General features: G+C 46.1%; 1 protein-coding gene and 1 long non-coding RNA gene across 7 annotated transcripts; one reads left to right on the top strand and one right to left on the bottom strand.

Moving 5' to 3' along the window:
- Window positions 1-4,484: 4,484 nt before the first annotated feature.
- atp11b (ATPase phospholipid transporting 11B) lies at window positions 4,485-53,734 on the bottom strand. 6 transcript variants are annotated; one of them, XR_015108957.1, is made up of 31 exons: window positions 53,143-53,732; window positions 46,161-46,277; window positions 45,686-45,775; window positions 43,433-43,513; window positions 42,058-42,165; window positions 41,409-41,537; window positions 40,223-40,326; window positions 37,644-37,691; window positions 36,756-36,820; window positions 36,580-36,661; window positions 36,350-36,500; window positions 35,494-35,691; window positions 34,174-34,332; window positions 32,572-32,774; window positions 31,149-31,217; window positions 29,980-30,053; window positions 29,315-29,418; window positions 26,369-26,550; window positions 24,317-24,743; window positions 24,145-24,247; window positions 23,915-24,060; window positions 23,770-23,829; window positions 23,543-23,670; window positions 22,447-22,585; window positions 22,030-22,053; window positions 21,325-21,390; window positions 19,707-19,810; window positions 18,159-18,324; window positions 17,012-17,097; window positions 11,781-11,944; window positions 4,485-7,118 (listed from the first exon to the last, which is right to left on the bottom strand). XR_015108957.1 is itself a non-coding variant. In XM_086176024.1 (31 exons), exons 1-31 carry the CDS (start codon window positions 53,167-53,169, stop codon window positions 7,037-7,039), a joined length of 3,531 nt encoding a protein of 1,176 aa, XP_086032150.1. In that variant the 5' UTR covers window positions 53,170-53,727; the 3' UTR covers window positions 4,485-7,036. The 6 variants fall into 6 exon arrangements, 5 of the variants coding, with proteins under 5 accessions (XP_086032150.1, XP_086031942.1, XP_086032315.1 ...); XM_086176024.1 differs by lacking the exon at window positions 17,012-17,097 and having other exon boundaries at window positions 24,317-24,470; window positions 24,540-24,743; window positions 53,143-53,727; XM_086175816.1 differs by lacking the exon at window positions 17,012-17,097 and having other exon boundaries at window positions 53,143-53,730.
- On the top strand, window positions 49,921-51,276 carry LOC147237009 (uncharacterized). The gene is made up of 3 exons (XR_015108980.1): window positions 49,921-50,145; window positions 50,740-50,795; window positions 51,225-51,276. It is a non-coding gene; the product is annotated as an uncharacterized LOC147237009 (long non-coding RNA).
- Window positions 53,735-55,000: the final 1,266 nt, after the last annotated feature.

Here is a 55,000-nt window from a genome sequence, read left to right as displayed (position 1 = left end):
ATATATTTATGTATATACATGTGTATATTTGGATGTATTTATGTATCTGTGTATTTATATATGTATATATGTACGTATGCAGTACATGTATGTATGTAGGAATATTTGTCTTATTCATGTATTGGTATGTATGTGTATGTACATATGTATGTTTGTATGTATGTACATATGTATGTAAGTATATATATGTATGTGTGTTTGTATACATGGATGTATGTATGTTTATAAGTATATATGAATGTATGTATACATGTATGTATGAATTTTTGTAATTCATACATTCATTTTGTAATTATATTTGTACGTATCGATTTTAATATGTACCTACATGTGCATAATTGCATGTACATACACATGTATATATATATACTATATCTATCTATTTATGTATGTATTTATACATGTATGTATTCATGTATTTATTTATGTGCGTATGTATGTTTTTATGTTTATGTATGTATGCGTGTATATATATGTATGAATGTATGTTTGTACATATATAGGTATGTGTGTATGTATACATTAATGTATTTCTGTGTGTATGTATGCATCTATGTATGTGATTATGTATTTGTTTATGTGTTTATCTATATATGTATTTTTGTATGCCTTTGTGTATATATATATATGTAGAATTGCATGTATGTATGTACGTATTTAGTTATTTGTAGTTGTTTGTATCTATAAATTATGTATGTCTGCATGTATGTATGTATGTGAATGTACACATCCAATTGTACACATGTATTGATGTGTGAATTGATATATATATGTATATATATACATATATACGCATATATACACAAATATATTGAATCATATATACATAAACATACACATGTATAAAGATATATATAAAAATATATACATAAACACACATATATACATACAAACATATATACATGCACACACACTGTACATACATATATGCATAAAAACAAACACGTAAATGTATATACCTCAACACATACATACATACATACGTCCCTATAATACATACATTCACATACATATCCATACACATACATACAACATATATACATACATAGATAGATACATATATACATACAGACATTCAAAGTACATATGTACATACACATACATAGACACATACAAAGACTCATATTTACATACTTATATACACATATAAACACATGCATACATACACCTACAGACATACATTACATACATACACACATTCATACACATAACAGTGTTTAGTCAGCCACCATTTGTGCACGTTCTCCAACTAAAAGGATGATTGGCCTGAAATGTTCATCGTAGTTTCACTTCAAGTATGAGAAACAGAATTGGGGGAAAGAATCCAGGAAATCACATTGTAGGATTTTTAATGAATTCATTGGTAAATTCCTTGGTAAAATAAGTATTGGATCGCCTACAAACAAGCAAGAATTCATGCTCTCACAGGCCTGCAACTTCTTTTGTAGGAGGCTCCTCGGTCCTCCATATCTTTCTCAGATTAATGGCATTTGTTTGAACTGGTTATCAGAATAAAAGACACCAGTCCACAACCTCAAACAGTCACAGTCCAAACTCCACTGTGGCCGAGACCAAGGAGAAACCAAACTGTAGACCTGCACCTTACGACAGTACATGTCCAGGACCCTCTGAAGTTTGCTAGAGAGCTTTTGGAGGATCCAGTAGAGGATCGGGAGAATGTCCTCTGGTCAGATGAAACCAAAGTAGAGCTTTTTGGTACAAACTCAACTTGTGTTTGGAGGAGAAAGAACGCTGAGTTGCATCCAAATAACGCCATGACTACTGTGAAGCAGGGGAGTGGAAACATCATAATTTGGGGTAGTTTTCTGCAAAGAGACCAGGGCGACTGATCCGTGGAAAGGAAAGAATGAACAGGGCCATGTATGGTGAGATTTAAGGAGATAAATGAAGATGAATCGTGGCCGAGTCTTTCAGCAAGACGATGATCCCAAACACACGAAGCAGTGGCTTAGAAAGAAGGATTTCAAGGTCCTGGAGAGGCCTAGTCGGTCTCCACATCTCAACCCCATAGTAGGAGGGAGTTGAAAGTCCATGTTGCCCAGCAACAGCCCCAAAACATCACTGCTCTAGAGAAGATCTGTATGAAGGAATGGGACAAAATAGCAGCAACAGTGTGAAAACCTTGAGAAGACCTCGAGATTGTCATTGCCAACAAAAGGTAAATAACAAAGTATTGAGATGAACTTTTGTGGCTGACCAAATACTTATTTTCCACAGTCATATGCAAAAAACATTCTTTAAAAATCAGACGATTTTTTTCCTCCTCATTCTGTGTCTCACAGTTGAAGTGAACCTATGATGAAAATTACAAACCTCTAAAATGTTTAAGTGGGAGAACTTTTGTTGCACAATTGGTGGCTGACTAAATACTTTTTTACCCAACTGTGAAGATCAGTGAGGCACTGACGTCATCACTGTCAGATTTACAAACATGAACCCTACAGAGAAGCTTATTCATCATTTTATTGGCAGCAGTCGACGTGTTTTATTTAAAATATCATATCAGCATTCCTTAAATATACAAACTGTAGCATAGAAAAAAAAGCACATGTAAAAAAAATCTATTATCTCTTACCTTTACTTAGAAACGAAGTCCATGCGCTGCTGCTTCTGAAGTTTCTTTCTTCAGTTTTAAAAGTCTCTCTGTCTCAATGGAAATCACTGCCAGTGAAGATGGTCGTCCTTGATCCGTCCTGTTCTGACTGTATGTTTTGAGTCTTTTCGGTGCTCAGAATGAGCGCTCCGTTGATGCTGTCGTAGCCGGAACGGTGACCACCGGCCGGAGATGGCTAGCGATGGCTGCACTTGAATTGCTAACCGTTTACTGTAGCTTGCTATTGCTAATTCTATTATTCTGTAGCCGAGTAGTAAGACGGATCCCTGGGATCAGCGGCGCCCTCTACCATGAGGCACCGTCACTGCGTGCCTCACTTGGTGTCTCTTCACAGTGGTTTTATGATCGCTTAGCACAAGAAACATGTTAGTTATTGATGTAAAACATTATACACATCAGCTAAACTATGGAAATTTAGTTCATATATTAAAAGTGTTTTTTTCAATAGTGACATCCACAGAGACAGCGATACGGTCTCAGTCCATAGCATGCTAGCACAGTTAGCAGAATCATTGTGCAATCCATAGTGGGCTCAGCTGGTTGCCGTGTCAACGCACATCTCTTAATCATATTCAAATTGTAAATGTGAATTAAAAAAAAAAACAAAAAAACTAATAATGGTGAAGTGGAAAATAACTTTATAGTACAAACCACTGAATAAATATAACCGTTTAATTTACTTTTTCATCTTATATTTTTTTCATTCCATGATGTCAGGTGAGGCCCAGGCCTCCTCTGCCTCTACAGACTGCACGTCTCTGGTGTAGATACATACGTGTATGCACACGTATGTATATATCTACATGTTAGCACACCATAGGCTAACTTCTACAGGCTATAGCTAACTAAATGGCCGCTTGCAACATACAAAAATACACTATAACATAAAATCATTATGTATGTGTGGTAAGGAAGGGGTTTATGATACTTGTTTTTTTCCAGATTTAATAAAAAAGAACTTTTGTTGCTTTTGGAAACCCGGACGCAGAAGAGCGTCACAGCGTGGCCTGGCGGCAGATGAGCTTTACAGGATGTAGGATTTAATTATAATTTTTTTTTGTTTTGTTCTTTCTTAGGCCACAGTCCTGGCATTGAAAAAAAACTCTCGCACTCTGTTCTTATTATTTTGTTCATTTGATTCATTAGATGAAAAGACATGTCTCCTCCATTCCTCTGTACGTCGATCACATGCAGAGACACTGACAACAAAAACAAAAAAAAAGCAGACTTTGACTTTAAATCTTTAAAAAGGAAGGAAACACTTCTTGCTTCTTAAAAATGTATTTATTTTCGTAAATAGATTCGCATTTTCATAAACATCAGCTATAAGACGGGTGAACATACAGGAGTGAGGAAAGACACGGACAGCGAGTCAAACCGAGGAGCCGCCAAGGGAGTTTTCTCAGAGCAGCGAGAAGAACGGAAGAAAAAAAATACATTGAAATAAAAAAAAAAAAAAAAAAAATCAACATTTCGCCTGCTGTGTGAGTGTGTGTGTGTGTGTGTGTGTGTGTGTGTGTGTGTGACGGGGTATTCTGATGCAGAAAACCCCCACCTTTCCGAGTTTATTTAAATCCCCATGGAGTTCAAGTCTGAGGAGGTCAACGGAGACGCCGTCTGACATCTATAATCTGCGGTTACGACCAAAACTGCGCAAAGTGAGAAACGCTCGAGAGACGACGACCGATCGGGAAAAATCTGGCTCGATATAAATCGCGCGTGAACGGCGAAGGCGGACGAGGGGACGGTTGGCGTCTGGGTCGACGCCCGAACGGCTGCTGACCTGCAGCTTCCTGGCGCTGCTTCCCTTCACGGCTTAGATTCACAAAAATGACCCAAACATTGAGATCGTTAAGTCCGTCGGTTTATTTACTCCGTCGCGTTTTGAGTTCTTGGCTCTCTGGATGGATTCGGGCGCTTCCACGTCGACGGACACACAAGAGGAACTTTGATTCCACTGTTTGGCGCGTTTAAAGGTTCACTGGGAGCTTCGACTCCTGCGGTCGCCGCCAGATAGAATGCGAAACTAATCTTTTTTTGCTGAAAATAAATTCAAAAATATATATTTTCTTTTATGTAAAGTCAAACTTGCCTGCGGTCTCACCTCGAAGCATCGCTTGGTCGTTATTTTCTAACAATAAACACAGGGAGTGGAAAAAAAAAAAGGCTCGAAACCTTAAATAACAAATAAAAAAATCTATTGTTATTATTATTATTATTGTTTTTTAAATCTGAGGGAATTCTTGAAAGTGCAAACGATCATCAACAGCTTCACAGAACATTTTCCAACCACGTGAAAACTACAAACCCGAAGAAGAGGAGCTTCGGTCTGAGAATATTGAGTGTGTGTGTGTGTGTGTGTGTGTGTGTGTGTGTGTGTGGTCGATTCAACCAATAGCAACAGAATCCCAAATTTAAATCCCTCTTCTAAATTCAAGTAGTACTTTTCTCAAAATGCAACAGCGTTTTGTAGCAGCTTTCCACAGCCTGGGGAATAAAAAGCCTTAAGTTATATAATATATATCTATAAATAAAGATATATATACACATTTTATGTTATTTCTTGGTCAGAATTATGATTTTATGCTTCTTTTTCACCAAACATATGGTTTTCTTTCACGGTGAAGCGCTCATGACCTTTTTCTTTCCCGCGTTCACCCAGTTTGTTTTTTTTTTATTTCCCCAAAATCCGACTGCATTTTTTAAAATTTGTCGCCTTCAACAAACGGCCTCGAATCCCCGACAAAATAAACCCAAAGACGCTCCGAAGTCCAAAGAAAGTATGTCGAAACCTATTGACAAATTTAAAGGTCAGATATTTGTTTAATCCTCACTATTTGGAGATTTTTCTCAGGCGACTGGAGCACCTTTCCACCTGCACTGGTGTTTCTTCCTCGCTGTTTCACGGGCCACGTTTTCACGGCGAAAAATAAATGCGCACAAACGGTTGCGCTTTCGACGGCATCTGTCGATAAAGTCGGAAACAAAACGAGCAACAATAAACAGCCGAGGTCGTGTGGGATCGCGCGAGCGGAGCTTAGCGTCCAGAGCTAAGCGTCTGGAGCTAACCGTGCGGAGCTTAGCGTCCAGAGCTAAGCGTCTGGAGCTAACCGTGCGGAGCTTAGCGTCCAGAGCTAAGCGTCTGGAGCTAACCGTGCGGAGCTAAGTGTCCAAAGCTAAGCGTCCAAAGCTATGCACCCAGAGCTAAGCATCTGGAGCTAAGCGTCCAGAGCTAAGCGTCCGGAGCTAAGCGTCCAAAGCTAAGTATCCAAAGCTAAGTGTCCAAAGCTAAGCATACAGAGCTAAGCGCCCGGAGCGAAGCGTCCGGAGCTTAGCGTCCAGAGCTTAGCGTCCAAAGCTCGTACCGCCATGAAGTTAACCGCACACAAACACTCACAGACACACAAAGTACCGTCTTACGGCGGTTCAGACTCGCGAGCGCGTCGAGAAGCACGACCGCGGACGACGACGGCGACGACGGGACGCGCAAATCTCGTCGGCGAGTCGCGAAAAAAGAAACGCGCGGAGCTGAAAAGACATCATGGAAAGAAAAAAGATAAACAAAAAGAGGATGGGAGAAAACAGAAGAGTGAAATGTGGATCTGATGACTCGTGCAATGAGCTTCTCCGCCGTCCGGCCCGAGTCCTGGTCGGACTTGGTGACGTTCTGCATCTGGAGTTCGGACGTCCGCGACCACGGGATTCTCCAACCCTGGTTGTGGAGCGTCCAGGAGGAACCCTCCCCTCCTGGCGCTCCCCGGGCTGAGTGAAAAGGCATCTAAAGGGGCTTCACGAACCAAACGGGCTGCTTCTATTTACAGAACCTTCCATCACTTCCTGAAAACGTATGGCTTCATAAACGACCCCCGACCGACTTCCGTTGAGAGCGACGCAAAAGTCGGCCGGGGAAAAAAAGCAGCGCGAACGACGGTAACAGTTCTGGAGTCCGACGGAGGCACAAAAATAAACTCTTGGTCGGCTTTCGTCTCAAACCTTTGCTCTTTGGTTTCACTGTGGAGATCCAGGAGCGCCGTCTACGGGCACAGAAGGTCCAGAGGGAACCTCCAGACCCGAAGAGGCTCCTGGATTCTACCGGGGGGGTCGGGGAGCTCCGGAGGGTCTCTTCTTCCCTTTCCAGCTGAGCTAGCGGCGGACAAACCGGAAGCCCCGGAGCAGGACATGTACTTCTCGTTTGAGTCGGGAAACCGGGGTTTTTTACCCGAGGGAGGTCTTTTTCAGCAGCTGCTGCCGTTTCCTTTTCGAAGTTCTCCCCCCCCCCATCGGAGATACCGAGTCCTTTGGTTTCACGCGATACGAAAGCTCCTGGACAATCCGTCGGATAATGCAATGAGGTTCTAGCGGGGCGGGGCGGGACGGGACGGGGCGCTGCCATCGGGTGAGTCAGCAGTGCGTGGCCTCGATGGGCGACAGCGTCAGGATGCTACGATCGTTGGAGTAGAAGTTGTCCACGTCGCCCCAAGACCTGGAAACAGCAGCAGTGACTGAGGGTTAGGGGGGCGGGGAGGGCGGTAACAAACCAGGGCTCAGGAGGCGGCGGAGACGGCAACTCCAAAGAACCTTCACCGGCGGGACAAACATGAAGCTAATGAAGGATGGAGGTGGAATATCAAAATAAATAAAAACCATTAATGTCATGGAGGCTGAGTATCGAAGGTCTGGTCTCACGAGCTTCTCCTACGACCCCAATAAACCCCTTAGAGCAGTTGAAAAAATCATTGTTTCACAGGTTTGTACTCTTTCAGTCCTGCTGAAACCTGTTTTAGGAGCCTTCTTGAGCAAAATCCAAAGAGAAAGGAGGCGGGAGGTGGTGAGACGAGACCTGAGCCACTCGGCCCGTGGATCCAAATCAACAGGATAATCAGAAGGAGGAAGCCATGATTGAAGGAATGAATAAACAACGTTCCCGCCTCGCGTCTGCGGCTCCGACCGCCGGGAAAACGATCCCGCGTGGAAAACAGAAACCCTAAAGTTGGAGATCGCGGCTCCTCAAACATCCCGACGTCTTCAACTAAAAAACGATAACTGTGGTACATCGAACAACACCGACAAACACATGCAGTAGAAAACATACAAGGCAACGAGGAGGATCGGTTTTGGGAATATCAAAGACCAGGAAGAATTCTGTGACGGGACGGTCACGAGGAACCGACGTTCTGAGGGGTCCAAGGAGCCTCTTCAGGGAAGCACCGGCAGGGAGGAGCGAGGGAACGGAAGCGACACCTCCTCGCCGACAGATGTAGTGCTGAGGAGGGCTTGGGATGGTGGATCTCCTGACCAAATTGCTTATTTCTTTAATTCCGAATGATCTTTTTTAGTGTCAAACTGTTTTTCTGAGGTGCAGACAACCATTTGAAGGACACGGCCAACCAGGGACTCCAAACGGGACACTGATTCAAATGGCGGTTTGACTTTAGGCACTGTCACCTGCGTACCCTGGGCCGCCCGAGGTCGCGACAGGAAACACTTTGGGGATAAACTGTTAGGGAGCCGAGACAAGAAGGGAAGCGGGTGGAGGGTGACAAGACGGGGCTCACGATGGAGGTCGGCGCCACATGAATAATTCATTCCCAATCTGGAAGGCAACATTATGTAGATTTCAGACACAGAAGGACAAGGACATACGAGGTGGGGGGAGTGTACGAGGGGTGCACAAGTACACGAACGCTTACACTGTATACAAAATACCGAAAGGCAACAGCGGCCCCCATGCAACACCACGGTCGGAGCCGTCTTGTTGTTTCCTCCGGCCGACCGGTCGAGTGGAGTCGCGGCCTGCGAACCGGGCATACAAGTGCTGTGGACAAAGGCGCGTTAAGCCCCACTCGCTCGGGACGGCCCGGATTAGAAGACAAGTACGCTCCCTGCGTCGGACTCTTCTCGGGAACACGGGATAAGGCTTTAGGATCCGATAGAAAAAGGCTAATTAGTCACAGCGAGTAGCAAAATAAAAGATCCCGCTGAGACTACGCTTCCTGGCAACTTCGGGGGTTTAGGGTACGGCTCCCGGCTCGGGGAGGAACGGGAGCAGAAGCGGCGGATGCTCGATCGTCCCTGGATTCACTCCATTTCTATTATTTGAAAATCAAACGATGACATGTAACGCCAACGTCCGAGCCGTCGGTACGACCTCCGAGCTTCCGTTTTAGCTTTCCATCCAAACGAATCTTCAAATACATTCGGGAAATCGGCACCGGAAACGAAGAATCGGCGGTACGAGAACCGCAGAGTCCCGATGGGGTCGTCCAAGAGGAGGGCCAGAGGCTGCAGACACTGCAGATCCTGTTTTGCCATCTAATACGACGTTTATGTTCATGGCTGGAGCAGAAACAGCGCTCGTCTCACCCTTTATATAATTCCCATCTGAGCTTTAATATTAAAAAATTAAACGGTATTAAAAAAAAAAAGATGGATCCAAAGGCCGCCACCCGCTTCGATTTCTCCAAACCACACGTTTCGGGGAGGGTCGGGTTTCCGACCCCAACATGGAAGGCGTCGTCGGACGATCTGTCTAAAGTAACGTCTGAAGCCAAAACAAAAACAGGTTTGAACATAAAGGGAGTGTTTTTATTTTTCAAGGAGAAGAAAAACGAGGGGACGGGAGTTCAATGTGTGCTTAAAGCCTTTTGTCCCCGCGGTATAATTAGGTATTTATGATTCGCTATTACAACTGGAAGCGGTACAAAGCAGAGTTCAACCTGTCAGATATCACACTTCCCTGCGGCGCCTGCGACCCGTCCGGCCAAAGACATTCCTAATCCGCGAGCCGTACGAGAATGTTTTGATGTTCCAGAATTAACATTTCAAAGAGAGAAGCGCTCGACGTCGGGATGGAAGCGCAGCTGCCGAGGCGTGACGGCGACGCCGGCCAGATCCGTCTCCCGTTTATGACGGAAAACCATTTCGACACCCGACACTCGCTTCCTGCGACGGCCGGGATCCGGCAACCGGGCGCCGGATAAACACCGGCTTTCTTGTATACGTTGTAAATATCCTCGCCGCGCCGGTTGACAAGCGCCGCAAATACGACGTCAGGCAGTTTCTTAGCATTTAAGGCCAAATATCCATCCCAGACATACAAGTGTTGCTTCTTGGTGGAGCTCGCAGGAGAGGCCAGAAGACCAGCGCCGCGCACAAATTAGCTGTCGCTCGCTTGTTTGGAGGAATCCATGGGTGGCTTTAAGCCAAGGTCAGATCAAGGAGAAGGGAAAAAAAAAATAAAATAGATAAAAGTAAAAATCAATCTTTCCCTCTGGAGGAAATAAGAGGATGCGACAATGAGAAGACGCGGGGCGAAACGGAAATAATTTCGCCGTTTCCTGACAAAAAAAACATCCGGATTGCGACGCTAATTACCGTTGGATAAATACGGTTTATGGTTAAACCGATGCACGTCGTTCCTGGAAATTCGGACTCCGGTGCCGCTGAGGGACTTCCTGCACGTGCGACGACAAAAATGCGACATCTTCACTATCGACGCGATCGATAGCGAGCGACCCGGGCTGCCGGGAGGGTATCCATTACTCAGCAGAAAAGCCAGATCGGGTCGTTGACAAAATGCACGACGACCCCCCCCAAAAACGCCGCCCTGGAATAAATGCCGACTCAGCTCGCTGCCTTGTATTCTTTCCCGCAGACGCAACGCAGCTCCAAACGTACGGGAAACACAACCGGGCAGGAAAACGACTCCTTGTTGTCATAAAATCCGACATCTTCTATCCCGGAGGTCGGCAACCTCTGCCATCTTTACGCCGCGGCTCCGAGCGGCGTGGGAAAATATATTATAAATATTTAATTGAAGTGTATTTCATTTGTGTTAATTCCTTTTTTTTTTTTGACTTTTAGTTCTAAGTTGGGAGATTATTGTGATCTTGAAATATTGAATAAAATTATGTTTATTATTTTTCGCCGCTCAAAATAAGCCGGTAAAGTCCCGGTTTGCAGATGCTGTGTGCAGAAGTTCAGGAGCAGAAGTCCCATAAACCAGGTAAAATAAATATTTATGAAGATATTTTGCAAATTTTTATTTTTTACTGTTTACTGACACAAGTGATTTTTTTCCCAATTTATTTTTAAAATTCAGGTCAAGCCTCCGCTACACGCTCTGAAAGCCCAAAGCTCAAAATGAGTTCATTACATAAATTTAATTTAATTTTCTCCGTCATACTTTGTGAATTTCAGAAGCAACACACTTCACACTTGTTTATAAAAAGTGTAAAGGTAATAAAAGGCAATATATACAGCCGAAACCGAGTCCAAATGGCTCTTCGGGTGTTAAAGGTCGCCGAGCCCTGGTTTAGAAGATGACTCTTATGACTCCATCTATTGGAAGGATTTGAAATCCCCCACTTCTGTTTGAGACGTGGCTGCTTTGCTACGAAGCTCCTGCCGCCTCAGGAACCCAGAGGGCTTCCGGAGATGATTGAGAATAAATAATAATCCACATTCTCGTTGGGTCCCGGAATAAAAGGCCCGTCCGGGAGGAGCCCGGATGCATAATTCTGCTATATCGTATAAAATCCTCACGTTGCGTTCGACATTCTGACACCCAACGTTTCACTTCAGTTGCCGGCTCACCTAGCGTAGCTTAGCACCCGGCTACGCTGGAATCCATCCAAAGACACAAACAGACATCGAGGTGATCTTCTAAAGTGCGTCACGTGTTAAGACGGCGTTCCTCCAAAACGCAGATGCGCGACTTACGGAGGGAAGGGAGGGAACGGAGAGGACGGACGGAACCACGGATCACATCGGGGGGCGGAAAGACGCCGACACACAAGGGGGGTTTTGGGCTTCACACACACAGAACCGGTTACATAGAATAATAGCGAGGCCCGCCGGGCGGCTCTATATCGGAGCGGGCCTCTGTTCTGAGGGTTTAAATGAAAACGAACAGATTACACGCCCCCGACCTCCTCAGCATGCTGTGTCGAACCGTCACGATCCGCTCCGTCGTCTCCGGCTAGCATTTCGGTTACAAGGTGTAAGCGGGAAAATCGAGAAACTCGACGCGAGTCCAAAACGGCTTGATCCACACTTCCTCCCCCTGGGATTCCGGGCCCGCGGACCCGATATCTGAAAGCGCGAGGCGGCCTCGGCGCCCGTCGGACGCGGATCTGCTCCCCACCTGTTGCTGCGACCGGACGAGTGGCGATTCCCGCCGCCGCTCTGGCACGGCCCGGTCACTTGCTCCAGGAAGTGGGCCAGGCGGGAACAGCCGCTTTGCCCATGTTGGTAGCAGCACAGGGACTCCATACAGCTGAGGGTCTGCGCCTGGGCGTCTGGTAGAGACTGGCGGCGGGAAGAAAGAAAAACCAGCGGGGGGAGTTAGAGAGGAAACACACATCACGGGCCGGACGCCGCGTTCGGACGGGACGATGGTGACGGGTGGAGGACCAACTGCATGCGGTTACAAAAGGGAGGGAAAACGTGCCGAAAGCGTGGAAATCAATATGGAAATGGTGAGCGGAGAACAGCGCCGGGCGTCCGTTTACGTCGGCGGCGTTTGTTTGCTTACGTTGAAGAGAAAAGCCGATGAGTTTTAACTATTTTAAGAAACAAAACAAACCGGGTTACCGGATCTGCTGGATGTCCGGCGACGCATGTAAACAAACAAGTGTGCGCGTTTACATCCGGCGCGGCTACGCTAACCCATCTGAATGCTAGCTAGCGGTGCCGCGGTGGCGATTTCAACCAATATAATGCAAAAAACAAAACAAAACTTGAATTTATATGGAAACAGAGCAAAATGCAAACTGCATTTGTTCTTTAATGTAAAAATAGATCCATATTTTCCCGGCAGCGGTGAAATAATCTAACCTGGATTCAGAGTTCGCTACGAGACGTGTTTCCTGGAGAGCCTGTCGCTCACGGCCCCGTCACGGGTTTAACGACGGCGTCGCTCAAAACGCCGGCCGATCCAATCAGATTTCAGCGTCGGACGAGGATCCCGAGGTCACTGGCTCGTCCGACGCCCCGGACGGGCGCATCGATCGGACAAAACAGCTGACATTTCACCGCGGACTGCTGGTTTTTTTTGTTTCCTGGAAGTGGGATTTCTTCTTTGCTTTTGTTTGTATTTGGTAAACAGACCAGTGATGTATTTTTATGACTAAGCAGAATTCCGCCCATGACTTAGTGGCACCTTGACAGTCGTGCAGCAGCTGCAAAACAATGCGCCGCCTGGGAGAGCGCTGGGGGGGGGAAGCTAAACGGCGTGAGACGACCCGGAAACGACCGGGAGACGAGGTTTCCGACACGTCTCGGTCCTCCAGGGCTCATTTTCAGGTGTTTTGTCCGGTTTCTTCCTTATTGTTTGACCGATCGAGAAACCCAGTTTCCGTTTCCTCAGATCAAGCCCATCTAGATGTAGGCGGGAAAGCGAAGAATCAACATTTCAAAGGGGTAAAGGAGCTTTTCTCAAGATTCCTCCGACTTTACGGTGTGAAGGAAGAGACTGGAGACTGGATCTAGCAGGTACAAGTATTTTAAAAACTACATTTCAAACGTCTCCTATCTTATCACTTTAATGCGCAACAGGTGCATTCCTTCGATTTGGCATTCGTGATGTTTCATAGCTTCGCGGAGGAAACCGGAGACGCCCGAGGCACGAAACCAAACATCCGTGGTGTCCTGGAGGTTTGAGAATCCGGCCAAAACACAGCCGTTCTCGCTATTGAAACCCAACCAGTGAGTTCACTTCCCGATTCGGCCGACGCGGCCCTTTTCTAACCGGATGATCCAATGACGCTCATCGACGAAACGGCCATCGGTCATCGCGCGGAACAAAATTAGCCGTTATAAATCTCAAGTTCGCAGATTAAAAGAATGCAATTTCTACTGCCGCGTCGAGACACAAGGAGCAGATGATCTATGGCCTACTTAATGACGGCGCGTCATCTTAACTCAATGATTTAACTTCTGGGGAGGCGGAAGCAGCAGCAGCTGCAGCAGAGCAGCTTCTGTAATAAACCAAGGTGACACGGGAGAGGGGACTTTTGGAGCAAACAAGGGCCCTCATGGTTACGCAAGAAATATAATAATGTGATTTTTATAAGGAACAGAAAAACAAACGGCAGTAACAGAAAGGAAAAACACTTCCAAGCAGACGGTCAAAGCACGGCGGACAAACCACAATGGCTTCGGCACGCCGACGGCATTCTCTGGTTGCCTGAACCCCGGATTCCAGATCAGCGAGGGCGAATCGAGACCGGGGTCGGGGGTCGGGGTCGGGTAACCACCGACGAACCAATGGATGGATGGATGAGGAGGACGTCCAAGAGACAGTAGCATGCACGTAACAAAAAAGGGAGGTGTTGTGGCCCCCGGGGAGGGATGAAGGTACATGTACTCCTTGAAAGAATGGGGTGGACTGTGGTTTCCAAGGGCGGCTCCAATGTCCCGGGGGTACTGACAGACCAGGGGGCTGATGCCGGTGAAGATGGGTACTACCTAGGGGGAGCAGGGGTTCTGGGCCGGGGGCAGCGCGGGGAGGATAAGCAGCTAGCAGGCGCCGATTGTCCTCCCCTGGGCTCCGCTGGGCTTTAACAGAGTCATATTCTGGGCGGACTGAACCCTCGCCCTCTTCCATCTGAAGGACACAAGATGCTTACAGTGAGGCTCGCCGGCCGGGTCGCCGAGGCCGTCGGCCGGCCAGGTGAGCTGCCGGGAGGTCACGCGCTCAAAACAGCAACTGTCAAGTCATGCCGGACTGTCGGCTAAAAGAAGGACGCCGCAAAAAAAAAAAAAAAAAAAAAAAGGCGTCCGTTCGGTCCTGCAATGAACCTCGAGGTGTTTTTTCATGCAGATTCGGCCCGCCTGGACACGCTTATCACATCAGATCACCTGTTTGACTTATGCTAATGATGCTAATTTAATCGCGCTGCTAACCGGACGCAAATCCAACACCGTTAGCGTCTTTTGACATTTCCTTCCTTCATCCGCTCACACACACACACACACACACACACACACACCCTCGCTCGTGTTGCTGCTGCAGGCGGACGCTGCTTTCCTTTTCTGAATCGTCAAGAGGATTTCTTTTTTATATATGCTACTGTTTTATCTTACCACATTAATGATTTAACTACCTCCACCGCACTTTCTGAAACACCCCCATTGTGGGGACGATTGAAAGCCCATTCTATTGGTTTTTGTCATCGGCGCCAAGTTCCAGCGTTGCAATATTTGCACTATCTTTGTTTCGGACGTAAACATATCACGCAGACTACAACTTCAGTTGTGTCATCATTTGAATTTTCACTCCTAAACAAAAGTCCGAGGATCCAGAATTGGACTTTCAGACTCATTGCAAGACCGAGCAGCTCGCGCATACCTTTTGAAATAAACCGACCGAACATTTAAATCAGCTCACAAGCAAGCGGTCGAATCAGCCGCTGAGGGGTTCCCGGCTGCACGGTCGGAGGCTTCGCCCTTTGCGCTACCTTTCGCCTCAAGATTTAGTCCGAAGACGAGACGATGGGGAATGAAACAAGAGACGACGTCACCGGTTTGCGGACCTCGATAAAAACCACGCCTTCTGAAAGAACCGCGATTCACTCCGACAAATGAATTGCCGAGCGAATACGCTGGCGTGGAAATCATTAACAGGTGAGCGACCGAACGACCAATAAGCAAAACGAAGCTGGAAAAAAAAAGAAGATATCTCTGGGGAGAAACGCTTCTTCTGACGCAGATAAGAGAAAGTTTATTAGAATCCAAACCAATTAACCTGCCGCCGGGTCTACGGTGGGCTCGGAGGAGCCGCTGCAGGATCGCTGTGATTACCTCCCCGAAATCTAATTAAAAAAGCTGCTGAAAGAATCTAGAATTCCTTCAACAACACTGAATGAATTATACTATATGACATAATCACATAAAAACAACCGACGACTCTCAGCGATTGAAAGAATCGAACAAAATGACTCCGATTCATCGGCGAGTTTTGTTTTCATCACGGTGTAACGGGTGAAAATAGGTATGTTTTTTATTTTATCCCCCATTCCCATCTGGTTTTAGCATGAATGCTGCCTTGGAACGGTTCAAGATTCATTGACGACAATTTAAACAAACGCAATAAGTATCGACGCCGTCACGTGTTTCTCAATAAAACAAGGCGGTTTTTATCGCGTTGGCGCCGCCGTGTCCTGCGAACGCCCAGAAACCCCTCTGCGTACAAACGGAATCTCGTGATTATCGGCTATCGTAACAGAACTACATAAAAAAAATGTTTAAAAAAAAGTAGATTTCATGAATAATCACATCAAGTAAATAGGAGCGTCTCCAACATCGAGGCCACAAAGCGCACAAACTCAATTCCAGCCATGTCAGACACATTTCCCGTATTTCCTCCGAGCCGCTCATGCTGAGGCTGCGTGATGCTCGCACCGATAAGAGCGGCGTGCTGCACTTCCGGACATCGTCCGACGACGACCCGGCTGCCTTATCGTGCTTCCGCGAGCCGTGCGGCTCACGCCGCCGCCCCGGGGTCGGCCATGCACCGCCAGTCCGGCCGGTTCGACCCCGAGTCATGCATGTAAACAAACCGGATTCCATCCGGAGGGCCGGCCGGGCGGCGTCGGACCGTACCATGCCGGGCGCAGACGGGGGGGGGGGGGGAGGCTACATGGGATGCCGGCGTGCAGCCGTCTGATCGCACCCTCGGGTGACCAACATTTCCTGGGAGAAAAGGCGCATTCATGGTTCGTTCATGCTGGGACGGCGGACGGGTCATGCGGGAGAATGGAGGTCTTGATTATTTCTATAAGCCAGTTATTAAAAAGATAAAACGACCACATGCGATGGCTGGGATGCTTGATGTCGTGACATGATGGCTTTCCTGTATTCCACACACGGCGAATGCTGATTGGCTGTTGCAGTGCATGCGTTCACGGGAACGTCGATCCGATATTCGCGAATATTCTCCATCGAGCAATGTTTCCACACAGAGGCGGCGATTAGCGTTGAGCTGAAAACAAAAGCGAAGCCAGGAAGCGCGTGCGTCTCCAGGACCCTGATGTTTATATCGATATTAAAAAAAAACAAAACACGGATTGCGTTCGGTGAACGAGTTCGTCTCTGCGGATCCAATGGTTTGCGTCGTCGTTTGAATTTGACGGCTGAAAATACAGAAATCGATCGGCGTGCAAAACAATTTATTTTCCGGCTTTCGCCTCAAGAAGCGACGGCTGAATTCGCATTCACGCAACTTTCAGCCATAATTAGCATAAAATCAAGCTACGGCGGCTAACGGCTAAGTTGCAGCCGGCGCCGTAACTTGAACGTGCACGTAGAAATATTGCTGAATATTGCCCTCGGGGAATATTAGCATCATGCGGACGGATTCCCGGTCTCCTCTACCTAAGTTTGCCCAGCTGGCTCTTGGCTCGGGACAGAGGCTGAAGAGCGATGAAGTCATCACCTATCGCCACGCGGTTGGAATACATCTACACCGGGACGAGAGGAGAGGGAGGGCACACACACACACACACACACACACACACACCAGTGGTTAGAGGTCACGCACGCCGAATCACTCACACACACAGAGAAAGAAACACCAACTCTCAAAGACAAGCGCAAGAAAAGTTAGAGCAGAAACAAAACAACATTCACAAGTTTTTTTTCTGGGAAACATTTAAGAGAAGAGAAAAATAGTTGCCTGCCAGACAAATGTGTGTGTGTGTGTGTGTGTGTGTGCAAGCAAACAACGTGCTCTTGAAAATGGCTTTTATGGCCATGATTGCAGAAAGAGAGAAGAAAAAAAAAATTAGAATAAACTTTCCAATGACATTTTCTTCCGAGTTTAATTGGGTTAATGGCTTCCTGCAGGCTCTTGTCATGTTCTAATGTGGAAATTATACACGACCGCCATTTCCACATTGTCGTATTACACAGTGGAACCTGGACTTCTGAGTCCATCGACTCCAGTTTGCCGTGACGCCGCCGCTGTCCTTGAAGTGGCGTTTAAAAAACAGCGGGACGCGCCGCCGGAGAGACGGCAGGAGATGTTTACGTCACGCGACGAGGCGTCGGAAGCGTCATCAGGGTCCACATTTGTTATTAATAAAGTGATTTATTCAAAGTGATTATTAAGTTCTCTATTCACTTTAAGGAGGAAATTTGAATTTTGACATCCGAGCACATTGAGCTCGGTCACGGGAGGAATTCAACCGATTCATCTGTAATTACTGAAAAAACCTGCGATGACTAAAGTGTTATTATCCCGCAGGCGTTATTTCGAGCTGCGATTTTCCCGGGAAAATCCCAAATAGTCTTGAAAAAGACGGTTCCGGTCAGCAGGCTAAAGCTAACGGTCGTGCACGGAATCCGCGAAAGCTGCCAGAAAACTAAACATTCACTTTCTAACGTGTCCTACTTACGTCTCCATGGTGACCGAGGTCACTCCACAGCTGCTGTCAATCACATCTTTAATTGCACTTAACCTGTAGAGGGTGCTTCTGTTATCTCTCTCACACACACACACACACACACACACACACCCTACCTGGCTCTTCTGCGTGCTGGTGGGCTGCAGGTGTCGGTAGAGGACCTTCTTCACCACATCGGGGAAGAGGCAGGTGATGACGATGAGGATGATGGCGAACCAGGCCGAGCCGCTGGACAGCAGCTGCACGAAGACGAAGTACATGTCCTGGGTGTGGAGGAACGGCCTGCGGGAGGGCGAGGAGGGAGACCGGCGTTCACGGCTGGGAGCGCACGAGGCCGGGAGGACCTTCAAGACCCCGCCGAGGGATTCGGAGAACGCGCGGGCGATCGGGGATTTTAAATTTCCGGCGAAAATACTGCAAATGCGGTACTTTTTCCCCCCCGCAGAGGACGCGCTGTTCTGTTATTACCGTATTTTCCGGACTATAAGTCGCGTTTTTTTTCATAGTTTGGTGGGGGGGGTGCGACTTATACTCTGGAGCGACTTATGTGTGAAATTTTTAACACATTATTACCGGTATATCATTTCACATGTTATTTTCACACTGAACCGCAAGAGAAGCTGTAGGCCTGTGACAATAATTTCAACATTAGCGAAGAACTTAACAAAAACGGCACCGAAAAGGAAATCGTATTCCGCCGATTACAAGCTGCGAGTAGTAAAATATGCGGCCGAAAACAGTAATCGAGCTGCAGAGAGAAAGTTTGGAGTTAGCCAGAAGCTTGTAAGAGACGGGCGAAAAGCGGAGGTAACTCTAACTGAAATGAAGACAACGTAAAAAGCTAATGGCGAGCTAAAAGCTAGGTGGCCACAGAATGCGCCGTGCAACTTTGGTGGAAGTTATCGAACGGATGGAAAAAGCATGGGCTTCGGTGACGACCGAAACCGTTCTGGCAGGATTCGGAAAGGCTGGAATAGTTGGAACCGGAAGTGACGAAGAGTCTGACGGAAGTGACGTAGAAGAGGAAGCGCCGCATCTTCTACCTCCGGAGTTAGCGGAGGTGATGAGAAGTGACACCGAGGATGAAGATTTCGTGGGATTTTAGTTACTTGGAGTGACACGGATGGTTTTGGTAAATTTCTTAGCATGTTATTTATGCTAGAGTTATCGGAATAACTGTTAGTATGTTATATTAACATACCGAGCACTTTCTCAGTTGTGTCATGTAATGTAAGCATATCGTTCAGCCTGTTGTTGCCTCTATTCTATTTTTATTTTAAATTGTTCGTCATTAAAATTTTAAATGACATGTCTGTTCTTGTTGTTGCATTTTATTAAATAAATCCCCCCCCAAAATGCGACTTATACTCCAGTGCGACTTATGTGTCTTTTTTTCGTTCTTTATTATGCATTTTTGGCTGGAGCGACGTATGATCCGGAGCGACGTATAGTCCGAAAAATACGGTAATTCTTCCCGGCGATCGCAGGCTTCGGCTGGATCGGCGCTTTTACGCAGCGACAAAACCCCGCGGTGGGAGATGCACGCACAGCTAGCAGGAGCATCGTAGCATCGCAGCTAACAACTCCGCACTGGTTGTTACCGCGGTGACGTGCGGGAGACGACGGCGAGACGCGAAGGACGAAAGTGTGTGTGCCGATCTTACCAGATGATGCCTCCGTAGAAGAGAGAGAAGATGAAATAGAAGGCAATTGAACCCCAGGTCACAAAGTGGTTCATCCAGGTCCAGAACTGGGTCTCCAGAGCCAGCTGTGGAGACAAAGACGGAGCTGATCAGCAGGAACCCGCGTCCAAACAGCGCGAGGTGTTCCTCCACTGCACCGCCAGCTGACCCGCAGATCCAGACGGGAGGAAAAAGAAGCTTCAAACTCGGGCTTTTTTTTTAGTTTCGGCTTGGTTGTAAAATAAATGTGTACAATTGTGACTTCATTCACCCCCAGGGGGAGATCAAAGTTGTCATACTAGCCAAAAAACAATAACAAAAACAATATATTAAGTACTGTGAGAACATTGAAATGCAAAGAAATGATTGTTTATCTCAGCCGCGGGTGTGTTTTGTTGTACCGCCCTTTACGACCACACTAAAAGTCTTTCTTCACGGATAATGAAATGCAAAACGGACGATTCTGGAAGCGCCGTCACCGAAGCCAAAGGTGAGTCAGTGCCTGCGTTTGCGTTTGCGTCCGTCTAAATGAGCACGGCGGAAATTTATCCTCCTCAGGATTCAATTAGAGAATCTGGATCTTGATTCCAAGTCCGGGGACGGAAGGAATAAAAACAGTTTTCATTTGATTCTCTGGATCTCCCCGGACGACAGGAAGACTTAAAACCCAATTTAAAAGCAGACGTTCAAAGCTTATTAAGTTATTAAAGAACCCGCCAGCTTTCAGGAAACACGCTTCAACTTCTACGATTCATCGGTCTGGTTTTTGGTCTTTCTGCATTTTCACCTCGGACGTTCTGTTTGGATCCGCAGCTCCGACAGACACACACACACACTCAACCACTAACCCATGAAGAAACCAGGATATTATCATTATCGCGCCTGACGGATGGCTGAAGTCAAGATCACGTTCACACACAAGGATTTTGCAAATATATAAAAAGTACTTGTTCGCACAGTCATTTCTTGACTATTGGGCGCACCTGAGTATAAGCCGCACCGGCTAAAAGTAACTAAATAAATCCATGTGTACATATATAGACCGCAGACGTCCACGGGATTACATATTTACACACAAACATTTGTTTTAATCTTTTTTGAATAAATGGTAACATCCACAAATACTGGCTGGAAATGCCCTTTTCCGAACAGTGCCTGAAAAGGATTAATAATAAATAAGACAAGGAAAAGTCCATCCATTTTCTACCCCTGCTTTGTCCTCCGGCCTATCGCTAACTCAGTCACTAAAACCGTTAAAGTCGTCCTCTTCGCCGTCAGAATAAAATACCAGTAGAATTAAGACACACTAAGTACAAAGTGCATTAAAGATTGCGGCGCTATAGAGTTGAACTGCAGCGGATAATGAACGGAAAGACAGCGCGGGGTATTAAATGGAATTGCACTGTTTGCAGACGACATCGTGATCTGCAGCGAGAGCAGGGAACAGGCGGAGGAACGTCTGGAGATGTGGAGGTATGCTCCTCAAGCAGGTTGGAATGGGCGGGGAAAAGTGTCACGGATACGAAGAGATAGAAGACGATGAAATGCCGTCAGCCCCGAAAAATCCATAAATTAGCCGAAAAGAGGCGTCGGGACCTACCTTTAACGTGACGGTGATGACCATGACGGTGAAGACCAACGTTCCAAAGGTCCAGTTACCGAACATCTAGAAGGGAAGACGGCGGGCGGTCAGCGAACCCCACCACAAAAGGGACGTGCACAAGTGACACCGTGGCGCCGTCGACATGCACGGACACAAATATAAGCAATATGGCTATATGGCGGAATTAGTGCGTGGATGGTTGGTTAATCTCACTAACTAATACATGGCAGCTACAACACCGAGGTCAGTACGTGGGTATTTTCTTCTATCAAACCCCTGTGTGTGTGTGTGTGTGTGTGTGCGTGTGTGTGTGTGTGTGACGACACTGTTTCGTTGTCGGCCCTGCAGGAGAAATAAGGAGCATCTCTTAATAAGGAAAGTGGACGATAAAGTTCCTGTTTACAAGATGAATCATAGTGGGGTTTGTTTTTTGATTTTATTATTGATACGTCCAAAGTCCGAATAAGTTCGCTCTGAGTTTAAATGTATCATAAGATATTAAAAAATGGAGAATTTTTAGCCCGAGACGGCTGACATAAAGTTTAAGAAAAAAAAAAAAAAAAAAAGGGGGTTCGGGTGTTTTTTTTTTTGGGGTGTTTTTTACATTTGTGCAGAGAAAATAGCTGTAATATACCAACAAAATATAGCTTCTATCATCAACCCCCCCAGATACGTGCATCCGACTGAAGAGCAGACTCTTACCAGCTGCCTGTTAGCTCGCAAGATCTGAAGACATGCACGGTGTGAAGGCAGAGGGGAAAAAGAGTAATCAACACAACGTACAAGAGAAAGATAAGCAAGAAAAAGGAGGAAGAGTGAGTTCTTTCTCCCGCAGCGAACTTCAGGATGGAGCGAGGAGACAGAATACATCCATGACACAGTAAAGCACCACAAACTGCGATGCGATGGGTGGACGACACGGATGCTGGGAGGATCATTAGATGCCTTTCTGAATAACAACGACAATAATAACAGTGGTAATAATAGTAATAATAATAATAATAATAATAACGAGGATGACGGGACAGAGTGATTGCAGAGAGACATGCCACCAGCCGCTGGTCGGGACATGCACGCAAAAATATGGTAAATGGGCGGCGTAAAAACCCGACGACGCACCTGGCCGTTGCCCATCAGCGTGGTGTCCTCCCCCATCAGGACGTAGGAGCCGAAGAAGAAGACGAACGCGTGGCAGAAGCCCAGGACCGTCCAGTACAGGAAGGTCCGGAAGGACAGCAGGGCGTTCCTGCTGATGTCTCTGCGAGAAAAATACAAAAAAAAATGACCCGCTCAAATGGAAGGCCGTTAATCCGTTCCTTGTTTTTAAACAAGAAGAATGTACTTTATGAATAACAAATAATGTTTCAAAACTAATGAGACATGATAGAGAGAATGTAAAGAAATAATTTTATTCAGTGTATTTGTCTTAAATATCAGACAAAGTGGAGGAGTTTTCCATTTGGTGCTCTAGCCTTAACTTCCTGGCTTCACATTTCATGCTACATTCTGTTGCTAAATGTAACTTTGCGAGAGTTTACGTCTAAAATTTGTGTCTAAAACCGTCAAACCGTCCGCGACCGGCTTGGACGGCTCTTCCCACGCCTCGTCCGCTACAACAAATCCCCGTAAACATCTCCTGCTTCGTCTTCAGTTTCACTGGGCTGCTAGCTAGCCTGCTGCTCGCTAGCTAGCAGCTAGCAGCCACGCGGGTGTGACACGCTCATCCCGCTCGCCGCTAACTCAGATCTGGGCTCGTCAAAACCAAAAAAAACCCACATTGATGCCCTCTGACCTCTGCTCAGGTCTCCCGTCATGTCCGGCCTCTTTTTTTTTTAGTGCTTTGACCGCAACGACGCGGCTAATTTAATGGATTTTTTGGGGCTCGTCACATCGGACCGATGAAACAAGCGTGAAATTCTGAGCCCGTTCAATTCCGACAGGGAAGAAGACGACTCTAGCGGTTTGGGTGCGGATAGACATCAGAAAAAGGACGCATGGATGGACTTTTCCTTGTCTTATTTTTAACTCATCTTTTTCATCGGCCGTGTTACAGACACTTTTTGGATAAAAACGCATTTCCGGTACATCATGCTGCTTATAGACAAGTGCGGCCTGTATATGTACACACATTTATTTTGTTGTTTTAGCCGCTGCGGCTTATATTCAGGTGCGCCCAATAGTCCAGAAATGAGGGTACTTTAAAACAGCGTTTTACCTGTACAGGCCCGGCTTGCTCTGCAGGACGTGAGGGTGAACCAGCTGCTCAAACAGGCTGTACACCAGGATGGGCAGCGAGGTGAAGCAGATGTTGTACAACGTCAGGTAAACGCTGTCATACAGGGTCTGCGGACAGGAAATTAAAAAAAAAATAAGAGAACATCACGCTTTAATAACCTGTGAGGGTGAAACGGGGGGGGGGGGGGGGGGGAGATCGAGACTTACTTGTTGCGAAAACAAACAGAAGAACTGGTATAAAAACTGCGGCGTGATAAAACACACATTCTGCAAAGAGAAGGGGAGCGTTACGGCGGCGCAGACGACCCGCGACACGAAAACAAAACAGCAAAGCCACGACGGCGCGTCTCACCTTGTAGAAAAAGTACTGTACAAGTGTAGCTATTCGGATGTAATAGAAGTGGCCGTGGACCAACAGGAGTTTCGCCAGGAACTTGAATCTGGCAATTGCATAGTCGCTGTTTCTCACGGCCTGGCGACCTTCTTTCCCCATGATTCCTGGCGAGGGAACACGCAAAGCACACGCGTGTGGGTGGAAGCCGAGGCGGCGGCGGCGGCGGCGGGGACGCGGACGGCGTTTACCTATGCCGACGTGAGCTTCTTGAATCATGCTGACATCGTTGGCTCCGTCGCCGATCGCTAAGGTGATGGGTTTCTCGGGGGAGGTTTTCAAGAGGCGCACCACCTGGATGAAGACTATCACTAAGATCGTGTGTGTGTGTGTGTGTGTGTGTGTGTGTGTGTGTGTGTGTACCTTCGCTTTCTGCAGCGGGGCCATGCGGCAGCAGAGGACCGCCGAGCAGTTTTTGCACACCTCCATGAAAAGCTTCTCGTGTTCCCTCAAGGCTAACGACAAGCTGGCCCCGTCCACCACCAGGCCGTGCTGGATCACGTGGTCCTCCTTGATCCTGAGGAGAAGATCGGCCGGTGAGCGAGGAGGCGGTCTTCTCGTGCGAACGCGGAGGACGCGGCCCGACCTTCTGGCCAGCCGGCGGAGCTGCTCGGCGCACTCGCTGTCCGAGCGCTGCTGCAGGAGCTCCAGGATGTTCATGGTCCGGTGGAAGTGGCCGCAGGAGAGGCTGACGCTGACCGCCGTCTCGTGCTTGTCCCCCGTCAGAACCCAGACTTTGATGCCCGCCAGACGAAGAGCCTCGATGGTCTCCTGGACTTTGTCTTGAAGCCTGAGAAGGAGAAGAATGAGCATCTGAAAGTGGTAGCGCTTCATCCGAGGGTCCTTCAACCCAACACCAGCTCAGAATGTGGAGGTGGCAGAAGATACGTGCACGGGTCAAAGAGGAAGACGTGGAGGTTCCTCTCTGGGGGTGAGGAGGAACGCACATGGTGGACGTTCTTGAGATCAAGACACATTGAGATGGTTCGGACATGGACAGAGGAAGGGTGGAGAAGATCTGGATGGAGGGGTGCTGAGGTACGAGGAGGTCTGGAGGCAGACCGGGGAGAAGGTTCACGGATGGAGGACAGGAAGTGAGGTCGTGAGAGAAGAGGATGCAGAGGAGATGGAGGAAGTTGATTGGCTGTGACGACCCGCGCACATGCAAACACGCAAATCGCTTCCTGGTTTTAATCCGTTTGGACCTTCACGCTGCTGCTGCTGGCCTGCTTCGGCAATTTGTCCAAGAAGGTCCTCAGGAGAAGGTCCTGCTCTCCAGCAGCAGAGTCTCCTCAGCAGGTCCAGCCTGCTCTGACCGGAAGCCACGGCGAAACAACTCGTTCTTATCCTCCGCCGTGGATCCCCTTCGCACCCAGATAACGTCAAGTACTTCTGAGAGCCGTCCTTAGATGTTCTTAGGAGAACATCTACGCTGGAAAACAAGCCGACGGTTTGCGTCTCATCTCCAATTGATTCATTCGTGAACGATCTGATTGGCTGATCGTGCGTTCAGGCTCACGGGGATGCTGGAGGCGGGGTTCACCCTGGACCAATCACAGGGCCCCCTACACAGACATACAACTGCGGGGTCTCCGATGAACCTTCTGGATGTTTTTGGACCCGGAGAACCCTGAGGAACATGTCTGTGGAGGGTCTCAGTCATCCAGGCTTGGAGGAGTTGATCTGCGGAGGTGTAAGGGAGGAGACACCACCTCCGGAAAGTCCGCCTAGACCTGAAGGACAAGGGCCAGTCTTCTTGAAGACAGCAATGTCCATATTCTGGTCAGAGAAGATGGTTGGAGAGCCGGGTGAGAGGAGCCATCTTTGTCAGGAGGCTTCAACCTTTCACAAACGTATTGGGATCAATCGCAAGACTTGCACACACGGACCGGGACCTTCTAGAGCCTCCAAGAAACCAGGAAAGACCCACCAGCAGAACCGGCTCATGTGATCCAACAGGTTTCACCGCTTTGTTTACACATTCCAACCCAGGTGATGCCATGAAGTTGCTCTTTTGTTCCAACTCCATTAGCATAACAACCCCTCTTACACTCCATTTACACAACAAGCCACCATAATTTAGACCCGCCCAAAAACCCGGCACTTACGAAATTTCAGATGTCAACCCTGAGGAACCCCTGCAGACCCAGGAGGGAATCCAACCAGGGACCTTCTCGCTACGCGGCAGGAGCGCTAACCGCCTTGCAGCCGATTTGGCAAAACACCCGATCGTATCAAATACCATCACGGACTCAAACACGACAAGCTTTTCCTAAAAACGTCCGTCCCTTTTTCAAAACCCACTCCCGCTTTGGGATCGTCCTCCTCCTTCAGCAAAAGCTAAAGCTAGCATGGACATCAACAAGGTCGAGGAAGAGCGTCGGTGAATCTGAAGCGAGTTCTTAGCGCCCATACTTGTCCTCCACCCCGGTGGCTCCCAGGAGATGCAGGTCTCTCTCGATGTAGCCGAAGGCCTCCTGCAGTCGCTCCTCCCTCTGCTGCAGCGCCGTGCGGGCGCCTTTCAGACGCCGGTCCACGTCGATGAACTCCTCGGGGCTGAAGCGGCGACACGCGACCACCAGGGTCCGCAAACCTTTCTACCAACGGCAAAGACACATGCGTGAAACGCGAAACACATGACCATTAAGTACCGTGACTTAGTTTTTGTGCGTGAGAAAGCGACAGTCACTTGCGAAACACCGGGTTGGTGAAGATGGCGACTTAGGATCGGATCGGTTCCGTGACCGAGCTTGTGACTCCACCTGCTCGTGTGTCAAATTCAATTTCCGCGTTGAAACGAATCGAAACGCGATGAATCTGTTACGGAATCGCGCTTTTGTGACGTGTTTTTTAATAAGAAAAAAGTACGGTATTTTCTGGACCGTAAGCCGCTACTTTTTCCCCAGGTTTTGAACCGTGCGGCGTAAACAAAAGTGCGGCTCGTCCGTGGATTTTTCCACAGAATCCAAAATAAGATAAGACGTATAAATCGATGCAGTGAGCAGATAGAACACGTCAAATGACGAACTTATTTCCAAATCCTCGCACCTTCATCATGGAAACCTCAAGAAGAAGCCGGTATGATGCAAGGTTTACGTTCAACGTTGGAGGCAGCGGGAAGAGCTCATGCAGTGCCAGAAGTCGAAAAAAGCTTTCAGAGGACATAAAAGCAGGTGGCCTGAACTTGAAAATGTCCTGGAGGACATTTCTTTCCAGCATAGATATCTGCAGCTTATCGCCTGGTGCGGCTTGTGTATTTCTTTATTTTTTTTTAATTTTTTTTTAAATAGAGCGGATGCGGCTTATTTACAGGTGCGCCTTATAGTCCAGAAAATACGGTACTTTATCAATAGATAATAATACATGATAAAAAGGAATATGAAGAGATGAATTGTTTTCACGAGGTGTGTTAACCTTGAAGGTGGGTTGCTGGAGATCATCTGGAGCTCCATCCTTTAACTGAGCGTCACTTCCGGACTATAAGCTGATACTTTTTCCCAAACTTTGAACACTTCGGCTCAAACAACCATGCAGCTAATATTTTAGGACAAAGCGGGGATGGAAAATGGACGGATGGACTTTTCATTGTGTTATCTAATATTCATCTTTTCCATCAGCCATGTTTACAGCCACTGTTTGGGGAAAAAAAAGCATATGTGGATATTACTGGTATTTATTTAAAGGGTTAAAACAAATATAAATATCTGTGTAAATATATGTAAATATCTCATGTTACACTTGGACACCTGCAGCTTATAGACATGTTCAGCCTGTATATGTACATAGATTTATTTAGTCATTTTTAGCCGGCTTTTATTCACACTTAATGCTGCAGAGTGTTGCTAAATGTACAGGACTGTCTCAGAAAATTAGAATATTTTGATAAAGTTCTTTATCTTCTAAAATGCAATTGATTACAAATCGAAATATTCCAAGTCTTTTGTTATTTTAATATTGCTGATTATGGCTTACAGCTTAGGAAAACTCAAAAATCTCTTCTCAAAATATTTAGAATGTCATGAAAAAGTCATTTTAGTTTTTTTAATTGCATTAAAGAAGATTTTGAGATAGGATTTTGGAGTTTTTTTAAGATGTAAGCCATAATCAGCAATATTAAAATAATAAAAGGCTTGCGATATTTCAGCTGATTTGTAATGAATCCAGAATGTATGACATGTTTTCTTTTTTGTAATTGCATTAAAAAAACAAAAATTACTTTTTTATGATATCTTAATATTTCTGATAAGATTTTGGAGTTTTCTTAAGATGTAAGCCATAATCAGCAATATTAAAATAATAAAAGGCTTGCGATATTTCAGCTGATTTGTAATGAATCCAGAATGTATGACATGTTTTCTTTTTTGTAATTGCATTAAAAAAAACAAAAATTACTTTTTTATGATATCTTAATATTTTTGATAAGATTTTGGCGTTTTCTTAAGATGTAAGCCATAATCAGCAATATTAAAATAATAAAAGGCTTGCGATATTTCAGCTGATTTGTAATGAATCCAGAATGTATGACATGTTTTCTTTTTTGTAATTGCATTAAAAAAAAAACAAAAATTACTTTTTTATGATATCTTAATATTTTTGATAAGATTTTGGCGTTTTCTTAAGATGTAAGCCATAACTAGCAATATTAAAATAATAAAAGGCTTGAAATATTTCAGTCGATTTGTAATCAACCCAGAACGTATGACATGTTTTCTTTTTTGTAATTGCATTAAAAAAAAACAAAAATTACTTTTTTATGATATCTTAATATTTTTGATAAGATTTTGGCGTTTTCTTAAGATGTAAGCCATAACTAGCAATATTAAAATAATAAAAGGCTTGAAATATTTCAGTCGATTTGTAATCAACCCAGAACGTATGACATTTTTCTTTTTGTAATTGCATTACAGAAGATGAAGAACTTTATCAAAATATTCTTATTTTCTGAGACAGTCCTGTAACTAGCACATGTGGCTAACCTTCATTAGCGTCCCATCCGTCCGCCATATTAACCCCCGAATGTCTCTGCTTTCTCCCAGATGATGCTCTCCATCATCGTATCTCAGCGACAACAACTTCTCCGTGTCTTCTTGACGAGTCCACCGGACGCACACCTCGCTCGCGTTTCCCTGATTTTCTCTTCCGTCTCGCTCTTAACTCAGATTCTAGCTAAAAAAAAAAAAAAAAATCCGCCGAGCGACGGCTCGGCTCCGGGAAAGCCGATACACTTGTAAGTCAAGGTTCCGCTCTATTTTATGCATCGATTCCATCAAATCTGTGACTAATTCATCTGAAACGACAGTAGCGGCGACTCGGGGTCAGATTGAACGCAAATATTTGACTGGAAACGTTTGCGTTTCTCACCAAGGCGAACTCGTCCACGTGCAGCCTGGTCTTTTCGATCTCGCCGCTGGTGGTGAACGGCAGGACCGACGACTCGGCTCCTTTGGTAAACAGCAGGTTGCCTCCTGAAAAGGTGTCGGGGCCAAAGAAAAATAAAAATAAAAATAAAGAAAACAGAAAGAAAGCAAAGCCGGTCGGGAAGCGAGAACGACGCCGTTTGTATGCAAATGGAAGGAATGCTTTTGAATCCACAACATCTCCACTTTCTCCAGATTCACATCATAACAACTTCTTACTGGCCTGAACATCACACACACACACACACACATAATAACTATCGGCACTGATTATTATGAAATAGCCATGGCGGGGCGGTGTGTGTTTACCCCTGGAATAAATCAATACAGAGCGGCGGTCTTTGTGGTGATGCACGTCTTGTGTAAAGCCCTCCGAATTAAATTGCAGGGAACGTTGCTCTCGCCGCAAAGCAGCCACTCCTGGATTAAACTGGGAGCGAGCCAAGGACGGCGCAGGAATGTATTCAATCAACAAAATGAAATCCATACGCGGTAAATAACGCACGATGTTCGGCCGTCCGATCGATTTCCGTGCCTCCTTCGATTAAGTCACGGATAATAACGTAAAAAAAAAATTAAAAAAAAAAAAACACATCAAGATGACAATACCTGACGGAGTCTGGAGGATGACGCTCATCCTGCGGCGGTTCGCGTCGAACTCCAGGACGTGGAGCAGCTTGTACCTGGGAGAGAAGACGGGAGAAGGACGGGAATCACCTCCGACTCTATTTTCCTACAAAAAACATCTTCGCATGTACGATATTTATCGAAATGGCGATGGTGGAAAACGGGATTCTGTCCGGCGTCATTTGAACCTAAATCAAATATGGAGGATGCTGCATCCTCCCGAATGCTGGCGTGTGTGTGTGTGTTAACCAAAAAAAAAAAAGGATATATTTCAGTGTGTTTACGGCGCCGTTAACGTGCAATACCCCGGATGGCCAGCAGGGGAAAACTCCGTTGGTCGTTTACGTGGAAGACTTCTGGGAAAGCCTCGCGCCACCCGTCTCGCCAAATTGATCGCCACTTTCTCCGATGCATTCCTCTAATGAGATTATGGGCTTAATAACTCAGCCTTCGGTACGGCGAGATGTTCCCTCTGTAAGTTACGTTCAGGGGAAAGTGGATAAACGTGCGGAGCTGCCATGTTTGTTTACGCTTCTTCTATACCATCTAACACCTGACTTTTCATTATTCCGACAACAGCGACTCCACTTTCTTGTCTTTTCTCCGGCTAATGCCTTGTTCCGGCTAATGCCTCCGGCTAATGATATCATGCTAGTGTCGCTACATTTATACTGTCGTTTGGTTCTGGCGGTGTGTTTTTCACCCTCACTGTTCCATTATGTTGTCCATTAATATCCCTGATGTTGTTGTTTTTCTCCCCGCTGTCTTATTTATTCCTGGATGTCTTCTCATGTCTCCCTATTTATATTTATTTTTTCTGATTTTTGACAACTGTTATGCTGCTGTGACAAAGGAATCAATATCCACAGTAAGCACTTAAGCCTGAATTATGAATGTTTACATGTTTGTTGACACTTCCATTTAAAGAAGAGCGACAAGCTTGATATTATAAATAAGGCCGTCAGCTACTTTCTCCACGAATGACGGTATCTTTTATTGAGTAAAACCCGAAGGAACCCTCACGGAGACTCCACGGGAAGCGCTAACATTTGCGCCGCCTCATAAGAACCTTCTCGGCGCAAAGTAAACGTCGGGATTCGCGGAAAGCGCTTTTGGCGAGCGTGCATTGACGCCCGCCGGGTACGACGTACTTCTCCGACTTGCCGAAGGATTTGATCTCCATGGTGTCGCCGCTGCTGCCGGTGAAAGCCACGCCCATCCTGAAGGGGAAGAACAGACGGCGGTCAGGAAAGGCAGAGGAGAAGCTCCCCGGCGGAGGGTTTTAAGCGGACCTTTAAAAGCCTCACGAGAACGTTTATCTACGGCGACCCTCCCTCCGACCCGCTCCCCGAAGGAGATGAGGATATAATCCAATCGGAGGCTTTCTCCTTGTCGAGCGTCTCACAAATCAGCCTGATGGTTTTTAACGTAAAACGGGAGAGCGGCTACATCGTCCCATACAAACATCACCGCGCTGCAGAAACAGGACCGCTTTCTAGCTGTTTGAGGACCGAGATGTTCTGGCCCGCTGCCTGTCAGAGGAAACGACGACATTTTGGACCAAAATAAGTCCAGTTCGCTAACGGCTAACGGCTAACAGATAAAAACACTTCGGCCATTCGATGGTTATTCGATGGTCAGCTTCCAGGGTCGTCTTACTCTTGGTTTTTCGGTGGAGCTGAAGGTGCACGTCACCGTGGACTCGACTTGGGAATACAAAACTAAAAGGTCACCCGAGAGGAGGCGACTTCCTGGAACCAAACTTGAGCTTAGAACTTTTGTAAATGATTAACAAAAGCATCTCACTTCCGACGTGCTGCTCCTTCTGTTTAATATCACGGCTACGAGCTCCAGGCATGCAATTTTAGACCAACTGTAATGTGGATTTATTTTCAACTTTAAAGCATTTTACAGCAAAAAAAAAAAAAAAAAGAAAAAAAAAGTAAAAAGTAAAAAATAAAAAATCACTGTAGGAATGTTTGGAGCAAATGAGGTAAAACAACAAAAAAAAAAAAAGAAGAAAAAAAAGGCTAATAAAGATATGTGACTGGATCTTAACACAATTTTGATTTTTGATATTAAATTTAATATTGATGCATTTCCTGGCACCATTATTGATTCTCACTGTTTTATTTTTTTTCCCTTCTTCACAATACGGTCACGTTATTAATATTCTTTGTCCTTTGAGGCAAATCTACTTTATTTGTTTCTGCCGCCGCTCTCTGGGAAATGATATGTCTACCTGTGCCGGAGGGGGAAAAATAAATATATAAAATAGAAAAAAAAAAAGCCTCTTTTTTTTCCGTGTAATCAGATCAGGTGTTTTAGTGTCCTCCTGCATCAGACGCTCTGCAGACGATGGAACGGCGGCTACAATTTAATATGGCGGGGAGGAGGATTTAGATCAGTCTGATGGTCAAGACAAAGCGGCGGCGGCGGCGGCTTAATAAGCAGCGCGGGTTAATCTGAGTGCACGTACATGCACGACAGAAGAAAAATAATAACCCACCCCCCTTGACCTGTCGATCATCTCCCTCCTACGTGATCCGGCGGCCTGGAATAATCAACCTTTACCTCTTTGCCGCTTCCACCAGGGCCTTCTCGTCGGGCGAGGAGGCGTAGTACTCCATGTGATTGGCGGAGAAGCCGTTCACGTGGCAGAAGGGATCGCCGCCGCCGCCGCCGCCGCCGCCGACCGGGCAGTCCGGCTGCTCGTAGCTGATCTGCACCGTGTGGCACAACGACACCGCCTTGAGGAACAGCTCCTCCTCGCCCACCTGGACGGAGAGACGACAAGTTTGTATGTTTTTCATGCATCGTCCACTTCTGGGGCGGTTGGATCCCGCCAGGAAGCCGGAGAACCCGGAGGAACCTTCTAGCTGCCAGGCAAAAGCGCTAACCGCTACGCCGCCGTACGGCTGATTTGGGAAAAACGTCCGACTGTGTCAAACGGCATCATGGAGTCAAAACAACGGGCTTTTCCTTCAAAATGGCCGTGTCTTTTTCAACATCGGTCGGGGTCAAAGGTCGGCAACCGCGGCTCCGAGCGGCTTGGGAAGATAAATTATAAATATTTAATTGGAGTGTATTTCATTTGTGTTCATTCCTTTACTTAACTTTTAGTTCTAAGTTGGGCGATTATTGTGATCTTGAAATATTAATCCTATTTATTATTTTTCGCCGCTCAAAATAACGTCACACTCGCGGAAGCCGGTAAAGTCCCGATTTGCAGATGCTGTGCGCAGAAGTTCAGGAGCAGAAGTCCCATAAACCAGGTAAAATAAATATTTATGAAGATAATTTGTAAATACTTATTTTTATTGTTTACTGACACAGTGATTTTTTCCTGATTTATTTTTAAAATTCAGGTCAAGGCTCCGCTACACGCTCTGAAAGCCCAAAGTTCAAAATGAGTTCATTACATAAATTTAATTTAATTTTCTCCGTAATACTTTGTGAATTTCAGAAGCAACACGCCACACACTTGTTTATACAAAGTGTAAAGGTAATAAAAAGCAATATATACAGCGGTACCTTTATTTTAGACGTCAAAAAGTAATTGCGGCTCCGAGTGTTTTCTTTTCCGAGGAAACCGAGTCCAAATGGCTCTTTGGGTGTTACGGGTTGCCGACCCCTGGTTTAGGCTAACTGGTGACTTTTCACCCACAGCAGGTTAACTTTTACGCTACCGTAAGACCAAAATGACCATTTGAGTTGATACATATGCACACATTCATCTCAAAAAACTTGAATATCATGATAATATATTTCTTTTTCACCCACTTCAGAGAGTGAAACCCAAATAGCGCACCTGAATATAAGCCGCATCGGCTACAAATCACTAAATAAATCTATGTTTACATATGCAGGCCGCAGGTGTCATGAGATATTGACACAGAAACTCAAACATAATTTAACTTCATTAAATACATAAGGGCAACATCCACAAATACATACGGGAAATGCTTTTTTTTCCCCCAAAACCTTGAGCGGTCATTTCATCGGCTAAATGTTTTAGCGTTCAATTAGCTGCATGTGTTCCAAGCGTGTGGATCTACACATGGAATCAATCTACACTTTCTGAAAAAGCCACCAAAAACATGAAACCGGTTCATAACAGTCTTGTTTTTGTTGGAGAGGCGTTTACCACATAGTGCACGTTGGCGTGCAACCTACCAGGGTTGGTGCAGGACCATCGGGTGAATCATCAGTCAGACCCTCCGGCACCAGTTTGCCATTAACCTCCCGATACTTGGTCCCGTTGATGGAGCACTCCCGGAACTGCATCTCGTTCTCCGTCAGCGTTCCCGTCTTATCGGTAAACACGTACTCCACCTGGCAACACACACACACACACACACACACATGTCAGACACAGTGTGGACGGCGTCTGTTGGAGATGCGTGACAGCGTACATTCCTGGCTGTGAGAGGATCGCATTTGGCGTAAAATTCGGGAAAAGAAACGTCCAGAAATGTAAAATGTGAACTACTTTGGAGTCGATTCCCCACAGTAAAGAAAACAGCGACACTTTTGAAATTTAAAATGAATTAACACGGCATGCAATGTTTTTTTTTTTTTTTTTTTTTTTTTTGCAGAGAAAATAAAATGACATTTCTGCATGCAACAAAAACTCATAAAAGTCTATTTAAATCGTTCTATTAATGTAGAAAAAGCCAAACTTTTTTTTTTTTTTTTATCCTGGTGCGTGCAGAAAAAGTGACAAAAATATTAAATAAAAGAACATTTTATTTAGATGTTTCAAGATCACCATAATCTTTAAATCTAAAATAAAGTACATTTTAATTAAATACTTGTTTATTATTTTCAAAAGCAATCCCAGGTTCGGTATCTTAACTTCGGAAAATAATGCTAAATCAACGCACTTTTATCCCCTTTAACTTAAATACTTGAAGGAGTTTCTAGTTGCAATTTTTTAAGTGAATTTCTTGTAAATATCCAGGTTAAATTCTTCTTTTGCTTGCAGGTTTGAGAGTTTTACATAAACATGTGCTCCTTTTCCCCGTGATGTCTTCAGAATCAAGCAAGAGGTGATTTTAAGAAATAAAATCTCCCGTGGATTCTGCTGGAAAAGCTGGAATATAACACAATTTATGATATTTTACCGTTTGTTTCACAGATTATTCTAGTGTGTGTTTAGTTTAAAAAGTTTGAGGACAGTGAACAATTACATCAGAGGCAGAGATGTTTGTACCAGATTGTAGCTCATAGTTAATTTCCATCTGTAGTCCTGGGAAGACAATACAAATATAAAACTGTAAAAATAGAGAATATATATATAAAATATACATATAGGCAATAAAATAACTATACAATATATAAACAGGCAATAAAATAAGTAAAACCCAAGTTGAAAGTGATATTGTTGTGAAATACCCGTCTGGTATTGTTAGTATTGTTAGTGTGTGTGTGTGTGTGTGTGTGTGTGTGTGTGTGTGTGTGTGTGTGTGTGTGTGTGTGTCCTCTCCGCCCTACCTGTCCCAGCTCCTCGTTGAGGTCAGACGTGTTGACCTGGGCCTTCTGGTCGCTCTCCTCGTGGTAAAGGTCCAGGTCCCAGCCGATGAAGAAGGAGCCCAGGAACTTCTGCATCTCCACGGTGACGTAGAGCGAGATGGGGATGATGAAGTTGTAGAGGACCATGAAGGCCAGGAAGTCCGAGATGAACTTCAAGATCTGCGAAAAGGGAAGAACGGCTGCAAACACTCGACGCATCAGAACCTGTTTTAAAACATCTTCATTCGCAGGGTGATCTTTATCTTCCACGTCGCCGGACACAAGTGTGTGTGTGTGTGTGTGTGTGGAATCATTTACGATGTAGCGTGTGGAGAACCTGCTGCGACGATGCTATTAGCCCGGATAGCACGTTTAATGTCCTCGCGACAAATAAATCATTTTAAATTTTGTGTTTCAGCGGACAGATTTTCCCCCCCCTGCTTTTAAACTGGAGGTTTTATGAGCGCCTGTCAATAATGAAAATCAATAACGAAACGAAGCGAGCCGTGGATCCGCAGCCGTCGCTGCAGGGCTCCCTGGAGCAAAATCAGTGATTCATCCCCATTAGGCGCTTAATGACTTTATGGGATGGAGGGACGGAGGCGCCGGGTCTGCGACTTCCGGGCAAAACGTTTGACCTTTGCGACCCGGAGCCGAGCCGGGGTGAATCCGCTAAACGCTAAAAACAAAAGGGCAGCGGCTGTTATTCCCAATCTAAAAGCGCAAGCGGATAGTTTGATTCCTGTCGGCGGGCGTGAAGGCTCGTCTTCGTGGAGGAGGTTGGAAACCCAGATGTGGACAAACATCTCTGTCTGAAGGGGAACCCCAAGAGTCTAACCGGGCTGCTGTTCCTCTCCTGTTCCGTCTTCTGGTTGTAGAAAGGCTCGTCCCACTTCTCCTCGGCCTGCCAGGCGTACTTCAGAATGGTGCTGAGGATGGCCTCCACCAGCAGGATGATCAGGTAGATGATGAGGAAGGTGTTCATGGACCTGGGAGGAGGAGGAGGAGGAGGAGTTAGCGTGCATCGTCGCTACGGCGGCGCTGTTACGCCACGCCGGGCGAGCTTACTTCTCCACGGCGGAGCGTTTCTGTGACTTGCACTTGTAGTTGAGGGCCATCTTGGACTCCATCCCTGTATAAACCGCCACCCCTGCAACAACAACAACAACAACAACTTGGTTTCCTTTGCGGGTTTGAAACAGCGACCCGCCCTTTCCTTCCTTCCCCCGCGATCCGTCGCTCACCGAAAATCTCTTTGGTGTTCTTCAGCCTGGCCCCGCGCAGCAGCAGGTTCTCCGGGCCCAGCGGCCTGACGTGGAAGCAAACACGCCACGGGAATGGAAACCCAGATAGATGTGGATAAAAACATGAAGAAAGACAGAGTGACCAGGGTGAGGAAAGGTTTTTACGTCGTTTCTGGACTAAGAGATGCTTCGAACATCGCGGCTTAAAAGACGATGCGGCTAATTTGCGGATTTTTTTTTTTTTTTTTTTTTTAACCCTCGTGTTGTGTTGCGGGTCAAAAGCGACCCACTGCCATGTTTAGCTGTAGAAAAAAACCCCGTAATCAATTTTTTTTCCAACTTTAGATTTTATGACTTTTCCTAAAGAGACCCCATAATTAGAAAAAGTGATACTTCTTTTTTTTGTTTATGTTTCCATGCGGGCTGTACACCACCAGGGTGCAAAGATTGTCTTCTGGGTCATTTTTGACCCGTAGGACAAGGGGAGTAAACACAATGTTAAGATCCGACGGAGTTTCACGCCGCCGAAACATTCGGCCTCGGTGAATTCCGACGGCGAAGAAGACGACTTTAACGGGTTTTAATGCCGTCGGCCGGAGTAGGACACGGCACGGATGGACTTAATATTGTCTTATTTATTATTCATCTTTGTTACAGCCACTGTTTTGTAAAAAAAAAAAAAAATTTCCACGACATATTTGTGTGGATTCAACTAAAAGTTTCAAAACACGTTTCTGTGTAAACATCTCCGGTTACAACATTGGACACCTGGGGCGGCCTTTATATGTCCACTTATTTGTTTATATTTAGCCGGTGCGGCTTATACTCAGGTGCGCCCAATAGTCCAGAAATGACTGTGTCACAAACACCGGACACCCACGAGCTCACCTGACGATCTCCTCGTCGCCTTGAGTCACCGTTATCCGGCCCACGAACCTGGAAAACGGAGAGAGACCGGCTTTTTACTCGCTGTTGGCGCGGAAAAAGTGGAAGCGGCGGACTGAGGCGAAGCTCGGATTTAAAAATCAGATAAGATAATCCTTTCTTTGTCTCCGGAAGAGGGATAACATGCGACACACACACTTGAATTACCCCGTTACTGGAAAGAAAATAAAAAAAGCCTGTGTTTAGACTCGGCTCTCCAGTAATTAGACCGCTCCCAAATCTCTCCGCCAGCCTCCCTCCACCCAGATGTATTCAATTTAAAATATAACAGCTATTTATATTCCGGTGGGAGATGCGTCCGCGAGGTCCGGATAATTCCATTGTGAGAGGATGATTTTAGGGGAGTATTGTGCCCAGAGATGTCGAATGATAGTAAGTATCTTCGCGCTTTTAGGCGGTGAATTTATTCACCTTCTTAGTTTCGCTTTGACCGAGAAGGAAGTTTTGCTCTCCTGGGGAAACGCGATCGCTTGCTTCGTGTGAAGTGGCGAGTTTAACTGGAGAATCTATTTACAAGTAGGTAACTTCATAAATCCAATCAAGAGGTACCTTCCCTGCAATCTAGAGATGGGTTTCACACTTGTAGATAAATCAGAGGTTGAAGGTGACCTCAGTCCACCTTAAGATGACACTTGAGGACCAGAACTAGCAACGTTATTGACTAATTCCATTTAAAGCGGCGGACAAAGATTTCCTATCCCTGCCTGAGGCTACTTTTAATGGATTTATCTGAAGCAGGCGCTGCTTGGAAGGGGAGAAACTGTCTCATTCATTCGTTTATTTCTTGTCACCCCTTATCCTGGACTCGGGGTCTCCAGGGAGCAGGATCCCATCCCGGGTTCACCCCGGATCGATTTTAGGGATCGCACATCCTCCCCACGTCCGGGCGATTCAAGCTTGTCCGATGGACCTTCTGCACGTCCGTTTAAATATGACATTTTGATAAATCAGCTTCCAGGAGAGAGCGGACAGACAGCTGCCGGGAGGGGAAACACTACAGTAAACCCTTGTTTTTCACGGGGGTTACGTTCCAAAAAGAACCCGTGACAGGCAAAATCCGTGAAGTAGAAACCTTTATTTTTTTTTTTTCAATTATTATACAATTAAATACTCTATCGCTGCTGTCGTCCTTATGTTTTTTTCCTCCTTCTTTACGGAACGAACGGAAGATTCGTTCGTTCCGTAATGCCGACCTACAGCTGCATAGCTTTTAGCTTCCCTTAGCATGTCCAGAAGTTTACCTTTATCTGCCATAGATAGCATCTTCCTTTTGTCGCTCCAGAGCGTTTTGTCAACATTACGGGTTTTAGAGAAACTGCAGGAGAATTTGCACGTACGTCATGTAAATTCGTCAAGCTGTTTTACGTCCGTGTACATATTAAACTGCGACGTTATCGACGCACGGGTAGAGAAGAAGCGGAGTGACTTTTTAGCCAATCAGAACGCAGAACACGACGCACCGTGCAAATCCGTGAAGTAGCGAAACCGTGAAAAGTAAACCGCGTCATAGCGAGGGATCGCCGTATCAACGAAAAAAAAGGTAGAAATAAATAAATCAACAGAAACCCTGCAGGAGCAGCACAAAGAGGCCACACATGGAGGGGAAACTAAAAATACACCCATCGATCCGCCGGTCAGTTGAGACGCATTAGTGGGAGACGGGTTGCTAAAGAGGCGGTGCTTAAAAACCTTTTAATAAACAGCTGCAGAACATCAAAACAACTACATATTAGTGATCTAACCATTTTTCAGCTTAGAGCAGTAACGTCATTCTTCTTCTCCTTTGGGTTTTTTCCTTCAGGGGAATCTAACCAACTACCTTCACATCTTCTCACCAAGCCCATCCATCTTCTCCTTGGTCTTCCTCGAGACCTCCAACTCCACCATCCGTCTTCCAATATATTCACCGTCCGTGACCCAACCATCTCAGACCTTCTCTCCAAAACATCCACCATGATGGACTCCTTCCTGATCCTCTCCATCCAGGTCGCTCCCAAAGAGAACCTCAACATCTCCATCTCTGCCACCTCCAGCTGCCTCCAGTCTTTCGGTCATTGTCAGTGTTTGTAGAACATCTCACCACCGTCTCCTCCACCTTCCCTTTCTTTCTGGTTCTATCTCATCGTACCTCTGACACTTTTCTCCACCTCTTTCATCGCTCTGGACTGTTGACCCCAAGTACCTGAACTCCTCCACCTTCTTGATCTCAGCGTTCCACCAGAGCATACCTCCACCTCTCTGGATGTTCCTCAACCTGTCCTCTCACTCCAGATCACAATGTCATCTGCAAACATCACGCGATCCCTGTCTAACCTCATCTGTCAGCGTGTCCATCATCACTGCAAACAAGAAGAAGCTCAGAGACGAGTCTCGCCTCCACCTTCAACATCTCTGATACCTCAAAAAAAAAAAAATCACAATATCCATATCCAAACTTTTTCTTTGAGTTTTACTCGTGCTACTCAAGCTTCACTTCACAAAAAGGTCTTCCTGGTCTTCAGGAACCCGTGGGCGGACGTTACCTGTACAGGTCGGCCTCCGGCTGTTGACACTCCACGACGGCCTGCAGCTTCTCCAGCGGTGAGACGGACTGACACACCGAGGTTTCTGCCACCGAGTAGTGCGTCTGCAACAAACAAGGGAGAACGTGGATCCACAAGATCTACGTCTTCAACATCTCGGATCTCGTCGTAGGTCTTTTCGAGGTTATCGTGATCGCACCGTCGGTCCGGTTTCATGTTTTATTCGTTGATCTGCTCTCGTTCTGACGCCGGTGGGCTGTTTTCTTTTTCAAGCATACCTTCAAGCTCAAGGAGCCTCATCTAATCACATTGGACCATCAGCAGCTTTCCTTTACCCACTTTCGTATGTGAGCTGTTTGTTCTCCAGGAGCAGCAAAGCTCTCCCAGCAGGCCCCTTCTGACCATCTACCGGAGCTACCTTGTAACCATCTACATCCAGAGTCAGAACATCGGCGCAAACCAAAGTTCTCGATTCACCTGCGACCAGGAGGGGAGAGTATGGATGCGTGATCTTCTGAAAGCTCCGTTAGATGTCGACACAATGCGGAATTTCGCATTAGCATTTCAATGAGGTTTCTACGGGTGGCATCACATCAGCACCACCCGGTTGTCTGATGAGTTTCCCTGCAGAGCAGGTGTGGACCACCATCTACGGAACCCCAAGGTTCCTCCCAGGAGAGACCTTCTTCTCCGCACTTGGTCGTCACGGCCAATCAACTCCCTCCATCTGACCCCGGTTCCTGTACGCTCTTCTCTCATGCCATCGAACTTCACGTCCTCTTTCCCTCCATCCATAAACCTCCACTCTGGTCTTCTTCGGGACCTCCTGCCTGGTACTTCCAACCCCAGAACTTCACCATCCCTCCTCTGTCCATGTCCAAACCATCTCAGTCTGAACATCTAGAGTGTCCATCTAATGGACTCCTTGATGTTCCTCTTCATCCTCCTCACTTCCAAGGAGGACCCTCCATATCTCCATCTCTGGCTTCTCCTCCTTGGTGTCCTCCATCTTTCCATTCACACTCTTCTATCCCCCCTGACATGCCCCTCCACATCTTCTCCACCCTCTCCTCTACTCTGGACCTTCAGCCCGTGAAGTCCTCCTCCTCCTTTACCTCCTCACGGCTCAAGCTGGGTTCTTCTACCTCGCACATTCACACCCACTGATATGGGAACTGGCTCGGACCTTCAGGTTGGTTTCTCCGTCCAGGCTGGCGGTGGTGATGTGACAGGTGCCGTCGGAGCGGTCGGACGACAGCAGCACCAGGTCGGCCGGGAAGGTCTCGTCTTTGGCCACCCGGACGATATCTCCAACCTGGAGGAGAAGATCGGGCAAACGCGCTTTGTTGACTTTTTATTTAGCGTTTCTGGTAAATAGAAATAACAAATCATCGGCGAGATGGTTTGATTCCTGTGAAATGTCGCTGTGAGACGTTCAGGGGCGGAAGGGAAGCGAGGGGATTATTTCTACAGGCGGCGGAAGCTGCAAAGCCCGTTAAGTTAATGAGTTGAACTAACGTCTGGTCTAAAGGTCGGCGCTCGGGCTGCTCGGAGGCGTCCAGGGAGGACGAGGAGACGTGACTAAACAGTGGCATTTCAAGGCCCCGAATAGGACGTTGTTGTGAAAAAAAAAAAAAAAAAGCATAATTCATCGGATCTTCTAAAACGGCGCTCGCCGGTTCTCGGTTCGGCAGAAACACCGGCTTCGCCCGTCGGACTCTAACAGCCGAGCGGCTCCCGGTTCCCGCCGGAGGCTTCGTCTTGTGGAAAGCTATTTTTTAGGTGGTTTTTAGTGATGGTCGGAGACGTGGAAGAACGTGAGGTCGGCGTCTTACCCTGATGTTCTTGGACCTGGTCTGGACCAGACTTCCGCTGCGGACCACAAACACCGGGGCGCCGTTGACTTCATTGTCGGCCTTGTGCCTCAGCCAGTCCTCGTAGCCCTGCCGAACATTTGGCGGCGTGATTGACCACGTCGACACGAGCCGACAAGTCGTTTCCCCCGCGGCCAATCATCTTCCTCCGTCCGCCCCCCCCCTTCTTTTCCCGCCCAACCGTAAATATTTCACATTTTGATCGTTCTTTGCCGATTTAGCTCGTATACGTCAATGTGCTCGTCGCATCGTTCTGCATCTCTTCTTCTTCTTCTTCTTCTTCTTCTTTGGAATTTTCCCTTCCCACAGCGAGTCAACTTTCTCCATCTAACCTTATTCTCTGGATCCTCCTCTCTCACACCAACTACCTTCATATCCTCTCTCACTACGTCCATCAATCTTCTCTTTGGTCTTCCTCCAGACCTCATGCCTGGCAGCTTCACCTTCAGCAACCTTCTACCCAGATCTTCACCATGGTTTGGACATGGACACTCCTTTGTTCATGTCCAAAACATCTCAATCGTCACTTTGTCTCGGTCATACATGTCCTGCACCCCTGTGACAGATTCTTCTTCTCCTTTGGGCTTTTCCCTTCCCACAGCGAGTCAACTTTCTCCATCTAACCCTATTCTTTGGATCCTCCTCTCTCACACCAACTACCTTCATATCTTCTCTCACGACGTCCATAAATCTTCTCTCTGGTCTTCCTCCAGACCTCCTGCCTGGCAGCTCCAATTCCAGCATCCGTCTACCAATATATTCTCTATCCCTCCTCTGTCCATGACCCAACCATCTCAGTCTGGCTTCTCTGACCTTCTCTCCAAAACATCTAACATGTGATGTTCCTCTGATGGACTCATTCCTGATCCTCTCCATCCTGGTCACTCCCAAAGAGAACCTCAACATCTTCATCTCTGCAACCTCTAGTTCTGCCTGCTGTCTTTTGGTCATTGGAACAGTTTCTAGTCCAAACATCATCGCTGGTCTCACCGCTGTCTTGTACACCTTTCCTTTCCTTCTGGCCGATAGTCTTCTATCACATAGTACCCCTGACAATCGTTCTGCGTCTAAACGATTAAATCGTACTTTGTCATATTTTTAAGCGACCATTAAAATGACAATATTATCACGCAAACCGTAGCGACCAATCAGAAATCACGATGCTGGGATTACAAAACTACGAATCCGCCGATCAAAGAGAGCGACGGCGGCTCGGGTCATTTCAAATTCACAGAATAATCATTGAAAATGTTGGGGGGGGGGGGGGAGGAGAACTTCTATCTTCTTATTTTTTACTTCCCTGTTTTTAAAGAAAAGAGGAAGGACGGGTTCTCACCTGCTTTATGGCCGTTACGGTGATGACGAAGAAGAGCGGCAGGCCGCTGGTGACCGGAGACGTCGGGGTGTCGATCATTAACTGGGGGGAAAAAAATAAAAATAAAAAACAAAAACGTCCGAGCGTGAGGGAGGTGTAAAGAAATGTACGGCGGAGACAGAAATAAAACTGTCAAACAGGAATGACTTTAACTTTTCTTTTAAGGTCAACTGTCAGCTCCGAGTTCCTCACGCGGACGTCCGCAGACACGCCGCCACTTTCAGACCTTTTATTCGAGCGGACATTTCTCGGCGTCGCCGCTCGCGTCAAACCGGTCCAGATCTCTGCGCGGGAGGTTTGGTATTTTTCACAACGTCTTGACAAGAGCGGAGAGGAGGACGTATGAGGCGCCATCGTTCCACGCAAAGAAATAATTCGACTCGGACGAATTTCGCTTCACGCCGGTCGAAAGCGGCAAACGTATTTCTTAAACGCCACAACATCAGTATAAAAGATATCTAAATCAGCATTGATTCGCTGCTAAATCGTTTTTCCTGCCATTCATATATAGATTTTTGGGCTTAAAGATCTCCATCTTAACAGAACAGAGGTGGAATTAACACCTCGGCGCGGTTTGTCAGGTTTTTTTTTTTCTTCTTATCAACATCATTAGTCTGCCGTTGGATAATTACGACTGAAAGAGAGACGCTTACGCTCGGGTGAAACTTCCCATCTGTGATTGATTTTTACTCCGATTCCATAAATATGTAAACAGCGGTGCTGTCAAACGAGCAAGTTAATCCAGATTAATTTGATTGAAATGTGTAAAAAAAAATTCCAAATCCCATCATTCCTTCCACCAGCATTTACACCGAAATTCACCTCCTTGCACGGGTATCAATAAAGTATTATTATCCGATCTTGAAGTACCGAACACTACGGGACTGTCGGGGTCTCAGAGAACGTCAACGTGCGAGCGCGTGAATCGTGTTTGTTAGATACGGTGGGGTCGGTTGGTTTAATTTGTTTTTATTTTGCAACCTGGACACTGTATCTGTTCTGCAGTTTAAATAAAACACGTTAAATGTATCTATATATCCTCCAAACATGGGTCTTTATCGCCCCGCTAAAGGAATCACAGTTAACAATGCGCGGGTTTTAATCGTGATTAATTCAGTTAATCTAATAAAACAACAAATTAATCGGATTCCTATTTTTAATCACTTGACAGCTCTAATGAATACACGCGGTTTAGGAGGAAGTATTAATGGATCGGTATACAGAGCACCACCGCTTCCTTGCTCCAGGCCTTTGCTGGTCCAAGCATACAAGTACAAACCCCCAAGCATACAAGTACTAACCCCCATAGCATACAAGTACTAACCCCCAAGCATATAAGTACTAACCCCCATAGCATACAAGTACTAACCCCCAAGCATACAAGTACTAACCCCCAAGCATACAAGTACGAACCCCCAAGCATACAAGTACGAACCCCCAAGCATACAAGTACTAACCCCCAAGCATACAAGTACGAACCCCCATAGCATACAAGTACTAACCCCCAAGCATACAAGTACTAACCCCCAAGCATACAAGTACGAACCCCCAAGCATACAAGTACTAACCCCCAAGCATACAAGTACTAACCCCCATAGCATACAAGTACTAACCCCCAAGCATACAAGTATGAACCCCCAAGCATCGCGGGGGAAAAAAAAACCAACCAAAACAAATCCAGGCTTCTTCGGGCGCGTGAAAACGCCTTCAATTGGCCCTCTCAGAAAACATGTTCTCGACGTCCCGGCGGAAAGAGACCCTCGTCCCGGGGGAGGCTAATCTGACTACAGCCTAGCCGACACGTCGGGCGGGTGGAAACGCAGCCTTTCTCAGACGCAGTCACCTCGATTAGTCTGGCTCGGATACACCGGCCCCGATAAATCAGGAGAGGGCTGAAAAATTTGGAAGCCAAATTCCGCTCAAGCGAGCCTGACTGATGCATTGTGAAAGGTCGGCGCTTAGGGACGGTTGTTTAAGCCACACAGGAGTTAATGTGTGGGCGTCATATTTTAATTCGCAGCCAGGATCTGTTCTCCTGCATGTCCCTGGAAGTCCATGACTCACACAGCCTTGCAGAAAAACAGACACACAGGAATTTCCATCAAGAGAAGAAGTGGAGACACACTTGTTGGGAGGCGAGAGAGGAATTTGTAGCTGCGATAAAATGCCATGAATGTGTGTGTGTGTGCGTGTGTGTGTGTGTGTGTGTGTTACCTGTACAAGGAAGATGATGAGGAAATAGAAGTTTGCTATCCTTCTGAACTGCTCAAACAGATTCTTGGGGACAAAGTTCCAAATTGTGTACTGCAAAACAAAGCGACATTGTCTTTTTTTTTTTAGGCAACCGGTGACTTGCAGGTGTTCTAGTCACCAAAATAAAAAACACGCCGGTTGTCACATCAAACACACACATGCTATGTTTAGCATCCTGCAGCGTCGGGGTTGCAGTGCACCGCTGTTTCTAGCTTGGGGTTTTTCTTTCACGCCGACATTTCAACTCACCGCTTCCTGCACGTCCTGTTTGGTTACGCTCTCTCGCTCGCTCGCTCGCGCCGCCGCATTTTCACAATTCGGTTTGACTCCCGTCTGTTTGCAAATTCGATCACCGAATCGACCGCCTCTCCTCAGCGGCTTATTTCTTCCCCGGCCGATATCTGGTGCGGCAAACGGCGACAGAGAAAGACGTTACCTTGGATGAGATGATTCTGTTGTCGGTGAAGCGCTGCGGCACGTAGTGGCCTCGCTGGGGGAAGCGGTTGGCCACGTAGACCGTCCTGGTGTCGCTCTGGTGCGGAGGGTCCAAGCCCTGGGTGGAGGCGGGAAAAACAAAATAAGACACTGCTTACAAACATCACGGCTCTGAGAACAAGTTGGATCTTTTCGAGGCTTCAAACTTTCCTCCGAAAGGCTCCGAAACCGCCGTTGCATCGATAACGGGAATTATCTATTGACTTTTTTCAAGTTGCTCGGATGTAATTATAGCTACGGGTGATTAGAGGTAATTATAGGAAAGGTGGTTTTAATTTAAAAAGTGTGGAACTTATTTTCCTGTTTTTAATTATCAATAACGTGCTTCAGAGGAAAACACTTTTATTCTCTTTCTCTTGCTTGCAAACACACACACACACACACAAGTGCAGTTGTCATAGTTTAAAAGTGTGTGTACCTTTACTCTAACCCTATTTTCCTATCTCTGTTAATTTATAATGTGTTTCAGATGTTAAACAAATATACTTTCACACCCTTCAAACACACACACACACACACACACACACACCTTTAACAGGGAAATAATTGTAATTTAAAGACATGTGTGTGTATGTGGTGTTAACCTGGTCCTATTTTCCTATCTTTGATTATTAATTATGTGTTTCAGGAAAAAAATACAGTTTTAATAAGGTTCAATCGCTTGCAAACACACACACACACATACAAGCATGCCAGCTCGCGCGCGCGCACACACACACACACACACACGGGACGTATTACGAATTTGTCTGTACATTTAATACGGCTCTATTATCCTGTCTCTGCTTATTAATCATGTGCTTCAAACAAAACAACTTTAATAGTTTCTCACCCTTGCACACACACACACACACACACCTCACCAGGCTCCGCGTTCCCACCCACACACACACACACATCCAATAGCGCTGGAGTAACAGTGCACAGGTGTTTTACCACCTCGTGTTCTCAATCTGCCGCCGTGGAGAATTTATTGAAAGGGAAACACATGAGCTAATGGAGTTTGTTTTTAAAAGGGAATAAAATTCCAATCCAAACCACTTTGCTTTTATGAAAATTGAACTCTTTTTCCTTCCTCTCAGTACATCTCTGACGTTCTTGGACCTCCATCCAGAGGAGCGTCCTCTGGATGGAGGTCCTCCACGTTGGAGAACCGACTCCTCATTTTCTAAATAGGCAGGATGAACCTCCGCCAGCTTGGGAGATTAAACCAAATCTCCAATTCCTGACGTAAGGCGTCAAAATACATTTATATAAAAGGCAAATAAAAAGCTGCAAGCGTGGGACGAACTGCTTTTTTTTTTTTTTTTTTAAACTAATTTTTATTTAGTTTTTCTCTACATCCATATATGACTCTTTCCAAAATAAACTTAGTTGGGGGCAGAGCAAAAATATATGTGTGTTGTCGATAATATCTTCACCACGATGACTCCAGCAAGAACCCCGACATCTCCGGTCCATCTCAGCTCTTATTTCTGGTGTTCTGGAAAACCTAATAATTACTTTCCACTTGGAGAGGAGCTTGAATTTGCGGTCCGGTGTGCTTGAGTGCACGTCTCCTCCCAGGTGTCCACTGATATGTCACCGGTCATTTCCGCCTCCCATCTCTGTTTATATGTCCAGTTATATATATACTGCTCAAAAAAATAAAGAGAACACTTGAACGACACAATGTAACTCCAAGTCAATCCCACTTGTGTGAAATCATAGTGTCCACTCAGGAAGCAACACACATTCATTTGGACTTGTTTTAAGGACATTACATCAAAGTTGGATCAGCCTGGAGTTTGTTTTTACACTTTAATTTGGAGTGTGATTCCTAATCCAGACCTCCATGGGTTGATACAATTGATTTCCATTGATCATTTTTGTGTGATTTTGTCGTCAGCACATTCAACTGTGTAAAGAGCAAAGTATTTCATAAGAATATTTCATTCATTTAGATCTAGGATGTGTTTTTTAAGTGTTCCCTTTATGTTTTTTGAGCAGTGTATATTCGTAGATGAAAACACATTTTTCAGCTTACCGATTGTCTTCTTTTGCCTATTGTTTATTAGTGCTATAAGGAAGCATTCTATGGAAGTGGGTCTTCTAATTTTTTTTTTTTTTTTTTAAACCGATCGAACCTGCAAAATCTTAAGCGGCGTTCGCAGGAAACCGGAACGAACACGGCAGGAAGTGGGTTTTGTAAGCCTGACATCCACCTCGGGAACCGTTGAGTCACTGGCATTGATCAACGAGCTGCTGCACCCCCGCCAACCGTTGTAATTAATTCTTACTTCATACCCATTTATGTAATTATGTCGACGATTCCGCAGGATGTTGGGAAAGAGTTCTCCGCCCGGCCATGTGGACAGACGGAGTGACTCGTCAGCCCGTCGGCCTCTTGTTATGTTATGAACCGTCGTCATGTTTGCGCAGGGATGTTTGCAGAGTTTCTCCGTAAGCTCATCCGGCTAACGGCTACGTTTACCCGTAACCGGGGCGACGGACCTCGACCGATGTTCATCGAGAAGATTTCGGCTTCCGACGCTTCTGAACAAGACGTCGTCGGTTTTTTTGGGGTTGTCGTACTGAGCCAACCGGGAAAGAATCGCCGTTAAAAAATCCACGAGCGCATCGGAGCGGAACTCGGTTGGGGTTCCGTGTTCGCTGGGATCCAGGACCACGATCGTCTCACAAAGACCTGCTCGGCCACCGGCCTGCCAGACAAACCATTAGCGCCTCAGTTTGATTGAGAGTAATGAGTAAGCATTCCATTTATCACCCTCTCGCTCCACATTCTGTTAAGAATTAAGATGATTAGCAGCTCTAAAACTCCTCGATGAAGCTGCAGCAGAAGAAGAAGAAGAAGAAGAAGAGTCGTCTTCTTTCCCTTTCGGCAACTCCCTTCACAGCGATTCAGCCCGCTCCATCTCGGTATCCTCTTATCTTACACCCGCTAACTTCACGTCTTCTTCCACAACATCCATACATCTTCTCTTTGCTCTTCCTGCCTGGCAATTCCAACCCTGACACTTTCCTACCGGTATGTATCTACTATCTCCACGACCATTCATGGAAGGGTCTGGAACGTTCAGACTGTTGGGATGATCCTCCTTGAGTCGCTTCCCAGACCGAGGGATTTTGTCGTCACATCCAAATTTTGAAACGACCGGTCGGACAATTTTACTTCAACATATAATCTGAAAAAAGGAACGAACGTTAAACGCGGCGCCGAGCCTGCCGTAATCAAACGAATATAGTCCGACGGAGACGACGAGATAAGAATAAGAACAACTTGATTTATCCCGAAGGAAATTGTTGTGCCAGAGTTTCAAGTAAAACAAACAATAATAAATAATAGTAGGAAATTGCATAAACAGTAAAAGAAAAAGGGGGGAGAATAAGAAATACAAATAAAACTATAAAGTGTCAAAGTCAAGGCTATAAGCACGTCAACTACCGCATACCGAATGTATGTTTAAATTAAGATGTTAAAAGTCGGACTATAGATTTCGGCCAAAACCCCGGTCATGAACTGAATCATTATTATTATCATTATTATTATTTTGTCGATGTCATGTCACCGTGGGAGAAACGTCTTTCCCGTTCCTCGCAGATTTTGCGACAAAGTCGGATAAAGTCGGTTGTCTGGTTTCTGCTTTTTACTGAACATCATCTCTGACGCGTTTGATTTTATCTCCACTAACCAGGAGGCCCCGATGAAGCCGGCGCCAATAAGGTTACGTCAGTGAGCGGCACACATGACAGATTCATTTGGGCGATTAATTGGTTTCGACCGGACTCGGGCGGAGAACACCTCCCCGATTGTCTGAGGGGGTGAATAAGACCCGAAGTCCACCTGATTGCTTTCCGGTGTGGACAAAAAACAGAGGGAGCAACGGACTGTGACCAAGCAGAGGAGAGGGACGCCGCGTTTGACGGTATGAATGTTGACAACGGCGATACAAACACGACCACGGGCACAGCAGCAGATATCTAACAACATGTGGCATGAAATGAATATCCTGAAGCAGAGTGACACATGATAAGGAAGCTAACGGTATAATTAAGGCCGACAGGAGCGGCTTTTTAATCAGACGTTTTACGGCTTTATTACGTCGGACGATTAACGTTACGGCAGCAGTGAGGTATATGGCCGATGAATTTGTGAAATAAACACAGCTCCTAATTTCTCTTTTTTTTTTTGTAATTAACATTATTAACTACCCATAGAATCCTCCTTATCTCTGCTTTTTGGATCGCAAATACATGTACAATGCGTTGGAATTGATTTGTATTTTTACAGACCAGCAGTGACAAGTCAATGAGTGATCCACCCTTGCATTGACTGCGAACCGTTTTATGGACCGATTGGGCAAAATTCTCAAATCTGAGTGTGAATATTTCGCCTTTCCAAAACAAACAACAACAAAAACATGATTATTTTGGTTGTGACCACATCTCGGGATCTGGGAGACACTAATCAGCATCTTTGATCAGTTGAAAAGGCACATGACCCATTTTGTTTTCTCAAGGAAGCGTCAAAGAAAATGCTGTGTGAGATGCTACCGCTGCTAGGTGGCGCTCACAGGTAAGGACTGCCAAATAAAACTTGTCTGACACGACAAACTTTGCGTTTGCGACATTCATCTGCAAACCCAACCCAACTTTAATCTACTGATAACCTTTCAAATTACAATACACTGGTAGGGCTGCATGCTAACATTTGGATCAAATTAAAATAAATCAATACTTGAACCAAAAGGTGTAAAAGTCTTGATATACACAGGTTGAATGTTTGACACAACTCAAAATCACACAATACTTTGATTTAGGACGCGTATAAGAGGAAGGACAAATGGGTGTGTTAGCTCGTCTCCTAAAAACAGCCCATTTTTGATGCTAACCCTGCTTGAACACCATGATGTCGGCTCTTGTCTTCAATCTACACCTCAGCCTTTTCTATTACCTGATCAGACTCCAAATTCGTACATTAACACAACAACCCTCTCCCTCCCAGTTGCAACACGACAACTCACGCACATAAACCTTTACAACTTGGACCAACGGCCAGCACCGACCCCAGGACTTGTACACCAAATACTCCCCGGTCTGTTAGAACCCAAGAATGAGAGGAGGGACCACGAGATGCAACAACGATAGACCTGGATGAAGGAGAACCTTCAGCTTCTGTATTTGTCCATCCACAGCTAGCACTCGCATACCTGTTTCCATTCGTTCCTTCCTGTTCCTGAATGCAGATCAATGTCGGCAGAAATGACCTGATAAGCAATAACTTGTGCGACAAAGCGGCAGCAAGTTTCGGTCAAGGTCAGATAAACGGCGAGGAGCACATTTTACATGAGGCCAGGTGAGGGGAAGTGCATTTTAATCACGTTTATAATTAACTTGGCAGGTCAGCAATATGGAACCTGCCGACTTAATTGCGCCTCCTTAAATGAAGAGCTACTACTTATATTTTAAATGCAGAGGCCTTGGAAAATAAAAAACACAGGTGCCATCTCAGGCGATGCTAATTTCAAGTCGACTGAAGAATTCTTCGTCTTTTCCTTCCAGACGCTCCGTTCGGGGGTCGTCACGGCGGATCGTCTTCCTCCATCTAACCCTATTTTCTGTCCCGGTCTCTCACGCCATCCAGAAATCTACTCGCTGGTCTTTTTCTCGGCCTCGGCATTCTTCTACCCAGACCTTCAGCGTCACTGCTCTGTCCACGAGATGTTACCTCCACATCATTTTCTGCTACCTTCAGCTCTGCTTCCTGTCTTCTCCTCGGTGTCTCCAACCCAGGCACCATGGTTGCTCTCACTGCTTCTTCTCCAGCTTTCCTTTCGTACTCTTTTTATCACCCCTGACACTTTTCTCCACCCGTTCCGACCCGCTCGAATGCGTTTCTCCACGGCTCCAGACATGAAACCCTGCACCTTCTTCATCTCCACTCAACCCCGCACCAATGACAGTTAATTTCAAGTTTGCCAAATAAAGGAGGAGGTGTTTGCACAAACTTACGTAAACCAGAACCACCACACTTTGGTAAAAACAACCCGATGAATGCGTGACTGCATGAATTCAATAATGAATGTTTAGTCCTTCACATGGACAGCGGTCACATGCTTGCACATTCTGTCTAGGTGTGTGTCACACATTTCATCTGTAAGCCAGCATGTCAATATGAGGTCTCGTTCAAAAACAGACAACTGCTGCACAAAATGAATGATTTAGAAGATAAATAATGAGAGAAAGTGTCATATGCAGCGGTTGGTCAAGGAGACGTTGTGTTTGTGGACAAACAACAGGTGAGGGCCAAGCTAAAGCCACCAGGACATCTTAAACATAGACATTCAATAAAAAATTCTGTTTGCACGGCTGTCAGAAATGATTTCTCTGCCCCCTTTTTTCGGCAATGTCTACAAAAATATAATAAGACCAATGTGTTTCAATTCTATTAAACTTTGAGAAGTTTAGCAGACTAAGCTAGCTTAGAGCAAGAGTAAATACAACGCTAGTTAACTTTGAGAAGTTTAGCTAGCACTGGTAAGCTAGCTTTTAGCTCGAGTGGGTCGGCATGATTCTTTTTCATTTATATTAAAAATCACAAAACGCCTGAAATAGGCTAGCAAACTCCACCTCGAGCTTCGAGCCGGTGTGTTTTACATCGGTTAATTTTGTTTTAAACTTTTTATTTCGTTGTACTAATTCGTTCGGCGAAGGTAAACAAGGCTAGGTTAACGCGTCAACGTCACACCTGAGTGTCACCGGACGGGCAACACAACCGACACCGACGGCTAACGGAGACCCGTCTGCTAGCGACACGTCCGGGTAAAGTTCTCCCACCGACCCGTGGACACTCCCCGATCGTGAAGCATTCGTGCACAAGTGTAGAAAAGTTAGAAGAAAGATTTCCTCTCTTTTTTTTTTACCAGCTGTTGTCGTAGCCATCGTAGCATCCTTGCGGAAGAATACGGTCCAAGTAGCCAAGAAGTGTCGCTAGCCAGCGCTAGCAACTAGCTACTCCAGCAAGGGAAGCGTCCCAAACCATGAATGTTTCCCCCCTGAAGGAAGCTCCTTCTCGGCCGCATCGTACGCGGCGCGCTCAGGGAAGAACCGTCCGGGAAATAAATCCGACCCCTTCCATCCTGCGGCGGCGGCGGCGGCGGCGGCGGTGAGACGACCGTTCCTCCCCGGGGCACCGCTGACTGACGGCTGGCCACGAAGTCCCAGCAAGCAACGCTACATCTCTCTCCACTCTGCCACGATCGGCTTCCCCTGCCAGCACACACACACACACACACACACACACACACATTCAACACACACACTCAAACACACACACAGTTCTGCGCAGGCTGTCCCCACACTCAACGACCTCGCAACCCCCCCTGTCGGCAGAAAGATGGCTGGATGGAGCTCTCCAGATGGAGGAAAATGTAGAAATATAAAATAGATGAATTCTCCTGCAAAAAAACAAGTGTGTGCATGAATGAATGAATGAATGAATGCATGTATGAATGAGGTGTGTTGGGAGCTGCAGTGATGCTCTGCACACGATGGGAGATGTTGTCCATCAGAGATGATATCTTTGCTGCCGTCCTCCTTCCCTTCTTCTGCAGTTTGTCCTCGTCTCACGCCGAAGAACGTCGTAGAAGGTCTTCAGGGGAGATCCAGAGGAGAGGGATCCGCGTCGGAGGCCGAAAACATCCATCCGCCTCTACGCCGACGTCTTCGGCGCGACCAGGAGTTAAATAAGGAAAAAAAAGAACTGATCCTGAAGGAAATTCTTGTGCCGGACGGCTCCGAAATAACCGAAATAAAGAAAACAACAACAAAGCATGAAATAAGTCAAGTATATTAATAAGTGGTTATTTTGTGGATTATTGAGCGCACGTGAATATAAGCTAAAAATAACAAAATAAATCTATGTGTGCATTTATAGGCCGCACTTGTCTATAAGCTGCAGGTGTCAACGTTGTAACATGACGTATTTACACACAAACATGTGGTTTAAACTTTTAAGAAGATTGACGGAGGAGGATCCAGAGATGTGGAGACCCTGAAGGGAAAAGGAGAAGAAGATTAAATGCAACTGTACATAATTGTGATGATAATAGTAATAATAATGAAAAGTAATATTGCATGTTGTCTAAAACCATGACATTTCATGACGTAATCAAGACATATTTTGCACGATAATGACCTTAACACAGTAACATGATGTGAAAAATAATTCAGCGTGATGTTGAAAGTGGGTTTAAGAACAATAAAAGCGCTGCTATGCGTGATAATGAAAAGTATAATTATTTAATGCATTAAATAACACAAACGATGCAGATGAGCATGAACATTATATCCCTCATTTGTCGGCGCTGAAGCTGATACCCAACATAGCATCGCCGTTATCACCATCCCATTTGGGGTAAAGAAGCGATCCGGTTTCTTCCCTTTGAGTTTATTTAAGAAGGAATAACGAACCGGATCACGCGACGCGAGACATAAAACGCTATTTAAATACAGGACGCCGTCTTTGGCTTCCGGCCCGGCTTTTTAATTCGCCCTCTGAGATCATCCTCCGATTAGAAGCTCCGTCCTGGAGAAGAGCAGCCGGTCGATATCGTGCAGTCGGTGAAGGGGAACGCGCAATCGGATGGGCGGTTTCAGGATTTATCTTTGAATTCTTGTCAAAATTGTCTGGAGGTTCTCAGTCATCCATGTTGTGGTGCATTCTGGTCCGAAACTTCTTCTTGCAGCTTGAAGTTCTTCACTTGAAGATGTTTCGGACCT

This window comes from Fistularia commersonii, chromosome 1 (genome assembly GCF_037954325.1).
Source record: "Fistularia commersonii isolate RoL2024-O1a breed Wild chromosome 1, RoL_Fcom_v1.0, whole genome shotgun sequence".
In the NCBI taxonomy this organism is placed as follows: Eukaryota; Metazoa; Chordata; class Actinopteri; order Syngnathiformes; family Fistulariidae; genus Fistularia; species Fistularia commersonii.
This window is presented reverse-complemented; position numbering and strand designations above follow the sequence as displayed.

Excerpts from the sequence above, each read along its gene's own strand:
- atp11b (XM_086175816.1), bottom strand. The coding sequence starts at position 53,169 with ATGCTACGATGGCTACGACAACAGCTG. Across the intron at positions 22,054-22,446 it reads CGCTGATGGGCAACGGCCAG|ATCTTGCGAGCTAACAGGCA; the intron begins GTGCGTCGTCGG and ends GCATGTCTTCAG. Across the intron at positions 11,945-18,158 it reads CCAGCACGCAGAAGAGCCAG|TCTCTACCAGACGCCCAGGC; the intron begins GTAGGGTGTGTG and ends TCCCGCCGCCAG.